The 70,927-nt window shown below is 42.8% G+C and overlaps 2 protein-coding genes across 3 annotated transcripts; both read right to left on the reverse strand.

The window, feature by feature from the left end:
• Positions 1 to 24,002: 24,002 nt before the first annotated feature.
• Positions 24,003 to 35,932, reverse strand: NUP35 (nucleoporin 35). Of its 2 annotated transcripts, XM_054044486.1 has the most exons (9): positions 35,799 to 35,932; positions 34,591 to 34,761; positions 30,309 to 30,436; positions 28,770 to 28,830; positions 27,960 to 28,101; positions 27,325 to 27,394; positions 27,102 to 27,230; positions 25,139 to 25,303; positions 24,003 to 24,673 (listed from the first exon to the last, which is right to left on the reverse strand). In XM_054044486.1, the coding sequence occupies exons 1-9, from the start codon at positions 35,830 to 35,832 to the stop codon at positions 24,596 to 24,598; spliced, it is 978 nt and encodes a 325-aa protein (XP_053900461.1). In that variant the 5' UTR covers positions 35,833 to 35,932; the 3' UTR covers positions 24,003 to 24,595. The 2 variants fall into 2 exon arrangements, with proteins under 2 accessions (XP_053900461.1, XP_053900463.1); XM_054044488.1 differs by lacking the exons at positions 30,309 to 30,436; positions 35,799 to 35,932 and having other exon boundaries at positions 34,591 to 34,680.
• Positions 35,933 to 37,785: 1,853 nt separating this feature from the next.
• DUSP19 (dual specificity phosphatase 19) lies at positions 37,786 to 46,369 on the reverse strand. The gene is made up of 4 exons (XM_054043993.1): positions 45,976 to 46,369; positions 45,464 to 45,510; positions 42,475 to 42,627; positions 37,786 to 38,536 (listed from the first exon to the last, which is right to left on the reverse strand). The coding sequence occupies exons 1-4, from the start codon at positions 46,199 to 46,201 to the stop codon at positions 38,315 to 38,317; spliced, it is 648 nt and encodes a 215-aa protein (XP_053899968.1). The 5' UTR covers positions 46,202 to 46,369; the 3' UTR covers positions 37,786 to 38,314.
• Between the last annotated feature and the right edge of the window lie 24,558 nt (positions 46,370 to 70,927).

The following is a 70,927-nucleotide window of genomic DNA, read 5'->3' on the forward strand; positions in this document are numbered from 1 at the left end:
TTATTTAACTAACAACTTTCCTCAGTTATATACATTCCCAATTCATTTTAAATTTCCTACAAAGTTTACAAACGCTAGCTATTTTGGGCCCTGATCCAAAGCCATTGAAGTCAAAGAGAGTCTTTCCCTTGACTTCTCCAATGGGATTTAGATCAGACCTATGGTGAGTGGACAAAAACAATTTAGCCTTTCAGGAGACCGGCCTTTAAAGGAAAGCCAGTCCCCTAATTAAATGCATGATAGGTGAGTGTGACGGGTTGGATCACAGAAACCCCCTTGGGAGCTGCCACCCGATGTGCAAAAACTACCCCTGCTTCTGTTTTCCCTGCCAGCTCAGGACTCCAGCACCCTGTCTTGCTGAGCCAGACACTCCTGTCTGCTCCAACTCAGACCCTGGGTCTGAATCACTTGCCCCAAAGCTGCAGGTTTACCTGAAAACAGCTCACAGAAGCGTGCTTGTCTTTAGCACTCAGATGCCCAACTTCCAATGGGGTCTAAACCCAGATAAATCCGTTTTACCCTGTATAAAGCTTATGCAGAGTAAACTCATAAATTGTTCGCCCTCTAACACTGATAGAGAGATATGCACAGTTGTTTGCTTCCCCAGGTATTAATACATACTCTGAGTAAATTACTAAATGAAAAGGGATTTTATTAAATACAGAAAATAGGATGTAAGTGGTTCCAACTAGTAACAGACAGAACAAAGTAAGTCACCAAGTAAAATAAAATAAAATGCGCAAATCTATGTCTAATCAAACTAAATACAGATAATCTCACCCTCAGAGATGCTTCAGTAAGTTTTTCTCAGACTGGACACCTTCCAGGCCTGGGCACAATTCTTTCCCCTGGTACAACTCTTGTTCCAGCTCAGGTGATACCTAGGGGATTCTTCATGATGGCTCCTCTCTCCCCTTTGTTCTCTTCCACCCCTTTATATATCTTTTGCATAAGGCGGGAACCCTTTGTCCCTCTGGGTTTCCACCCCCCTCACTGGAAAAGCGCCAGGTTAAAGATGAATTCCAGTTCAGGTGACATGATCACATGTCACTGCAAGACTTCATTACTCACTTGCCAGCACACACATATACAGGAAGACTCACAGGTAAACACAGCCATCTGCAGACAATGGGAGTCATCAAGATTCCAAACCATCATTAATGGCCCACACTTTACATAATTACAATAGGCCCTCAGAGTTATATTTTATATTTCTAGTTTTAGATACAAGAGTGGTACATTTATACAAATTGGATGATCACACTCAGTAGATTATAAGCTTTGTAATGATACCTTACAAGAGACCTTTTGCATGAAGCATATCCCAGTTACGTTATATTCACTTTTTACCATATTTTTCTAAAACTATCCCAGTTACATTATATTCACTTATTATCATGTTTTTATAAAACCATATAGCCTGCACGTCACAGTGAGTAATCAATCCATAACGATCTACATTATTAAACATCTGAAAATTATTTCATTACTTTAAAGCAGGAATTAATTTGTTTATGTATTGAAATCAAATGCTTTTTTCATCACAAAGAAATTTTCTGGTTCTTAAAAGCTTCGAAGTATAGTCACAAATATTATTAGTAGCTATAGTTTCTATTGCAATTAAAATGTAATGACTCCAATCAGGGATCAGGGCCCCATTTTATAGGCACTGCACAAACAAACGATACAAAGATATACTATATCTATAAACAAAATGGTCTGCATGCTTTGCATTTGCAAAAGTAAAGATGAGTCATCATGGTTGCCCTCTCCCAAGAGTGGAGCAGTTCCCTGGCACATGTACTAAACATCCTATCTCTGTTCCTTCAAATCCTTCCTTAAGACCCTTATCTTCAAGAACACCTTCCTCTCATCAGCAATATAACTGCCACTCCTGATGTCTTGTCCTCGGTCTTGTCTATCTTAGAGTGTAAGTTCCTCAAGACAGAAAGTATTTTTTAATCCATGTCTGTAAATTGCTGCATACACTTATGGCACTATATAAGTGTTTCCTAATAGCAATATTTTATTCAAGAAAAAATTGTGCTTCATTACATGATTATTAGTTCCTAGGAACTGAACTTCAGCAGTGGCATCTGAAGATAAGATACAGCTAGCAACAGATATTAAGCAGATATATATCCCTACCTTTGGTGGTTAAAATACTGCTCACAGGAAGCATTGCTACCAAGAGACTTTGTAGAGAAGTCTAAGGCTGTTCTCCTTGGGAAAATGTGGTGCTTCTTTCCCTAAACAACTAAAAACCCAGCGCTATCTTGTTCTTTTCAAATCCTTCCTACCATTACAAAGTGGACACAACAATGATGTGGCACTCATTGGAGCCAACCCCTTATGACTCATGGTGCTCAATTTTAGGGCATGAGACAGAGACTGAAGAGCAGTTTAACAGAGTCTACTGTACAGAATGTGAGGTCAAATCCCCGAGCATCAAACTTCTTCCAGCCAAGAAAAATGTCTGGCCACTGGTTCCCAATTCACCCAACTAAGACCTTGATGTCAATTCCTCCCGATGGTCTGGGAACAACACCCTCAAAGCCATTTCTAATAGTTTATGGGAACTCATCCAAAGTCTACAGGTGCAGTTAGTAAAAGCCTGGCACACAGAGCAACAGTCAGAAATGTGTCTCTTTGTGGTAAAGTCCTAGTGTGCTCACCTACTATGGACATGGTACCACTTGGTCTTAGACAAGGATCAAAAGACCTGTCATGGAACAGGGACAGCTTAATGGAGCCTTGAAAAAACAAAACCAATGGGGCCAAAAGATTGGCAAAAGCTTAACACTGACTTACACCAGCAATCCTAGAGCTCTGGGTAAAACTTGAAAAAATAAATGCCAATTTCTCCCACAATGGATGGATGCTGGCAATGACAGATACTGCTGAGTTCTTGCTTACTACCTATGGCAGTCAGAAGAAGCTAAGTAGTGACATGGGAACTTCACATGGGAGGCACAAGGACATAGGAAGGGATTGGCAGGTGGGTCATCCTGCAGCCTCTGAAGTAGAACTCCCATATGGTGCAGCAGCTGCTTGGCCCTGGCTCCTTTCCTCTAGGATCCTGAAGTAGTTGGTAGGGTGGAGGGCTACAGGGACTATATTGACACTTTAATAGAACATGCATAAAGGCATTCCCCATGTAGTAGCTGCCATGGAAATGGCTGGCACACCCACAGCTTGCTCAGTCCCAGTTTAAGAATGAGCCAAAAAATATAACCAGCAAGACTGGCCTTACCATTTTGGAATGGGCCTGTGAAATTACATGAGGGTTTGGGAGGTGGGGGGGTTAATTAGATGATTTGTTAAGATACACTCTTCACTTAATGAGCTCATCTTACGTGTGTGTTGTGATGGGTTAGATCACAGAAACCCCCCTGGGAGCTGCCAACTGATGTGCCAAGACTACCTCTGCTCCTGTTTTCCCTGCCAGCTCAGGACTCCAGCACCCCGTCTTGCTTAGCCAGACACTCCCATCTACTCCAACAAAGACCCAGGGTCTGAATTACCTGCCCCAAAGCTGCAGGTTTACCTGAAAACAGCTCACAGAAGTGTGCTTGTCTTTAGCACTCAGATGCCCAACTCCCAATGGGGTCTAAACCCAAATAAATCCATTTTACCCTGTATAAAGCTTATGCAGGGTAAACTCATAAATTGTTCGCCCTCTATAACACTGATAGAGAGATATGCACAGTTGTTTGCTCCCCCAGGTATTAATACATACTCTGAGTTAATTAATAAGTAAAAAGTGATTTTATTAAATACAGAAAGTAGGATTTAAGTGGTTCTAAGTAGTAACAGACAGAACAAAGTAAGTCACTAAGCAAAATAAAAGAAAATGCACAAATCTATGTCTAATCAAACTAAATACAGATAAGATCCTCACCAGTTCCAGAATGCTCCCTTTTACAGACTAATCTCCTTTTAGCCTGGGTCCAGCAATCACTCACACCCCCTTTATTCCAGTTTTCTTCAAGTACCCTGAGGGGTGGAGAGGCTCCTTCTTTAGTCAGCTGAAGACAAAATGGAGGGGTCTCCCACAGGTTTAAATAGACTTTCTCTTGTGGGTGGAGACCCCCTCCTCACCCTGTGTAGAATCCAGTCACAAAATGGAGATTCGGAATCACATGGGCAAGTCACATGCCCATGCATGACTCAGGACTTGCAGTAGCAGTCATTACCCACATGCTACCTTGAATGTCCTCAGGTAGACTTCTTATGGGGATTGGAGTCTTCCAAGCTCTTTTGTCTGTTAAGTGCTTCCTGATTGAGCACTTAATTTGCACATTCCTTTCCCAAGAAGGGACCAAATGTTCTAACTAAGGCTACTTAGAAATCAAGCAATTATACAGCCAATGTTCATAACTTTGAACACGCAAATGGTGCCTGCATACAACTAGGATGAACATAACCAGTAGATCATAACCTTTACATAGCTCTGTTACATGGCATATGTAGCAAAACCCTATTCCAGTTATATCATACATACATTTATAAGCACCCCCCCCCATAAAGCCTAATGGGGTACACTGTCACATGTGTATCATTGGATTTCCCTCCCTCAGCCTCCTGGTTCACAGGTGGAGCCCAGTGCTTGTTCTTTCAGCCTAACAGTATGTCTGCCCAGAAGCCAGGCGGTGTAATTCCCAGCATGGATAGATATACACACACTAGCTCGGCTCGAGCTAGCACCTAAAAATAGCATCATGGCCACAGCAGCTTGGGCTAGCCACCGAAGTTCAATCTCACCTGGCCACCTGAGTCTGTACTCAGGCAGCTAGCCTGAAACCCCTCCCAGGCCATCAGGGCCACACTGCTATTTTTAGGCACTAGCTTGAGCAGAGCTAGCATGTGCATGTCTACCAATGCTGGGAATTACACCTCTCACCTGCTCTGTAGCCATACCTTTAGTGTCAGTTTGCTTTGATCATCTACATCATCTTACATTTCAAGGCTATTGTGATAAATGAAGGGGAGGTAGCTCCCTTTTATGGACACCCAGCCAGCCAGTTAGCTACAAAATCCCTGTTAGTTGCTGTTCTCTACTTGCTTTACCTGTAAAGTAAGGGAGTGGGCACCTGACCAAAAGAGCCAATGGGAAGGCTAGAACTTTTTAAAATTGGGAAAAAACTTTCCCTTTGTCTGTCTGTCATTCTCTGGAGAGTGGAGACACAGAGCAGCAATTCTATAAGAAGCTTTTAACCAGGTATGAAAAATTATCAAATCATACCTTGAAACTACTTATCTGAAATCCCAGATATGTAAGTAGATCAGGGAATGTCTAGGAAGACGTGATTAGGTTTCTTTTATTTCTTTATGGCTTCTGGACTCCTCTGTGCTAACCCTAGGTGCTTTGTATTGCTTGCAACCTTTAAGCTGAACCTCAAGAGCGTTATCTAGAGTGGGGGTGAAAGGGCTTGAGGGTAACCCACAGGGCAGAATTCCCAAGTGCGCCTTCCTGGGTTCAAAGGGGTTTTTTGCATTTGGGTGGTGGCAGCATCTACCCAACCAAGGTCAGAGAGAAGCTGTAACCTTGGGAGTTTAAAACCAGCCTGGAGTGGCCAGTATTAATTTTTAGAATCTTTGCGGGCCCCCACCTTCTGCACTCAAAGCCTTGACCTCTATCTTACATAAGAACATAAGAATGGCCACACTGGGTCAAACCAAAAGTCCATCTAGTCCAGTATCCTGTCTACTGACCAGGTCCGGCTCTACTGTTTTTGCCGTCCCAAGCAGCGCAGGCACAGTCAGTGTGCCGTTAGGCCGGCAGGCGCGTTTCCGCGGCAATTCAGTGGCAGCTTCTGTCTTCAGTCGGAAGACAGAAGCTGCTGAATTGCTGCCGCAGGCAGCTGAACATAGAAATTGCCACGGAATTGCCGCCGCCGCGGAAACGTGCGTGCCGCCCTAATGGCACACGGACTGCCCCCGCCGTCCGCGGGCTGCTTGGGGCAGCAAAAACACACGGACTGCATCCCCTTGCAGATTGCTGCCCCAAGCAGCTGCTTTGAATGCTGGTGCCTGGAGCCGGCCCTGCTACCGACAGTGGCCAATGCCAGGTGCCCCAGAGGGAGTGAACCTAGCAGGTAATGATCAAGTGATCTCTCTCCGGCCATCCATCTCCACCCTCTGACAAACAGAGGCTAGGGACACCATTCCTTACCCGTCCTGGCTAATAGCCATTAATGGACTTTGTCATAACTATAAAGGGAAGGGTAACAGCCCTCCTGTGTACAATACTATAAAATCCCTCCTGGCCAGAGACTCCAAAATCCTTTACCTGTAAAGGGTTAAGAAGCTCAGGTAACCTGGCGGACACCTGACCCAAAGGACCAATAAGGGGACATGATACTTTCAAATCTTGGTGGGGGGAAGACTTTTGTTTGTGCTCTTTGTTTGGGGGAGTCACTCTTGGGACTAAGAGGGACCAGACATCAATCTATGCTCTCCAAATCTTTCTGAACAAGTCTCTCATATTTCAAACTTGTAAGTAAACAGCCAGGCAAGGAGTGTTAGTTTTTATCTTTGTTTTTTCTCAACTTGTAAATGTACCTTTTTGCTAGAGTGTTTATCTCTGTTTGCTGTAACTTTGAATCTAAGGCTAGAGGGGGGTCCTCTGGGCTCTTTAAGTTTGATTACCCTGTAAAGTTATTTTCCATCCTGATTTTACAGAGATGATTTTCCCTTTTTCTTTAATTAAAAGCCTTCTTTTTAAGAACCTGATTGATTTTCCTTATTTTTAGATCCAAGGGGGTTGGATCTTGATCCACCAGGAGTTGGTGGGAGAAAGGAGGGGGATGGTTAATTTCTCCTTGTTTTAAGATCCAAGGGGTTTGGATCTGTATTCACCAGGGAATTGGTGAAGGGTCTCTCAAGGCTACCCAGGGAAGGGAATTAGCATTTTGGGAGTGGTGGCAGCGGACCAGATCTAAGCTGGTAGTTAAGCTTAGAAGTTTTCATGCAGGCCCCCACATTTGTACCCTAAAGTTCAGAGTGGGGAAGCAGCCTTGATAGACTTAACCTACATGAATTTATCCAGTTCTCTTTTAAACGCTGTTTTAGTCCTAGCCTTCACAACCTCCTCAGGTAAGGAGTTCCACAAGTTGACTGTGCGCTGTGTGAAGAAGAACTTCCTTTTATTTGTTTTAAACCTGCTGCCCATTAATTTCATTTGGTGACCCCTAGTTCTTGTATTATGGGAATAAGTAAATAACTTTTCCTTATCTACTTTCTCCCCATCACTCATAATTCTATATACCTCTATCATATCCTCCCTCAGTCTCCTCTTTTCCAAGCTGAAAAGTCCTAGCCTCTTTAATCTCTCCTCATATGGGACCCTCTCCAAACCCGTAATCATTTTAGTTGCCCTTCTCTGAACCTTTTCTAGTGCCAGTATATCTTTTTTGAGATGAGGAGACCACATCTGTACACAGTATTCAAGATGTGGGCATTCCATCTTCAAAAGGAAAAGGACTAGATGCTATTTGTTTTTGTTATATGAAAGCTGAAACTCTCTTTTCTGGCTGCCAGAGACTGGCTGTGCTGCCATGAGTTCATCACGAGGCAGAACAGGGATTTTTCTCCTATCAGAGAGAAAATTGGGAAGGAGGAAAGCAGTGGTACCATTCCAGGCAATATAATTTGTAACACTCCGATTGCCAACAGTTCCCATTTGGCACAACACAGACAGTGCTTCAGTGATTGAATCATGTTGTGGTTCTGATTGCACATGAAGCAGAGTAATGAGGATAGAGAGAGAAAGTTGGGGGGGGGGATACAGCTATGTCATGTTTGTCCGCTTAGAACACTACTCTCTTTCAGCCGATGGCAGGTCTGAAAGCAGATAAAATGTTGTCCAGCCCCATTCATTATATGTATAATGGTAGCTGTCATTATATGTATTATGGTATAATAGTAGCTGTATCATAGTTAAAGTTTCATTACAAAGTTAAATTTTAACAGGAGCATTAAACCTTTATTTGTAAAAATCGTAGTGAAATGCCAAAAAATCAAAATGGAATATAAACTCAGAGCACTATTTGAATTTTTCATGGTGGTTTGATGATAAATGAATTGATACAGACAGAATAAGAGAGAGAACGGAACCTGTCCTTTGCCCATAGTGTTGCAGCTCGTGAGCTGATTCCTAGAATAGCACACCAATGTAGAAGGGTAGTCTTTGTCTACAGAGAATTTTATAACTTTTCATCATAATGGAAAATATGCCCACCAAGCTTACCCTGCTGAATGTTAATGCGACAACAAATCTGCTATAGTGCAAACACCCTCACTAGCTTCCAGGGGCCCAAACAAACAAGAGAGGCACTTTTGTCAAATACTCCTGTAAGTTTGGGGAAAGTTCCTTAAGCTAGAATAGAGGAAACTAAGAGCTCAAATATCACCTCTTCTTAATGGGGTTTAAATTCTCATGCAACACTCCTTCCCCCATATTATGATGATAAACCCAAGCTTATTCATTACTACACCCCCTGCCTTTCAGAACAACAGAGCAGGTTAGATTATCATATCTTTAAATCCGATGCAGCTCACTCTTCTCCCAAAGCCAGGGATAGAATCCAGATTCCTGATAACTAGTTAGCAGTAGACTATAAGTGAACAGTTGTATGATGTACAGGAAAAGCGTCTGTCAAGACTTCCTGCAGGGGCTGGTATACAGCGGGCTAGCAATTACTCCAGCAGCTTAACTAGTACAGAACTGAGCTAAAGCGGAAGAGGGTCAAACCCTGATGATGACGTTTGTGCAGGGAATGATATGGTGTATGTGAGTTGCCTAGAGAGAAGACCTCTTCAAAAGAGGTTCTGTTATTGAAAAACAATGATAATCTGTAAATTGTGATATAAATCACCAAAATGACAATATGAAAGTGGAAAGGCATGCCTAAGTCTTTTCCCTTAATTCTTATTTCATTTATGGCAAGATTTGGGGTTGTGGAGTGTATCTGCCACTAGCCCTTGCTTTTGTTTTTTAATTTTCCCTGTCTTGATGATTTTTTGGACAGGGACTGTCCTCTTCAGTGGTTGAAAAGGGTGTGGCACATTTTGGGTTCATTGCCATATGATCACATTTTGGCACATCAGTCTAAATAAATAAATTGTACTATTACTAATAATAATTGCATAGCTATTAAGACAAACTAGTTGCTTCATAGTTAAACTTCCTGCGTAATTTTACCTATACATTATCATGATAGCGTATATGGATTTAATCAACATACAAAATCTAGATTTCTAGATTTGTGCCTGCCTTTCCCTAGATTCACCTTTAGAAAGATGCTGTAGGCCTAGAGGTGTTGGGTTCTTTGTTTATTTTGTTGTTGTTTTTGTTGTTGTTGTTGTTGCACACAGTACACCTTGAGTGAGAAAATAACAATTTCAACCCTCAGGGTTTGATATTTCTCCCTAGTCTAAATGAGAATTGCACTTGCTAGAAGAAGTCATAAGGCTTGACAGAAATGGGAATTTGCTGTATATGAATAACATAAAAATGAATGTGTGGATTTGAATAAGTGTAAGAAGGTGTCTAATTTGGCATTAGTAAGCATGAAGTAATGTCCCATTCAATACGCATGGAAATTCCATTTTTAATAATGTAGTCATTTGAAAACAATAGGGCAATTAATGTTTATTTGACAGTTCTCTAGCCTGTGCATGATGAAGCTGACCCTATGTGCAATTTTCACTTCACTGTCTTCAACCTGCAAATGAACATGTTCTTATGTTCATGAGCACAATTCAATTACAAAGAAATAGAAAATGGTCCCTAAAATCAATAGCCTATTACAGTACCACTATGATGGGTAATTTCAGCTCCCTTTAATCTATTGAAATATGAGACTACGTGCTGGTATACTATGTGCTTGGAAATTCCTATGGGCTTCAGCCTGCTCCTACTGAAATATATGACAGTACTCTTGTCCACTGCAAAGGGAGCAGGATAAAACCCCAGGGGACTAATCCAGTGAGACACTGATCATCCTGAATTCTCCTTGCCCTTAAATTTAGTTTAGGCTGTTTAGTTTGGATCCTAAGTATGGAGGACATGTATTTAGCACACAGAGGCTTAGAATATAGAGGCAGATGGTTAGAATGCAGAGGATGGAGATAAAATCATTTAAAACTCAAAAAAAGTGAGAGACACAATATAAAAATAATAGAGTTAAAAATATTAAAGATATTTTTAAATATAATCGTAGGATGAGCTATAATCATAATGAAAACACTATTGGAGGAAAATGTCCAGTTAGACTTCAAACATTATTTTTATTTTATTCAAAATGACAAAGAGAAGAATATGCACATTCATGTAATCTCATTTAACTCAAAACAGATGTACATTTCCAATCATATATTTTTTCATAACTCAGTTTGCTGATCAATTTTGATGTTTTACATACCTATTTAGTAGATTTAGTGCCAAAAAGATTCTTTGAGTCTGGGTTTCTTGAAGACTTTTAGAGTTCCAGTGGGAAATGATAGGATGGTCTTATGAAAATCAGTTTTGATCAGATACAGTAAGTAATATTTAAGACGTCTGGCAAAAAGATGCCTCATTTAATATGAACATTCTTCTTTAAGTCAAGACAGGAGGCCACAGAGCATTTTTTAAAATAGGTATATCGGGCTTGGGGAAAACTGAATATCTTACTGAAACTGAAAGAGAAGTGCAACAAGGGAGCACTGAAAAGAGGAGGTTGCCTAGTGGTGAGAGCAAGCCTGCTGTCATTGAAATCAGTGGCAAAACTTCCACTGATTTCAGTAGGAGCAGGAGGAGGCTCCAGGTTTATTCTACCTAGATTCTTTGAACCCAGGATTTTCAATTCTACCAAGTTTAACTTAGCGCTTCATCTTTCTGTGGAAAATACAGCTTACGTCAGTTTGCTGTGTGGGGGTCTTCAAGATGTAACTAAAATCCAAGTTTCTTTCTTCCCTGCAATGATATTAAAGATCACATGACACTTTTCATAAAAGTAAAAAAGGAAGAAAACAGTAGGCCAACATGTTTCCTCTCCAACTAGCATATTGTGCACCAAAAAACCAAAAGACTACATTTTATTACTCATGGTTTGTCAAAAGTTTTTGAAAAATTGGAAAAAAATGAAAATATCTAATTCCTTTTGTGAAAATGAATTTTCCAAACAGGCCATTTTACAACCATAATGTCAACCAGCTGTAATCATAGTGAGGTGCCATGCATTCCACAGTAAAGTGGACCTAAACTCTACAACAGTCTTTGGAATGCATGGAGCAGACTAGAAATTTTGTGGTAGTGTTATTTAATTTTAAAAATGCAGCTTTATAATAAACTAAAAATGAAAATGAGAGGTAGGACTCTGAAGAGTAGCTGTGTTGTTTGCATATTAAATACAATTTATTTTACCTTGTCCAACATTATTGGCATTCAGTGTGCTACAGATTTTGTAGAGACGGTGCATAGTTGCACTCTAGAAGTTGTAAGGAAGAAACTGGTGACATTGGCATTTGTGCAGGGGACTGGCATATGATGAGGAAGGTTGGGTTTGTGAGAAGTGCATTAGTGGAATGTTTCTACTAAAATGATCAGCAGTGAAATAGTTAATATTGACCGATATCGTGCCATCGTTAGGTTTCAGGGTGAATACCAATTTTGATTAATGGGGTGGATCACACATCCGAGCTATTATTTTAGGCCTTCTACAGGCTCAGACAAATATCAGTGCATCAGTTTATCCTTGGTTCGTGTTTGCAAGGTTATCTTTGCAACCATATGGGCTGGAAAGCTCTTTTTTTTAATTTTTATTTTTTATTTACAAAGGAAGCTGAGATTCTGGAACACAATTCTGCAGCAAGGGATGGATTTTGACAGAATAAACGAGGCTGGGGTGGTCGCTAACAAGATGTTAATTAAATAGCAGACACATAGGAAAAAGCCAATGTCCTTGCAAAGGAGGATTTTTCCTACTAAGGATAAAATTCACCCCTACTATGAACAAAGCCTGAGTAAATGGGTTTCTGTGGAGAACTACACTGGAGCTGTTGGGAAGTGAAAACAACCCTAAGCTTGAATGTAAGAAAAGACAGCAGGATGAAACTAAAAACTGCTCAAAGTGGCAGTCCCCATGGAGTAGAGTCAAAACTATTCCTGGACTGCTGTGGAGACAGCATAATTGCAATAGGGTTTTTTTCCCCTTAAAAAAAAAGATATCTGAAGATTTAAAGAAAAAGGATCTTTCCTTGCTATAAAAGAAATATACTTCATCTACAAAAAGCCAAATTTGCAATTCAATTTACTTCATTGTCTTTGTATCATTATGCCAGGAGTGAATTTGGCCTATTTACGGTACAAGTCCATTTATATATTTATGAAACAATGACAAAACCCCTCTCTGGTGGCTCTCAAATAATATCAGGATATAGTCTGCTGAGAGCATTTTATAAGGTCGGATTCTGATGTCCTTTCTCAGGCAAAACTGACACACGCTTCAGTATGAGTTTTGCCTCTAGCATGGTGGCAGATTTAGCTTTATCTGAGGAAGCACAGTACATATGCATCAGGCGATGATATACTTTAGTTGTGTTTAGCAGGAGACTGAAAATGTTTTACAAACTGATTATGTTGATATTATTTATGCATTCATTTTTAAAGGTTACTTCACTAAACTAAAGACTTTCTATCAAACTGTTGTTGCCAGTACTTGGCTCAACATTGTAGAACTTGTAACAACTTGTTTTCCTCCTGGGAGGCAAAAACCTCATTCATAAACATTAATACATACAAGCCTGACAGGCAGTGCTGTTAGTATTTCAATGCTTATTAACAGTTATGTACTACAATCGAAGGCAGGCCTTTTTCTCTTGTCCGATCATCTAAAAATATAGCTTTACCAAAGATGCACAAATTTGCCTGAGGGCTAAAATTTCTACTTTATGGATGAAGAACGCTTACTCCATTGACTGTTCCCATTCAGTTCAAGGTTTATAACCTGGTTCATTAATCTTGTAGTAAAGTTTGTAAGTAGTTCAATTCATTTTACTTAAATCTGAGCAGCATGGTGAGGAATCCTGGGATTTTTCCCTGTTAACTATAAATATGTCTCACTGCTATATGTTATGATGGCGATAACAATTGCTTGTACACATTCAGTTTTGTCTTGAGGGAGATGTTTTTGAGTTGCTAGATGTTTCTGAGTCTTCCAAATGCAGTGTTTACCTTCCCGATACTTCTTATTATTATCTTAGCTGATGGTACTTCCAAGATACGTAAAATTGTTCACCTTCTCCAGTTTCTCTTCTTCAATTTTAATTTCTGTCCCTGTCGTCCCCATTAACATGACTTTACTTATACATGGCAACTTACTAAGAAAGATTCGCGAAAGCTGGATGCATTTCATCACAAATGTCTGAGAAGAATATTGGGAATAACATATGGAGATAGGAAGACGAATGAAAAGTCAGAAAAATTATTGGACAAGGCACCCTATAACAAACAATCTACAAAAGAATACATCAGTGGCTGAGACGTGCTGAGAATGGAAAAAGAGTGCTTACCCAATACCGCCCTTGAATGGAAGCCCGAAAACACAAGAAGAAAGAGAGGAAGACCACGAATAACATGGAAACTAACAGTTCTGAATGACATCAAGCACCTCAACATGAAATGGGAAGATTTGGAGAGAAGGGCAGTTGACAGGCAAGGATGGCAAATGTGGGTAGCCCAATGTGCAGCAAAGCATAGGCTGGACTAAGGTCTAAAGTAAAGTCTAACAGTAACTATATTTGGATGCTAAGTAACTCAGCATGTCTGCAAACTTGTCTTTCTCCTCTGGACATCTGGTATCAAATCAGACTTTTTTATGATGCAATTGGTCTGAAGTCCAATCCTTTGTGGCTACTTTACATAAATAATTATGACTTAAGTTTATAGAGCTTTATTCATCCAGAAGGATCACAACTCATTTTACAAATTGATTTACAAAGCACTGCATAGGCCAACTCTAACCTTGGTCTTTATGCTAAACTTACACTGTTATTAATGGAAGTTCTGCATGAAAAACAATGGAAGAATATGGTGACCTGTGCACGTGTGTATATATTACTTCATCTACCGCTGAAACACAGCTACCACTTGTAGGAAAGATTGCAAACTGAGAGCGCACAGAAACACTTCACGACTATTTAGGAGAGGATATGAAGAATATCTTATTTAACAGAAACGACAAGGAAAACATTTGGAAGATATGGACTAGCCACACTGGAATTTTCCAGGATACTGAGGTTAACACATCCCTAAAGCTTTGAAAAAACCGCTATGGGATGTTCAATTACCACAGGGGCTCAGGAGCTTAGTTTTAGGGCTCACCCAAAAAACAGCACCAGTGGCCCAGGGCTCCCTAGGACATTAATTTGATACTGCCTAGGAGAGAAAACTGCCACCTGCTTAATCACCAACACTACTTTTCCTGCAGAAACTAGGGGATTTTTTGGAGGTCTCCCAACCACTTATTAACCAAGTTTGGCCCTGCATAGCATATGAGATCTGGAGAGATCACATTCCAAGACAGAAGGACTGCTGCCTATTAAAAAAAAAATCAAACACAACAACAGTGGAATAGCAAGGGCATTTCATAGCACTAATCGGAGACGCCTACCTTGCCCAGCTAACGCTGTTTACTTTATCTAGACAGAGCTATCAGTCCCTTGCATCACAGGCACAGAAAATCCAAATTTTTTGGAGAGCACATAATCTATGGCCTAATGGCAGCCTGTATGGAAAAATAAACATCCTGATGGCATTTCCTGTTTCTTCTTCCGTTACTAATCTCGTAGTATAGCACAGGTGCCATCTATGCTTTAATGTAGTTTTTCTACACACAAAGTTGTACTGCTTGAACTGTTACAGGAGGTCCAACACGCCCCACAGCAAGATGCATGCAATTTTATTGGTATAAATGTGCTTATACTGGTATAGCTATTCCTATACCGGCATTTCTAGTATAACAGCATCACTGTGTCCATATTAGCGGTTGTACTGGCATAACTATATCAGTAAAAATATAAATCACACCGCTAACTGGAATAGTTACAGATTACAAAAACTGTGTAGATGAGACCTTACTTTGAAACTTGGAATATAAATTCACAGACTAGGAGTAGTAGTTTAATTTTTTTCTTCAAATAAGATTGGCCTAGTTTTACCCACTCCTAGGTAGATAGCATATAAAATCCCTCCTAGTAAAAAGTTTTACTTCATTTTAATAGTGAACATTTGCATGCTACTAATCAATAATGTGTGCACAAAGGTATACATTTGAACAGCACTTATCCACATTAGGGCAGCACTAACTGTTAATGCACAGCAGTACTTTCCAATACACTCTATATTGCGAGGCAGTCATAAAATTATAATGGATCCACAACATTCATTGAAGGTTATTATTATGTATGTTGTCAATGCTTAACAGCAGTGCAAAACTGCAAAAGTGCTACATTGAATGGGGGACAAAAGAATCACCAGAATGGGCCTACTCACTTATCAAGTCTAAAAATTCTACAGATATTTGGAAAGGTATTGGGGGGGGGGGGGGGGCGGGAGGGTTGGTTGATGTTACACTTGTTTAGTGCTGTTAACAATATTTTTAAAGATAAATTAAATGTAAGAAACATATTATTAAGATTCTATTTAAACCCCAAAAAGTCCAAACTTAAACCTTATCTTGGAATTTCCTCATTCTTCATTGTCAGTTCTTTAACAGTGGTTTTTAAATTGTATTTTTGTACGTAACAAACAAAACAGTATAGGCTAAGCTATCCAGACCTATAACCATATCAATAATGATATTCAACAGCCTCCCCATCACACAAACTAGAAATTTCTGTCATATTCAGGCAGTCCCTCTTCTTCCCACATTTCTAAGCTTTTACCTGACCTGGTCACTTCATCCTATATGTCATCTCTAAAATTTGTTCTTTACTTTCCAACTCTATCATTAAAATACATGCCCTTGCCTATGCTACCTCTAATCTACTGAAACTTTGGCCTCACATCTCATTTTGCCCTAATCCACATCATACAAAATGCTGCTGTTAAATCATCTTCCTCTCCTGCTGTTCTGACTTTGTCATTGCTGTTAAAGGGCTTTCCCTCCCACTTCCCTGGTTCTTGTCACGCAGACAGCAAGCATCAAAAGACCAGAAGTCCAAAGTGCAGACAATGCGATGTTTATTGGGGTTAATTTCCAGCAAGTATGATTCCAATTTTTTTCTACCCACTTCCCGTTTGCCCTCAATTTATATAGTGATATTCTCAGCTATACCTTATCCAACCATTTTACTGAAATTTAACTAACCAACCCTAACATATTGTAACAATTATCTAACCAATTATATACCACTACCCTAATTAACTTACACCTCACAAAATTAATTATACAGCAGACAGAAACAATTAGAGAACTAGACAGATTAACAATAGAAAAGTGGGGGCCATAAAGATAAAACAATACAAAAATGAGGGTTTCACAACCACAACCATTGATAAGTGATTTCTTGCCAGATCGGGATGTCTGGTCACCCTATTTTATTGGGACTGTCCCGATATTTCCTTGTTTGTCCCACGTCCCGACCAACGTGCGGTCGGGACACTGGACAAACAAGGAAATGCACCGGAGCCTGGAGCCCGGAAGTGCTCGCACTCCCCCACCCCCCGCCCCGACTCCACCCCCTCCACTCCCCCGATTGGCTGCCTCCCCGAATCCCCGCCTCTTCCCCAGGCTCACCATTCCTCCTCCCTCCACAAGCGCTGGAAGGAGGCCCGGGAGACGCAGGGGGAGCGCGGGGCCGGGGTGAGTAAGAGTCCGGCCTGGTCCCGAGCAGGCAGGACTCAGTTGGGTGGTAGGGAGAGGAGGGGGCGGCCCGTGGGGCCAGGCGGCGGCTGTTCTCCCCCGCGGGCAGAGGGGACTCGGGAGCAGCCACTGCTGCAGCTCCCACTGCCGCGGGGGGAGGAAGCGGCCGTGGCGCTTGGCGGCTGCGGCTCTGGCGCCCCCGAACCCCCCGAGCCGGGGCCTGCTGCGGGGACCCAGCAGCGCGCACGCTGCGCCCAGCCCCTGGCCGGTCGCGTCTGGGCTGCTGCCCAGCTGGTGCTATCCCGCGGCGGCCCCGGAGTGGGGGCAGCAGGCCCCAGCCCCCCCGTCCCGCTCGGTCCCGAAGGGGAATGAACGGGGCTGGGCTGCCGATGCCTCCGCCCCGGGGCCACCGCAGGATAGCACCAGCTGGGCAGCAGCCCAGACGCGACCGGCCAGGGGCTGGGCGCAGCGTGCGCGCTGCTGGGTCCCCGCAGCAGGCCCCGGCTCGGGGGGTTCGGGGGCGCCAGAGCCGCAGCCGCCAAGCGCCACGGCCGCTTCCTCCCCCCGCGGCAGTGGGAGCTGCAGCAGCAGCTGCTCCCGAGTCCCGCTGCCCAGGGGGGAGAACAGCCACCGCCTGGCACCGCGGGCCGCCCCCTCCTCTCCCTACCACCCAACTGAGTCCTGCCTGCTCGGGACCAGGCTGGACTCTTACTCACCCCGGCCCCGCGCTTCCCCTGAATCTCCCGGGCCTCCCTCCAGCGCTTGCAGAGGAAGGGTTTTTTGTTTTTTTGGGGGGGGGGGGTTGGCCACGCCCCCCCCCCCCCCGCCACGCCCTCCCCCTTATTATCACCTTATTTCAATGTGACTGGTTTGGAGTGTGAGGATGTGACCGTAGCCTTCCCAGCTTATGGCTTCCCCTGCTGCTTAGCCAAAGGCCTTACCCGAAGAACAAGGCCTCAGACTGTCCTAGTGAGACAAGGCCCATACACAGACGGACTGTGATTTTGATTCTTTGTTTTTATACCCCTGTAACTAGCTAAGTCAGGGGTGGGAAAACTACGGCCCACGGGCTGGATCTGGCCCATCAGAGCTTTGGATCCGGACCACGGGATTGCCACCCCCATTGCGCCGCGGGCCCTGCACCGCTCCCGGAAGCGGACGGCACCACGTCCCTGCAGCCCCTGGGGGGGGGGAGAGGCAGAGGGCTCTGCGTGCTGCCCTTGCTCGTGGGTACCTCTCCCAAACCTCCCATTGGCCAGGAATGGGGAACCGTGGCCAATGGGAGCTTCGGGGGAGGTACCCACGGGCAAGGGCAGAGCGTGAAGCCCTCTGCCTCAGTGGTGCAGGCCGCTTGCGGGAGCGGTGCAGGGCCAGGGCAGGCAGGCAGGGAGCCTGCCCTGGTCCCAGTGCACACCGCTGCCACCTTGGAGCCACCCTAGGTAAGTGGCGCTGGGCCGGAGCCTGCATCCCAACCCCCTTCCCTGAGCCTCCTGCTGCACCCCACACCCTCCTGCACCCAACCCCCTGCCCTGAGCTCCCTCCTGCCCCCCAACTCCCTGCCGCATGCACCCCAACCCCCTGCCCTGATCCCCCTGCCGTACCTCGCACCCCCCCTGCACCCAACCCCCGAGCACCCTGCACGCCTCCTGCACCCCAACCCCCTGCCCTGAGCCCCCTCATACACCCCACACCCCTCCTCTGCCCCAACCTTTCCCTGAGCCCCTTCCCACACACCGCACCCCCTCCCACACACTAAACTCCTTCCCACACCCCAAACCCCTCCCCAGTCCTACATTCATGGCCCTGCATGCAATTTCCCCACCCAGATGTGGCCCAGGCCAGAAAGTTGGCCCACCCCTGAGCTAAGTGAAGGCCTGAATATCTATGTTCTAATAATTGCCCCTCTGAATCCTTTCACTGAGGTCCACTCACTATAGGTATTTACGTTTCCCATCCTCACCTTCAAGGCTCTGCTAGATCTGCCGTGCCTATATTTCTGCTTAGGTGGAATTCCTCCTCCTCCTCTTGTTGCCTATGCTTATCTCATGCCCCCTTCTGAGTACCCTTTTGTATTCGTTCCCCACTCATTTTTGTGCCTCCTCCCATGCATCTCCCTCCCTTGTGCACTAAACAGCTTCCCTCTCATCATTCAAATCACTGCACACACACTTCTTGTGTGAGGCCATCAGTTCTAATTTGCAGGACACTGTTAGTGTCTTTCTTAATTGGTTGCAGCTACTATGAGGACAGGTAAAAGCACTCAAGGTGCATTTGTACACCCAATGAATGTTATTTCTCTCTTGGCACCTGCTGGCAAAATCTGTATTAATGGCCTTTCTAGTACTTAAAACACAATTTTATAGAACTAAACGGCTTTTTACCACGAACTGTGCTTACACTATTTTACATTATCTAAAAACTCTTCGCCCAAGGCACTTTACAAACTACACATATACACTACCCCAAAGGCAGTCTATTTTATTGAGCTAAAGAGGTACTGAGGAAGGAAAAGAATGGACTAGAAGTGTACAACCCCTTACCCTTTAAAAAAAGAATCATGGGAACACTGATGTGTTTGAACAGTGCCTAGCACAATGGGGCCCTGGTTGGTAGCTATGCAGGCACTCCTGCAATACAAATAAATAATGTTCACTAGACAAAAACAGCATCTGAGCATAAGAATCTCTCCGGAAAATGAATGAGTAAATACTGATGGAACTTAAGTAAGGTTCCAGACACAATATAGTTCAAGCCTAATATTTAGATATATAAGCCATCTCCTTTGTAATTTGTTTGCTACACTGGGTAAGAACATTTCTGCTATATATACACTAGCTCTGTACTTTCCTTCTCTTTTGCCCACACCTCTGCTGGTCTAGAGGAAAACTTATTACATTTCTTTTTTAAAAGTTGTGCTTTTTTCTTCTGGTATTGTTTACGCACATAGGTTTAATAGAGCATATGCACTGGTACATCAAGATTAACTGCTGTTGTGTGAAGTTTAACCTCCAATTCAATTATAAAGCTTGCACACCAAACAGTTCTAAAAAGCTGCCACAAGGTGGAGATAGCAGTCTACAACATGAAGTAGAACCTGTATTTTTGGTTAGAGAAATAAACACATACTACAGTTAAAATAACTTTTGATCATTCACATTTGTGTTCTATAGTTGTCCATCTGGGCAAAAAGTTACCAAATTGAAAGTTACCTAAAAGCAGGCTGTAAATTTTGGGATGAGAGGTGGTTATGTTCTCATCTATTATCCAGCAATGAACTTGCCTGCAAAAAGGACACTGCCAACTAAATTGTTCATGAAATGGATATGAAATAGCAGAGGCTACAGGAGCCTACTAATGAAGAGTTTAAAACTGTATAGAAGTAGGACATACTAGTAGATGTGACAATCAAGCCTTTGACTAAGCTCAGTTGTAGCAGCAGGAAAGATTAAACAATATGTTGAATATTTATGAAAAAAAATTGTTTAAAATTATGGCCTTGGTCCCACGTGGGTAGATCTCTCACAAAGCCCCACTGAAGTCAATTGAGCTGAATACATTTCAGTTTGCAGGACTGGGGCCTAGGGGGAACCTGACACTGAATAAGAACGGATTTAATTTTTTTTATTAAAGCTAATGTTAAAATTATATAATATGCAGGTTAAGGAGAGTGTGTCTGTACCTCTGGGTATAATGCTTAAATTATCCAAAAGTACAAAGTGTGGTTTGAAAATCATAAAATACCTATAGTACATAATCCACAATATCCAAGATTAAGGTTAATAAATTCAGTGGTTCAGTTAAAGTATTAGCATCCAAATATTCAGGTACATCACTCATAAAAGGTCATACTAAGAGTATCTTGTAGTAGTTTTACAAAATGGCCCCTTAATTCCAGGTACAATGCAAATCAGCTACCTGTAACTATACTTTTCCATTATAAAGCAGCAGTATTAAGTGCACAGGACAGGGACAACTCCTAAATTTCTAATGCCAGTTCTCCTGTAACTCACCCTCCGGCCTTGACAAAATAAGGCTGGAGATTTTCAAAAGCACCTATGAGATTTAGGAGCACAAGTCCCTGGAAGTCTCTAAATACTTGAGAGAGAAAGTGTGTGAGGTAATCTCTCTTATTGGACCAACCTTCTATTGGTGAAAGACAAGCTTTTGAGCTTACACAGAGCTCTTCTTCAGGTCATTCTTCAGAATGTCACAGCTAAATACAAGGTGGAACAGAATGTTTAGTATAAGTAGTTAACACACATACCATTCAAGGTAAAGTGGCCCATTAACATCCCTGCAGGACAAAAATAGGACTGAAAAAAGAAGAGTTAGTGGATTAAAGATTCTTGTAGTAAGCCATAAATTCTGTGTTTTATTAATTAAGACCATGATTTTTAGAATCTAGCAAAGTTACCAATTTAAGCTCCCAGGCTCATCTTTTGAAGTTGTTGTTCAGGTTTCCTTTGAGGAAGAGGACTGAGAGGTCAGGTATGGAGTGATTGTTTTGTGAAAAGTGTTCACCCACAGGTAATATGGTGGTTTTTGTTTTTCTGTGAGAGTTCATTCAAGAATGTGATGGTTGGTTTCACCCACATAATTGTTGGGGCATTTAGTGCACACATGTAGTGATAGGCATGTATAGGACCCAAAGATATCAAAAGCTTGTATTTTTCAGCAACAGGAGCTGGTCCAGAAAAAATTATCTCACCACCATCTCTTTAACATCCTGGAACCAACAAGGTTACAAAACTCTAAATGCACTAGGCATTTTTGAAAATCCTCCCCTTAGCATTCAGTTTCTTCATTTGTAAAATAGAGATGCTTTCTTTTGCCAGCAACATAGTCTAAAAATGAGCATTTCGTGCAATGTTTTGGGTGTGTAAGACATTAGATAATTATTATATTTATGGTAAGCATTCTGTTTTAAATGAGCTAGTCTACAAATAAAATGAATATAGCTACTAAGCACACTATGAGACACTATTTGGAAACACATATTGTAACAAGTGTGTGATACAACTCCAAGTCAGTCCAGGAAGAACCTAGATCAGCAACAGAACAGCAGAAGTTAGACAGTAGAAGCAAAGTGTATTGATTCTTTGATCCTGAGCATGTTTTCTCCCTGCCTACAGAGAGAAGTGAACCAATATCCAACATTCTTAGGCAGTTTTAATGTACAGACAGCATCAATGAGGAAAAAAGAAGTATGTGAAGGTGCCAGTCTGGGCAGAAAAGTCATCCTCAACTCCATGAGAAACAAGACAAAAGAATAGCAGCAGTCGAGAAACTAAAATCTGGTATTTGAAACAGTGTGAACCATCAAATTGTTCAGAAGTTTAGTTAGTGAACAAATGATGTTGAGCTTTAAGTTCAGTGAAGGGAGGGAGAGTGAGTGAGCAAGAAAGGAGATAGATCCAAGTGGAACTCGGGAGATCAAAAGTGAGCAACTAAATACAATACACTAAGAATTCTGTGGAAGTCATGAGAGTTTATAGGAGGAAAGATTGTACCTTGCCAGTTGTCAGAAAAAAGTTTCATTACCTGTTTTCTGTATGGGCTCATCCGTTTAACAGGCTGTTTGGAAGCTGGGGCCAGAGAGAAGGTATTGCATTTTGAGCAGGTGTATTGGGGACTGCAATTAAGGAGCAACTGGAACCCAACATACTGATTAATAGACATGTGATTGCTTGTCCCTGTTTAGATTCCAACAAAAGGACAGCTCTTTACTAAACACCAGCTATTATATACACAAAATATAATCGCTCTCAAAAGGAGCACAGGGCTGGTCTAGTTAAGCAGATGAAACTGCTTGTATAAAGGTTATAACCAATATAGTTAAACTAGTGCACAAAGCTATGGGGGCACTTCAATCAATAAACCTTTCATATCAAATTAGCTTGAATCAATTAAGAACAAGTTTAAGCTAAACCACCATAAGCTACTCTTAAACTAATAGTGTCTCTGCTGGGTTTTGCACTGGTTTAAGTCTGTTTAAAAGTCAATTTATCTTAAACTGGTGCAATACATATTTAGACAAGGCTTAAGACTGCATATGTTTCCCACGGTTTTATGTTCCCAACTTTGTGTAAGATCTAGGATGTACCACGTATAGTTGGTTTCTATTTGGGAGTAAAGACAATGCACCTTCTTTGATATGCTCTGGAACCAAGTACAAACTGCTGGGATAAGACTATCAGTGGTGCACTGAGCCACATGCTGCCCCAAGCTAAAGGGTTGCCATCAGCTGTAGAACTGAATTCGGAGGAATTATTACTAGAGCCCAATACTAATTGAAACATGTTAAGCTTATTGAGGTGAGAGAAGTTTCCTCTCAAGCACCTTGAGAAAGGGAAATTTACAGAGTCAGGCTGAAGTTTGTAACTGTGTGTAGGGGTAGTAGTGTACAGAGGCAAGATTTTTCCCTTTGAGTAAATATAAAAAAAAATAAGCTGTATTTAACCACATCTCAATCTATGATCATGGATCTCACATAATGTAGGGCGAAGCCTCCTCAGTCCCGGATAGGCCACCTCTCAGGAAAGTCCTGGGTACTGAAGGAAAGTATGTTGGTAATTCAAAAGACAGCATTCTACTCTTCGATTCACTATACTGCCAACATACCAGAAATAGCTTCTTCATTAGAAAGTCTTATGATGAAAAAGGCTTTGGCCCCCTGCAGTAATTAGTTTAGTCCTTGTTCTGGCCAAGTTACAGTTCAGGAATTTTTTCCACGTGCAGTTGCAGTTGGATATTTTTAACTGCTTGTTTCAAGCTGTAGTGTGCCGAACATTGTTAGAAGTGGCATGTCCTGTGCACTCAAGGGGAGGATGTATTTTAGTCCTGGTGAAACATACAAGTTTGTGTAGTGTATTTTTGATCTTTTCTAAATAATGCATAAGGTATTAATAAGTGGCACAGTACACTACTACATTAGTTTCTTAGTAGGTCCAAATTTAAATATTAATAGTGTTCCCAATTCCAATTTACGCAAATTAAATCCACCCATTTGGTTTACCTGGCTACCTCAACCCTGATACAGCGCCATGTAAGTTCAGGTAGTACATGCAATATGCCTGGCTCAAACCTGAGAGACAAATGGGAAGTTCATGAACACATGGATCACTCAAGCTTTTAAAATAACTCAACTTTGCAAACTCTTAATTAAATTTTATTAGGAAAATGTAAGTTAAAAAGGTTAAAAGGCTGTTATGAACATTTAGAATGGGACTCCAAGATGAACTTTATATAAACAGAGAAGTATTAAACAGCATCCAAATTAAAATTTAAACAGTCATTTTAAAATTGGTAGCCCAAGAAAAATCCCTTGTTTTACTAGAATACATAGTGTTCATCCTGCAGAAAACTTACTATCTTTCCAGAAAAGATTAAGAAACATTGTTACATTATTGGGAAACAGTGAACTGAGTTAACATTTATACATTATCACTTTACTGGAAAGTATAATTAACACAATTTCATAACTTACAGCAAATCAGTACTGACTTTTTTCCTGAAGTCATGCAATCACTAGAGCACAAACAGCAAGAGACCACTTGTATTTACACTGATTAGTTTAAGATTGCCATCATTTAAAGTGCAAACAACGTATGCTGAATTCTCCTCTCAGAAGGCATAACTGGTATGAAGGGAAGCTGAAATACTGCCATGAGTGGTTATACAACTAACCAGGAAGCTGGCAGTCTATTTGTAGCCCTGTGTTTTAGTGTAATATTTTCCATTGCTTACTACCAGCCAAACATATATTCCATAGCTTTAGATACAATACTTTCATCTTTCCTTGGGGTTTGTCTGTCAGAAACCACCTAGAAGAAACAAAAACACTTGGTCAGCCAGCATGCATTCATTCTATTTACACACCCCAGCTCTTAGAATTACTATGACTGTAAAAATGGGCATCTAAGGGTCTCAATACAAATTCAACTTCTTGGAATGGACTTCCTAAAAAAAGTCACTCTGAAAGCTTTTTGACAGATGAATAGGCTATGTAGGCAAGTCTGAAAAGAAAAAAAAAAAAAAAAAAAACTGCCTTGACAAGTGGGAAAGGAGCAAACTATAGGTGGAGATGAAAAATGAGTTACGTCTAGAACAATGTGCTGATGTCCCCACTACTCAGTACAGAAAGTACAAACATGCATTCAGCATGTCTTTTGGCTTCGTTGTTTCTTTTGCAGTTTACCTTGAGAAAGTCAAGAAGAATACAAATTCCTTTTTTAGAAATGTGCTTACGTATTTTGTAAACTTTGTCACTCTCTACCCTCTCAAAATACCTGATAGTCACTAGTGGAAGCTTTATATGCTGTTGCAAGAGGTCTCATTGTAGAAATCCTTGGAGTACTTGCAGGCTGCATCGGTGTGCCTAAGGTTTTTGTCGGTGGCGTGAAGACTGAAGATGTGGAGGATACAGAGCCTCTGTCAAAACTTTCCATCACACTCTTGAAAGAGAGGGGGAAATAGGCTATTTAAATGTCAATAAACTGGAAGCAAATACTAGGTACATATCAGTTTAATTCCAGTTAATGCAGTGACCGGATTTGATTTGACAAAAAGTAATATCCCAGTAGCTCAAGTTGGACCAGGACTCTAATAAAGTTGCCCTTATGTATTCAATGAAGAGTATGTAAGATATTGACAGACAGTGTACCAGACACTGAACTACCAGTACATGTTCTACAATGAACATTAATGCACAGAGCAGCAGTAAGAAAAATGCTTATTTAAAAGAACTGAATGATGCTAGTACAAGCTAGTGGGGAACTAATGATTTACTAGCCTTCAAGGTAACATCACAGCCAAATTTGAAAACAGTACAGACAACATGATTTTAGTGATTTATAAATAAACTAAAAGCAAGTCTCAACAAACTTGTAGTGGGTCCAACCTTGGGTGTTAAATACCTAAATGTTACGAATTCAAACCTGGATAGTGTCAACTCAACCCTTCATCCTTCCATGAGTCTACTGCCAAACAATCCTGGGTTATCTGTAGAGTTAGTGATCCGATGGCTTTTTCCAGAACAGAGGTTTATATTTTGTCTTTCCAAAGATTTTTTTCCCCTCCTTTTATTTTTTGATTCTGCAACACAAGACAAGCTTCTTGACAGCCAGCCCATTAAAGCTGGGGCAAGAATAGGTCTCAGTCCTGTTTAGAGGATTTTCTGAGCAGAATCGTTTGCTCACCTACTCCTATTCAGTTGTATTTCCCCAGTCCTAGATTATTCCTGCTCATCCTTCATCCCCTTTAGTCTGGTATGTAGCTTAACCTCTTCCCTTTAGATGGTTTACAGCCACACTTGAACCCCATTACATCTGACAGCATAGTCAGCTCAAGTAAGTATACAGATGAGACTGCCAAGATAGCCAGAGTGCTGCAGGAATTGGTGTTTAAAGAAACAGGTAGGCGTGCTTTCCTCTTAGTGTAGAGGAGACAATTAACAAGTGTCTCTGTACTGTTTTGGATGGGGATCTATATACTTGCTAAAGTATATATGCTAGCCAAAGACTCAAAAAGAATAGCAAAAAAAAAATTTTTAAGTACATCAGAAGCAGGAAGCCTGCTAAGCAACCACTGGGGCCACTGGATGATCGAGATGCTAAAGGAGCACTCAAGGACGATAAGGCCATTGTGAAGAAACTAAATGAATTCTTTGCATCAGTCTTCATGGCTGAAGATATGAGAGAGATTCCCAAACCTGAGCCATTCTTTTTAGGTGACAAATCAGAGGAACTGTCCCAGATTGAGGTGTCGTTAGAGGAGATTTTGGAACAAACTGATAAACTAAACAGTAATAAGTCACTAGGACCAAATGATATTCACCCAAGAGTTCTGAAGGAACTCAAATGTGAAATTGCAGAATTACTAACTGTAGTAGTTAGTAACCAGCAAAGTGTTAATCCTAGTGAATCAAATTCCAACTCAGGTAAATGCATTCTACCCAGCTACATTTCCCCTGCAGTTTTAGATGAATTAATATACTCATTTCACAGCCTTAAGTGTGGTGTAGCACTGCTGCACACCGTTCTAGTTTCCATGTTAAGTCCTCAGATAACAAAGGACTCTACTACTGCAAACTACTGATGTATGCCACCTGATTTAAACACATGAACCCTTTCCCCCGTCCCCGCACCCCACCCATCTACATGCTTCTGGAAAAGGAAAAGCAAGGAAGAGACCAAAACAAAGATGCCTTATAATTTAATTTGTTATTCCATACAGAATGGATGGCTAACTTACTTTATCTATACAAGGCTTGACTCCGATCATGATAGATTCACCAAAAATCCTTCCGTCTTTGCTTAAGGCTTTCCGGGCTTGCAGTTTGGACTGATACCGAATATGCATCCAGTTTCCTGTATTGGACATCTGTCTCGGTTTTGGTTGGAAGTAGTAAAATTTAGTATTTGAAGAAAGAACAAATTAGCATATGTTTTTAGGAGATAGTTAACATAAGACTTACCACATGCTTTAATATGTTTCCATACTGTGCAAACTGTAGTAGAATATAGGAAGCAGATGCTTGTGGAAACCTGAAAGCAACAGACAAGATACTCAAAATGCTGTTCAGTGAGAAACTATTATAGAACACACTAAATATTCTATAATGTTTTGCTGAAATATGTATTCTTGGCAGAGTTCCCAAAAGTGCAACATCAGCTGAACTGTTCATAAAGCACTGATTCTGAAACAGTATTTAAGGTAACAGAATGTTCTAGAACTTATTGGCTCATCATCATCTACACTTTTGCATGAAGAGAATGATGTGCAGATTTCCTAAGGAAGCCACTTTACTATTTAGCAGATGTATTCACTTGCTGTCTCCTGGCTTTGAGGATCGAGTCCTGTGATTGCAAGTACCCCAACACAATGTCCCATTGCTGCTTCTTTCTGGCCTTGCACTGCCCACTCTCACCCACTTCCTAAGAAGCAAGTTAAATTTCAGTGTACTGTAGTGTAGAAAATTTAAGTAATTAAAACATACATTTTTCAGTGATGTATAGATTGTACATCTACATGTACCAGTACCCAAACAGAATAGCCAAGTATAAGGACTTTGCCATTAGATGTCTTAGAAAAATGCTGCAGATCACTCACCCAAATACAGTTACCCAGGTGTCATCGAGATGATCTTCTGAGGTTAAAGAATCCCCTTGAGTGTAGAAAGGATCCAGCTGAGCAGGAGACAGTGTAGTCTTTCTGGGCTGTCCAATACTTGCAGGACTATATACCCCTGTGGCTGTTACATTGAAATAGGATTGGTTTCAATGAATTGCTACTGTAACTAAGCTAGTCAGAGTAGTGTAGAAAGCTAGGCACCTAAGAGTATAAATTTGATATCAAGATTATTTTAGCAGGAAAAATTAGGTGATTTATTTTCATAAACACAGCAGAACGACATTAACTCACACTTCAGACTAGTGAAATTTGAAAACATGTTGCTAAGCTCTGTGACTGAGCTACTTACCACACCTTCGTCAACTGCTACTAGAAATGGGGCCAAATCCTGATCCTGCATCTACTGTGGGAACAAAGAACCCAGCAGAAAGCTTTACAAGACGCCGCTGGGTTCATACAAGGAAATGAGGAGACTTTAAAATGCTGGCACCATGTGTCGTCCTCCATAATATTCCTTAAGAGCAGCCACTTCTGCCTCTGTGTTCAATACAGCAGAAGGAGTTCTACTGCAAGGAACAGATAAATAGCTGCAGTTCCTTGTTCTTGTTCTGGCTGCAGTACCCTAACAATAAACAAGGCAGTACTTTCCTGCTCACATTTATCGCCTGCAAGCAGAAAGAATGCTACTTACTTGCAAGGCAATTTACAAAAAAAGTGAAAGACTTCAGACAGAGTTGGCCCTCTACCATGCTAACAGAAGTATAGCAAGCAGTTTGACAGGATGTCTACCTGTTCCCGGGGTTGCTGGCATAGCTCCAACCAATGGACTCTGCATTACAGAATAGCTGGGCTGCATTAAAATACAGAAAAGTAACAAATCATAGTTGCAGGTACATTCTTTTCATATAGTCAGTAAAGACCAGTTTTCAGCCCAATTTTTAAAAATCAGGAGAAAAGGTTAATTTTTTGCCCCAATATCAATTTAAACCAAACATTCTTCTGCTTGCAGCTAGTGAAACAATTGTGCAAACCCAATAAGTGGATCCTAACATGCAATAATTCATATAACCTAGTAAATTCCCTGTATACCCAAATAACCCTCAATTGATAGATAATGAAGAGCTTACTTCACTGTTTATCCTTGTGGAATAAAGTGCAATTGACTATGGGTCTTCTGACAAAAAGTATCTAACTCCTATTCTTTTACACAGTGAACTCCTCTAGTAACTATTTCACCTTAGGGAAACATTGTTAACAGCACACTGCTTATACATTTGTTCATAAGGCAGTTGCCATCTAGACAGCAACCAATTATCATACATTAGGGACATCTATGCACATCACAGATTGAGGGGCCTCTGAACTACAGAAGTAAAAGTCAGCTTTCCTATAAACAGCAATGTTTTGCCAAGAATGGGTATAGATGCAAAATACTTATTCTAAGACCTTTCATTATTTTGAAGAGTTAACATAACTCACCACAACAACTTAATAAATATTCACAAAGAACATATCAAATGAGAGGCCTCACTTGTGTCTATCAATTCTTTAAGTTAGTTATGTCCCCTTCCCTTCACTCAGTTGTAAGCTTCGGCAACATCTGCGGTATGACGAGACCACTCAGTTGGATTACCTACCCTTGAACGACTTTTACCCTATGCTATCTATTCTCTTCTTTCCCCCTTCCAAACTGAATCAGAGTATTCAGAAGTTTAGGTGTCTCAAAAGGAAATGTGCTGTTACAAAAGGAAATGTCAGTGTTTTAAGTAAGGGCTTCAACAATGCCCTTTCAACATTAAAGGTAGCATGTTTTTTCTTAAAGTGCCCCATTGCTTCGACAGAATACTGCCATCTCATTTACGCTAACTTTTTGTTGCATTATTGATACCCAAAAAAACTTAAAATATTTTGTCTTCCTGTATTTTAAGTCTTAATTAAGTTGTGGCAAACATGTAAAGATATGTAACTTCTGGTCTGATGTAAGAGACTTGACTGTTTTGTTTCAAGAGAAATTCCTTGATTTCATATTTCACCCTCCAAAGTCATATGGAGGAAGAGGGAAAAAAACTAAAGGAGATACATGCTAATATTGCAGTGCTTGTTTGTCAGACTAAGCAGCTGGTAACCAGACTAAAGTGAAATTTGAGTTAAGTTAAGATTCAGGAGCTGAAGCCCTCACTAACCAGAGCATGAGAGGCATTCAACACTGAAATAAAAACTGTATGAATCAAATGCCTGCACCCAACCTGGGAAGTAAAGGCATTCACTACCTAAGTTAACTCAAGTTTCAGTTTAGCTTTGCAACTAACCTTTAAGATTACCACTTACTGGTTTTCTTGAGGTTAGAGGTGTAGATCCAAGTCCTGGACTAGATAATTCATCATATATACTTCTAACAGGGGGAGCACCACTTTTATCCTTATGTGTAGGAACTACTGGTTGTGGAGGAGATCCACCTGCAATGGAAAGGAGCAAGTAGAAAGCCTATCATTTCCATTTACTCCACCAGATTAATTTTGAAACTCTAGCCTTTTGACATTCAAACACTTAGCAATCATAAGACTGTCTAGTTAGTTTTTTTAATTGTCCCCCTCCCCATCTCCCTGGACACCTAATTTCTATAAACTAAGAACAGACTGTTCAACCACTTTGTTGGACAGTTTTCAGTACAGTTGTATCAGAATCGGATATATCAAAGGGACAGATTATAGGTACGTCTACACTTACCGGAGGGTCCGGCGGCAGGCAATCGATGTTCTGGGATCGATCCCGGAAGTGCTCGCCGTCGACGCCGGTACTCCAGCTCGGCGAGAGGAGTACGCGGCATCGACGGGGGAGCCTCCCTGCCGCGTCTGGACCCGCGGTAAGTTCGGACTAAGGTACTTCGAATTCAGCTACATTATTAACATAGCTGAATTTGCGTACCTTAGTCCGAAGTGGGGGGTTAGTGGGGACCAGGCCTTTGATACTTTCACTCACTGAGTAGCACTTTAACTCCTTCAGTTGTCCCATTGAAGTAAATGGGACATTTTACAGAGGAAGGTACTACTCAACATGAGGAAGGATATCAAAACCCAGTCCCTAATAATTACCCAATGGTCTTCCAGTGGCAATGCATTTGCTGCTTATAACATTTAAAGTTATACAGAACACAGCATGAAAAAATACTGTATGGCACAACACTACAGCAATAGGGGAATATATCCAGTAACTTCAAAGATTATATGATCTATGAGTTTTGATTACTATCCACTCACTGGAAGTGAAGTTACTTTAAATTTTGAGTTCTGTTTTGCATTTCTGTGGACACTGTCAGAGTGTGGTCTATGTACTTTGTCAGAAAATAGTATTAATGTACAAGTGTGACTGGAGCCTCTGGATGCCACCACAACACAAGGATATTTAGTAAGAGTAGCTCAAGAAATTGAACTGATTTAAAGAACCTTGATGCATCCAAGAGAACATTTACGTGGGCATGCTCAAGAGAATAGTTGTGCGTGTGGAACTCGGTAAGTCAATAATGTCTACATTAAACTTCTGTTGCTATCCAATTCAAATGTATTTCTCAATCCTGCACTACAAGACTCCCTATGAATGAATTATGTGTGAGCTGCAGAAAGCTGTGGCTATATCCACACAGCAATTGAGGGGTTTGATGCATATACACTTGATAGCTCTACTAAAGCTATTGCCTTAAAACAGGCATGTTCCCTCAACAGCTAGCCAGCCACGCACGCCCCCAGGGCATCAGGCAGGATTTTACTTGGGCAGCTAGTTCAAGACTCTGCTTGTACTGTGCAGCCACACTCCTATTTTTTTAGGTGCTTGTTCAAGCGGAGCTAGCACATGTACATCTACCTGAGCTGGAATCGCACTTCCCAGCTTCTGGTTAGACATACTCTGAAAGTCTTCCAATCGTTTAACTACTTTAATAGCTCAAAATGTCCAGAAGTTGCTATAAAGCACTAAATGGAGCATCCACAAATTAATGCCTCCAGGTTACTCATCTCTTAAATTAACCCAAATTTAAGATGACATGTTCAATCTTTGGGTCTTGTAGTTAGACTATCTGATGGCTTGCCTCCAACCATCCCTCAAGACTTAGGCGGAAGCCCTACTTTCACTGTCTTGGGGGGTGTCAAATTTGTGGCAATTTATTCTCTATTGCAGTAACTCCTAATTTTGGAGGATTAGGTTAAATCTACATTGTTATTCTAAATTTGTGTTGGTAATTTTCTGAAGAGTTTGTATTTTAAGAAAATCAGGAGCGCCAAGTCCTTAATGGACAATGCAACATAAACTGCTGAAATTTCTATTTATGAACACTTAAAAAAAGCTAATCAATTAGTTCAATAGCTGAAAGTAACAGCACATTTCAGTCCAAAGTGATATTTACACCAGTTATACTAAAATATTGACACAATAACTCAAAGGAGACAGAACACATCAGTACTGCATTCTGCACCTTTAACCCCCTCCTCCATAATGGAACCTTTACCCAGTGGCATTAGCGTGCTACTCACACTATACCCATGCAGTTAGTTGATTCAGTGAAACAAATACTTCCTACTTCATCTGGGATATTGAATACATTGATTTAGAGATGTAGAAGCTGGTAAGTGTGTCTAAGGAAAGGAGAAAAGCTGACATAGTATTGCATTCCTCTGGGTAAGAGCAGAGAGAGGGGTAAAGCCTCTTCCACCCACCCAGTTGTCAGGATGGAGAACAGATTCACACAATTTTCCCAGTAGCCAGGAGGGAAAACAGTAGATATACATTACTTACTACATGCCTATGTAATCAATAATTTTCCCATATATGCCCAATTTAACTTGACAGCCTTCACCTAATGTAGCTAGTAGGCACCTCACAAAAACAGTCAGAGAGATATTCTGAAAAGGATTTTTAGTTCTTCCCCAATGACAATTTTATCTATATACAATTTCTCAGGCAAATTTACAAGTAATGTCTTCCTTAAAAATCAAGTTCCCAAAAGCTTCATTTTATTTGTGCTAGCACAACAGATCACTGCTTTGATCGAACAACTTCCCAACTAGCAGAGCAGTTACTTTTACCAGCAATCTACCTGTGGAAAACCAAACTCCCTTTAGTATAGATTGAATATGGGATGTAAATATTGTTTAAAACATTAAACAATATAATTTTAATTGTTTAACCGGTTAACCGAGGCCGCTCCAGCTGGCCCAGCTCTGGCCAGCTGGATGTAGGCAGTAGAACTACCTTTTTGACTGCATGATGGTGCCATCTGTAAAAAGCCTGCTTAAGGTCTTGATCACTCATGCCTGGTATACAATTAAAATTTAGGTTAACATAGCTATGGTGCTTGGTGTTGTAATAAGTTCACCTCCAATGCTGACCATCATAATTACCTAACCTCTGGTGATGGAGATGCTTCCATCAACCTAGCTACTTTCACTTGGAGAGATCGCGTTCCTAAAACTACAGAAAATCCCTGTCACTGTAGGCAGGGTCTACACTACCACGGTATGCCAGCATAGCCATAGCTATACCACTCTAGTCCCCACAGTGTAGACATACTTAAAGAGTATGGGAAAAAGTGAACTAATGGACAGTTGAGCATCTTGATTTACTTCTAGAACAAACACTATATGTATATCTTTCCTTGTGTACCACACCATCAATCCACATGGCTGTTTACAATGTACATTAAACAAGATAAATACATGGTTCCTTCCCTGAAGATTTTACACGCTAAACTGACTAAACATATTTACAGGAATTAAAAAGGGAATGTGGGAGGAAGCATCCACTCATTAAACCTCCTTCCTCAGTGGAAAGATGCTCCGCCATGTAAGCCTCTTCCTTAAACAAAAGTATCATATCTATTAACACTTTCCACAACACTTCCCCCACCTTCAACAAAGCAAAAAACCCTCATTAAATACTTGTGTAAATAAACCCCCACTCTTTCCTTTTCTGAAAGTCAAGCTAATTCCATTGCTTCATCCTCTAATAAAATTTTTGCTACTCTAGCTGGCTGAGCATTGAAAACTCCTACTCCTAGAAAGTCTTCAGATGTTCAACAAATCAGTTATTGCGGTTTTTTGGATAGTGTACCCTCTGACGAGGAAAGTTAATTTGATCATACTTTGCTAGAGCTATTTATGCCAACGCTATACTATTTCAAATAGACAAAAATCCCAATGTGATATAATTTTTATTTCTCAAGTTGCTTCCACTTTACCAATTACATTAATTATTGCTTTAAAATATTTGACCATTTATGACCAGTTAACGGACCAATTATTTTTGACAAGTCAAATGTCGGACCTTAGATTGAACCTATGCCAGCAGAAACTCACATTATACTTCTTGAGGAAATTTTGTTAGACTGAAACAGTCATACTTAAATCACCATGAAACTTGTTCAAGACTTATTTGAAATAATTAGCTATTCAAACTAATTTGAGTATGTCTGGGGCCATCTTTAGCAACTACAGTTTGGAAAATGATGGAGACTCAAATTTGTAACAAAAACCACTGGATTGGTAAATCAAAGCTAGCCTTTTTTTAAATAAAAAAATACACAGCTACTTCTACAAAAGGCTTCATAGTAAAATGTATTCACCTGTAAGTAAAGGAGACCTCATTTCCATCACACCAACAGAAGGGCCACTTAAAGAGCGAGGTTGTGGAGTCATTGGAGCTGGTAAATCGCCCATTAAAAATCCAGGTAGGAACTGAGCACCAGCTCCTGGCTTTGGAGAGGTGGGGGAACCAAGAGTCATTGGTTCAGCTCCTGTATTAGTAAACCAAAATTTAAGAATCTAGAAATGTTAGTGATTCAGCATACCGCAGTTCCTACAGATAAAGAATTTGTCTGATGGAAAATTACAAGAAAGTAAAAATTAGTGCTGTGAAATTGGTATGAAAGAACTTTCCTCATTACAGATTTACTTTCATAATCAGAAACAATACCTGCTAAACCTGCATTTTCAGTGACCATAGCAGTTGTTATTTCTTATTAATTTAAAGAAATAATAACCAACTTTACATATCACTTTTCCTCCTGCTCCTTGTTTCATTTTGCAGCACAGAGCGCTCACACTGTAGGGCTGGAACCAGGAACTTCCAGGTCCTAATTCCAGCTCCATCACTGCGCCTCAGTGCGTCACCCGGCTCAGTCACGTCACTGCCCGAGTCCCCCAGCTGCACAAGTGACAGTCGCGGAGGGCCGGATGTTTCAAAGTAACGAGGCATCTAACTCCCATGGACCGTTAACGATCCTGGCCCTGCGCTGCTGTAGCTTTTGCTGCATCCGATGAAGTGGGCTGTAGCCCACAAAAGCTTATGCTCAAATAAATGTGTTAGTCTCTAAGGTGCCACAAGTGCTCCTGTTCTTTTTGTAGCTTTTGTGTGCAGCTTCAGACACGAGGTGCTGAGCGTGGTGACTGGCACCGTCGGGAAAAAAGGGAAGCGCTCCTCAGCCATGATAGGACCTGCCCCAGGCCAGCCACGCAGCAGCGCTCCCACCGGGGAGCCACAGGCGCTGCTAGGCCTGTAGGCAGCTGCACGGCTCGGATCACCGTCAATCACGGCAGCGCTAAAAGCCGGGCCATTGGAGAGCCAGCGCGGCCATGCGATACAGTCACGGGCCAGGTGGAGAGCGCGGCCGGGGCCGTGCAGCGCCGCACACGGCGGGGAGCCAGGCCGCTGACACGCCGGTCTATCCCCCCTCGCCCGGCCGGGCCTTCCTCCCCAGCCGCGACTTGCCCCGCACCACCCGCCTCGCAAACAGCCGGAGCCGCCCCCCAAGCTCCGCGAGACCCTGCTTACCGGCCGGCGGCAACTCCATGGCGAAGGCGGCCATCACACTGAGGGCCCGGAACCGCGGGAAACAACAGCAGCCGCCGCGGCGAACGCTTTCAAACAGAGCGGAAATTCAGCCCGCTGCGGGGCGCGCTGGGATGCGTCACTTCCTGCCTTGCCCAGCCGCCATCTTGGGGGAGCGTGACTTCAGGGCAGGAAGAGGCGTGGTTACGGTGACGGTAGCGCGCTCAGACGTTCACCTCGCCCCTGTCCACGCCCCTATCCCCACCTCAGCCTCCTGCCCTGCATTGACCAGGGACCCTCGGACGCGTTACACCGGCGAGATGCCCCCCTGCTCCGAGATGGTCAGATCCAGCTCGCCCCCATCACCCCGTGAGACTGTAACACACCCAGCAACCTACCCTCACCTCCTATGATACTGTAACACAATCAGCAACCCCCCAGCATCCTCGTGAGATTGTAACGCACCCAGCACCACTCCCATCATCACCCATCACTCCCATGAGACTAACACATCCAGCTTCCCCCATCACCCTCTGTGACACTGTAACAAACCCAACAACCCCCCCATCACCCCTGTGAGACTGTAACATGCCTGACTACCCCCACCCATCACCGCCGTGACTGTAATACACCCAGCAAACCCCAGTAACCTCTGTGACACTGTATCGTGGCCAGCAACTGCTGCCCCCTCCTCTGAGATGGTAACCTTCAGCAACCCCAGAAGACTAACACCCACACAGCAACCCACATAACCCCACACTCCATGAGATTGTAACACAAAAACGCACACACAGAGAGCAATCTCCTGCATCCTCTGTGAGACTGTAACAGACACACAGAAACCCACATGACCTCATACCCCTGTGAGACTAACACACACACACAACAATCCCTACCCCCTTGTGAAGCTGTAACACACACAGCAAACTCTACCCAGTGAGACTGTAACACATGTACAGCAACCTCTCTCACTTATACCCTCACTTATACTCACTTATACAGATATCGACCCAGATCTTGCAAGTGAGTCCACTCTTGAACCCATGTGAAGCATCGCTGCCTTCAGTGAAACTCCACATGGGCCCAGGGTTCCATTCACGTAGATTTGCTTGCAGGATCAGGACCATGGTCTTTTTAGCACAAAATAAATCCTACTGAGCCTTGAGAACATTGCTGACATTACTGATAATATGCTTGAGGTACACGTGCTGGTTTAGCTTTTGATAAAAGCTCCTTAGATTAGTTTGCCAAAAACATACATATATGAGACACTAATACAATGGCCACCATTTAAAAATACCAATACCTACTGCTTAATATAATTAAATTTACTGTGGCATTTCCTAAACCCATTGTAGGAAATACTGCAAGTCAAGTTACTGGTGCCCAAAGGCAGGCATGTTATATATTTATAACAAATCTCTCAGCTGTCCTTTATTTTACATACACATTTATACTTGACCCACCCAAATCCTGTTATTTCATTTCTACTGCAAATTAAGAGATCAGAAATGTTGAATCATGAAACCAACAATACTGCCTATGGTAAAGAAATTAATCTTTAAAGCTTTTCACACCTATTTATTCTTGAATTTCTCACTTTGAGTTGTTTGTCAATTATGAGAACTGTCAGGATAATGACGAGATGAAGAACTTTAAAGAAAAAATTACTAATTGTTCCACCGTCCTGCCTCTTTTAGGTATCTCAGCTTCAACCTTCTGTTTTTGGCACTGCTTCTTTATGTCATCTCCATCTTCAGTTTTAAACCAGTTTTTATTACTGGTTTGAAGGGGTGTAAATGAGGGCAGTATTTTGTCCTTGTAAGTTTTCCCCTCTTGCTTTGGAGACTAGAATCACTGAAAGCTCCAGCCGGAAGCACTTCCTTTATTCTTAAGGAGGCTTGTGGCTGACCCCTGAACAGGATGCGAGGGAAGAGAAGGCTCCTTACTGTCTGGCCAACCCACGGAATTCAATAAAAACCCGTTTGCCTTGCAAGATCAACTTAAGAACAAAACAGAGGCATTTTATTATAAGAACAGTTTATTACCTAGATTTTATAACCCGCTGGAATGGATAAAGATTGGACTTGGTATTAAAGTAGATGGGGTAACTTTATTATCTGAGCCTGCATTTTATTTTATTTTTCTATTGCTACTTCCACAGACAGTTCAATGAAAACCTACCATTCTGTTCTATCTGATATTTCAAACAAAGCAGAACTTGTTTGATCATTTTTTCACCACTCTGGGAAAAATGTGTCCTTGGACCAAACCATCTCTGAAGTCAAGGGAAGAATATCAGGGGAAATGCTGGTCTCTTAGCAACTTGATGCCTGGACCAACTAGTGTAACAGTCTATTTAGACTAAAAAGCTGAAGAATTAACTGTGGGGGAAATGAATTTACCCTCCCCTCATACATAGCTATTGAAATTCAGAAATGACAGTTTAAGGTATGCTATGCCAGCACATTGGTTACAGAATAACCACACTGATAGTTGCATGCATTTCTCTCATTTTATCATTTGTGATCATTTATGCTTCCAGTTGCCTTTTTACTGCACTCTTGGTACTTGTGAAGTTGCTCCATGAAGCCAGGATTCGGACAGATAGCAGGTCTGGCATTTTTCACCCAAGAAAATGCCCTAGCAAAATTGAGTCCTTCTGAATTAATTAAAAAACCAATGATGATTGCGGCAGCACGAGAAACTCCTGCATTACAGTGAACCAGCACCACTCCATCCTTCAAGAGAAAAATGAAACACATTAGTCATTTGAGATACTGTATTACTGTCTATTATATAGGCAGTGACATTTCATATAGCATGTCCTACTGTTTATTTAGGTTTATTAAAAGCATGTTGTCTAGCTCTAAGCAATTGTATAAATATCAATACCTACAAACAAGGATAAAATGCCCTAAACCAAAAACTTTACTGACCAAAGCTGCTTCACCATGGCCAAGTAATAACATAAGTAGCCTCTTTTGAAGTTAAGAACCTCCCATTCTATACTAAGATCCTGCAATCAATTACCCCCAAATCCCTCACGCCATTCCTCTTCACTCCCTAAAATAGATTTCTTGCAGCTTGCCCTGGAAGTTAAGAAATCCAGGCTCTGTCAGACCAATGGTGTTGGAGAGAGCAAGTCCCAGAGTCAATGATTTGTAGTGTGGAGAGGAACTTATTTGTGTTTTGTAACCAGGCTAAAATCCTGCAGGTCCAATCCCACATTCTTTGCACACTCAAGACTCATTCATCATTATTATTTATTTGTATTATTGTCGTGCCTCAGAGCCTCAGTCTTGGACCAGGACACGGTTGTGCTAAGCACTGTACAAACTGTGCGGACTCTGGGTAGGCAGGATAAGGCTCACGAATAGCTATGTCAAAACAGACCTTAGAAAAACGTGTGTAATGAACAGAAATAAATTTGCTATCTACTCTATTTTGTACTTTGATTAGACATAAATGACTAGAGATAGACCTGAGGTGCAAAATCCTGACCCTGATCCATATCTGAATTTCCCCCAAGTTCACAGGGGTTCATTCTGGGAGTTACATTCAGTCTCGTCTCTAATTAAATAATAATAACAAATAGTAATAATACTTCTTTTAAAACAGCCTGAACCTTGTCTGAACAACATTTTTGAACGTCCTGAACAACTCTTTAAAGATGTTGCTGTTCTGATAAAAATAATGGAGATTACTTAACAATTAAAAAGGAAGCCACCATCTAGAAAATCACAGGAAATGCAGCTTATCTTTGGAACTGATGGGAAATCTAAAGACTATCAAAGTTGTTGTAAAGCAAGAAAAATTAGTATTTACCTTAAACAAACTTTGTGATGCCTGCATCTTAGTCTGTGACCTGGCAAGAGGTCCAGTCAGATGAAATATCTCACTTCCATTGAGAAAAATTACTAGCACCATTGTGACAGACCTCTTAAAGTATACATATATTCTTAGTTAATCTAAATTCTAACTACCCGAAGGCCAGGTTTGACAGCCCCTAACGTGTAATAAGTCAATGGAAGTTTCACTGGGGAAATAAGACCTTTTAAATGACAAGGTTCCCGTCCAGAAACTATTATTATTATTATTATTATTATAGTATCACCTAAGGGTCCCAATCAAGATTAGGACCTTATTGTGCTAGATGCTGTACACACAGAGTAAAATCAGTCCTTGTTCCAAAGAACATACAATCTAAATAGGCAAAACAGATCAAGTGTGGGAGAAAGGAATATTATCCCCACTGTACAGGTGGTGAACTAAGACCAGAGAGATTAAGTGACTTGCCCAAGCAATCCCAGTAAATCTATGGAACAGCTCTCTGCAGACTAACAGCAAGTGTTCCATAGATCACAGTTTGTTCTAATCTAGTGGTCTCCAACCTTTTTACACCCAACATCACTTTTTGAATCTAAGGGCAATTCAGGATCTACCCCACTCCTTCCCTGGGGCCCTGCCCCTTCCCCAAAGCCCCGCCCCGCTCACTCCATCCCTCCCCCCACCCGTTGCTTGCTCTCCCCCACTCTCACTCACTTTCACTGGGCTGGAGCAGGGGGGTTGGAAGGGCGGGCTCTGGACTGGGGCCAAGGGGTTCACAGTGTGAGAGGGGGCTCTGGGCTGAGCCTGGGGCAGGGGGGCAGGGTGTGGACTCTGGGAGGGAGTTTGGGTGCAGGAGAGGGCTCCAGGCTGGGACAGAGTGTTAGGGTGTAGGAGGGGGTACAGGGTGCTGGCTCTGGGAGGGGGGTCAGGGCTGGGGCAGGGGGGTGGGGTGCAGGAGGGGGTAAGGAGTGCTAGCTCTGGGACGGGTCAGGGCTGGGGTTGGGGTGCAGGAGGGTGTTTGGGGTGCAGGCTCCAGGAGGAGGCTCAGGGATGGGGGTTACAGTACGACCTACCGCTGGGCAGCACTTATCTCCGGTGGCTCCCGGTTGGCAGTGGGCGCAGCGAGGCTAAGGCAGGCTCCATGCCTACCCTGGCCCCACACTGCTCCCGGAAGGGGCCAACGCGCCCCTATGGCCCCTGGGGTGGGGAGGGTGGGAGGCACATGGCTCCGTGCACTGCCCCTGCAGCTCTCCCGGCCAATGGGAGCTGTGGGGGCAGTGCCTGAAGGCAGGAGCAGCGAACGGCGGGAGACCCCTGCCCCCCCCTCCCCCCCACCCGCAGGGCTGCGGGACTGCAGAGGCCGCTTCCGGAAGTAGTGTGGGGCCGGGGTAGCCTTAGCGGCAGCCACACTACACTGCCACCGGAGATCGCGATCGACTGAGAGATCCTCTAGAATTGACCAGTCGATTGTGATCGACCAGTTGGTGACCACTGTTCTAATCTAATCTCCTGGCAGTCTAGCACACATAAACATCTTGCAGTATAGAAATATTAGTATTGCCATGGAAGACTTTATAAGAATACGTCTGATTATAGAGAAGTAACTGGAAAATTAACTTCTGAAGTGGAGCAGTGACACTAAGCTGGCAAGTATCATTTAGGAATGAAGTGGAAATCGTAACTGGAAACCTGCAGGAGGTCATTGAGTGACACCCTGTTTCAGGTAACTTGTAAATGATATGTTAGAAAGAAAGAACACTATGTGACACAAAAGCGGATGGGGCAATGTTACCTTCCTTTATCCTAAGCTATGTAAATAATGAACATGATAGATCTGGTGGAATAATCCAGAACCAGGTTTGACTGTCAAGGCATTTTCTCTTCTTGCACTGTTAAAGTCAATGGCCTGTATGAAATATAGTAATTCAACATATAACAATTAGAGAGGACTTTGATTATCTGTAGCGCCTGCCAAGGTTTTTAATAATTCTGGCATGAGATGTGACATCTCCCCCCCCCCCCCCCAACCTGACAGTGCCTCAATTCTTGTAGAAAAAGGAATCAACCTAAAACACAGCAAAATTCTGTTCCCAGACTTGCTTTGTAGATCTCAGTTTTGATATCCTGGTCTTACACTTCTGTAGAAATGAGATCAGTGCATGTACACAGAACAGAATATCAGAAATGAAAGCTGCCATGCTGCCATGATAGTTTTGTCCTATTTCCTACTTTTGTTCTTCTACAGGAATTTTGACATGCAGTTAGGCACTGATTCAGCAAAGCAGTTAAACACAAGCTTATGTCTATCCCGGTTCAGTAAATATTTGCTGAACGGGGATGGTTTGCTGAATCAGGACCTTTGGTTACAGTTACTAACGTGTGCTCTAACTATTTTTATGTTAATTCATAGTTTACTGTGTTTCACCTTTAAGGAAGGGTTCAAGGGACAGTAGCAGGCTGAGGTATCCCTGACAGCTGGAGGAAGCCAGCAAAACCCCACTGATTTCCAGTTGCACTGCCAAACTCCCTGCTTCTTCTCTGGTATGTCAAAACACTGCTCCCTAATAGATGAATTCTAGAAGCTTATAGGGCTTTCCATTTTCCCTGCATGTTTTACTCCTGGAAGAGAGATCTGGACCTATGTTAAGACTTGCTTATCAAAAAGTCACTCATTGCTATAGATCGAATTAAGAAATACTGCATTAAAAAAAATCTAGTAGATAATATTTGATCACTCTAAGAAAAGCATGATTGATGTGTTTTTGGTTGTTTTTTTTTAACCAAAGGAAACTGTTTTAAGTTATTGCCACATACCCAGAATAACTAATAGTATAAAATATTGATTTACCAGCATCTTGGCTTGCTCGATAAACTCAAAACATTCCGGGAAATACGATGTGATGTCAGTCTCAGGGAGATCCAGTATAGAAATATTCTTGTATATAAAGTCATTGGGGAAGGCATTTTCAACTCCATATGCCACATTTAGGACATGAGTAACCTAAGCCAAAAAAAGTAGTTTATGACGACAACAAGCAAAATGGACAAGAACAAAAATAGCATTATCCATTAAGCAGACATCAATTGGAACATCAAATAGTAGTAGTCAATTTTATTCAGACATTCTGTCTCGGTTTCTAACTTGACTATATTTTTTAATCCACTTAAGATTTTATCAAGTGTTAAAATGTATAAAGTGGCATTTCAGTTTTCTTCAGTCCATCTTAACAAAAGAAGAATTAAGCATAAGGGTAATGATGATGTTTCAAGCAGTTAACTTCTGAAAATGAATCTTTGAGAAGCTGTTGTTGCTACAGGTTAAGTCTGCATCTTAGGTTATCTAGTTCCTTTCATAAAGAAGGCACCCAAAATCCTTTGCAAACTACTTATAGGAATCCCCTCACTTATCACTGAAACATAGCCACCTCTGGGGTGGAATGAACCTACTATTTAATAGTGCACAGCCACAGTATGCAACAGATAATGAAAGAATATGAAGAATTCCATATCCAATAAACAAACTACTAAGGGAATTTTTAGGCTGGTAGAATCTGATTCATCAAATTGAATTTGGCAAGACTGACACCTTATAGAAAGGTTTCAAAGTAGCAGCCGTGTTAGTCTGTATCCGCAAAAAGAACAGGAGTACTTGTGGCACCATAGAGACTAACAAATTTATTTCAGCATAAGCTTTCGTGGGCTACAGCTATCTTCAGATGCATAGAGTGGAACACACAGACAGAAGATATTTATACATACAGAGAACATGAAAAGGTGGAAGTACGCATACCAATTGTAAGAGGCCAATCAATTGAGATGAGCTATCAGCAGCAGCGTAAGAAAAAACTTTGAAGTGATAATCGAGATGACCCATAGAAGGTGTGAGGAGAACTTAACATGGGGGGAAAAAAATTCAGTTAGTGTAATGACCCAACCATTCCCAGTCTCTGTTTAGACCTAAGTTAATTGTGTCTAATTTGCATATTAATTCAAGTTCAGCAGTCTCTCTTTGGAGTCTGTTTTTGAAGTTTTTTTGTTGCAAAACTGACACCTTCAAGTCTGTCACTGAGTGATTAGAGAGGTTGAAGTGTTCTCCCACTGGTTTTTGAATGTTTTGATTCCTGATGTGAGATTTGTGTCCATTTATTCTTTTGCGTAGAGACTGTTCTGAAGCCACCACCTTCAGCCCCCAACTGAAACCTCTTCAGCGCATCATCAAAGATCTACAACCTATCCTGAAAGATGATCCCTCACTCTCACAGATCTTGGGAGACAGACCAGTCCTCGCTTACAGACAGCCTCCCAATCTTAAGCAAATACTCACCAGCAACCACACACCATACAACAAAAACACTAACCCAGGAACCTATCCTTACAACAAAGCCCGATGCCAGCTCTGTCCACATATCTATTCAAGTGACACCATCATAGGACCTAACCACATCAGCCACACCATCAGGGGTTCGTTCACCTGCACATCTACCAACGTGATATATGCCATCATGTGCCAGCAATGCCCCTCTGCCATGTACATTGGCCAAACTGGACAGTCTCGATTATCACTTCCAAGTTTTTTCTTCTGCTGCTACTGATAGCGCATTTCAATTGATTGACCTCTTACAATTGGTATGCGTACTTCCACCTTTTCATGTTCTCTGTAGGTATAAATATCTTCTGTCTCTGTGTTTCACTCTATGCATCTGAAGAAGTGAGCTGTAGCCCACGAAAACTTATGCTGAAATAAATTTGTTAGTCTCTAAGATGCCACAAGTACTCCTTCTTGTAGAAAGGAGCCATGGGATCTTGAATGACTATGAGTAGGCGAAAACATCCCAGCTGAATGTGGAGAGGGGCCCAAATTAAATTAAGACTGTGAGGATCTTCTGCTCTCTGGGTGCACTGACTGGTGCTCTACCAGACCTTTGCCTGCTAGCTCTCTGGGGAAAGATCTGGCCAATGGGGCTTCACCCTCATGCTGAATCATATGATGGAAGAGCTACTGCTTCCCCTCACCCTAACTACACCAGCTAGCATAAGGGTTTTAAACAGAAGAGGGGGATAGCAGAGCACATGAGAAGAACAGAAGAGAAAATTAGAGAGATAAGATTATAAATGTATTGGGTGCTCCAAACATATTAGCCAGTCAATCAGCAAAATGTCCCTAACATTATGCTGGGACATTGGAGAACTGGTTAACAGTGCACTTATTGAGTCATCAGCATTGCTTACTGTAGCATGGGGCCTCATGGTGCAGCAGGTACAGACTAGGCAGGACAGGGAAAAGATGGCCTTATGCCAGTTTTGCACTGTCTGAATTCTGGCCTGGCTGGAGACTACTCTAAGTTATGTCAAGGTGGCACAAGGCTATCCACACAGTCCCTATAATGCCAGGGTATTGGCCTGCAGCAGGGGAATCCCCCTGGAGTACATTCCACTCTCATTAGATCACCAGTGATCTAGAAAGGGACCAAAGACCCAGGACCATGTCATCCCCCCTTGAATATCTCCCATACAAACAATGAGCAAGCTCATTGACCCTGCTTAGTATCTGAGGACTGATGAAAACACAGTTTGAGATGCATATAATCTGTTCTATAATAAAGCAAACTTTAAACCACAGCTAATCTTGAAATTTCATATTTCTTGTGAAACCCATGAACACCCATCACATTGTGTGCATGGATCAGATGCAAGCTTTTGAGTAGCAACTTTATTAAATTAGATATAAAATATAGCTCATTTTTAAAGGGAAAAGTCAGAAAACTAACATCCTCTAACGATTAAAAAAGCGTTCTAAATATAAGACAGTCTATAGTCTTTGTTAGGCAGTTTGTTACCCCATATTTTTTCATTGTCTCCAGATCCTGAGCAGCATCTTGTGATCCTGTAAAGAGAAGGGACTCAGTATCACATTATTTGCATAGAGCTGTCAAAATATAAATAGACAAAGCAAATACCCTACTTAATTTTAAAAGAAGTTAATTATTTGTTTTTCCTTGGGGATGATGTTATTTTAATAATGCAATCTAAATATGTTTACATTGTGAATAGTAACTTCTCATCTGAGTTTAATAAATCCAACTTTCCATCTGCTTAACTGGATAAAACGACGTGAGCAGGAATGCAAGAGGGCAAGCATGAAGAAAGTCATATTATGACTGCAAAGATAGCAATCTCTTGGAAGGAACTTGATCCTGAATGGTGCGGTGCTGAGCACTTTATGGAAGATATGTATCGGCATCACCTGCAGTTGACTTTCGTGGGAGTTAAGTGGTGCTCAGGAGGGCCTTGCAGGAGCAGACATTTAACAGGGGATGAAAATTTAAATTCAAATACTGTACGCACTCACCTAGCAGCAACCAGGGCTTAATAACGCCAACCTGCAGGTCCAAGCTAAGGTCCTGTACGTAACCACAACTGAACCCATCACTTGGCTCTGCTTCTTCCACCACCTGCATTCGGGCATCTTTCCATGTCTCTATAATTCTCTTCCCCGTTAAAGTTGTTACCCTTGTGCATTGCTTCTTAAGATTTTTCCTGGAGAAGCTTCTGATTTCCTGAGTAAGTGAGTGCATTACATGAGCAGGCAACTTCCAACTAGCAAGTAACGCAGGCAAACCTAGCAGCCTGTAATTCTTCTAAGTGAAGCCAATCTCCTTCTCTTTAGCCTATGACACAGTCTGCACCGAACAGGCAGGCTGCTTGGAGTGGGCAGGCAGCAGCAGGCAGAAGAGAAGGCTACCACCTTAAGCCACATTTTTCTAAAACGGCTGTGCAAGACAGCTTTTGATTGGCCATAGAAAAGCGTTCCCCGATTGGTTTACAATCTCTTCTTCCTGTTAGCTAGCTTTCAATCCGTAGCATTCAAGACACCAATGAAAAATAGCCCTGTGCAATCATTATGTTTTGATCTGATCACGCTTGTTATTTGTCTGTTTTCTAGTTGTGTTTGTTTAGTTGATTGTGTCGACTGCTACAGAAGTGTTATTTGTAAAATAATTGGGGAAGCTGTAAAATTGGATTGTGATTTATAATGTTTTAATTTAAAATATTTTCAGATGAAGTCAGGGCTTGTCAACATTGTAAGTCAACACGTCTGGAGACAGAACTCCTGTTACAGAAAGGTGGGCAACAGAGCTAGTTGGGAAGTGATTTCTTTCTCCGTGAAAAATGTTGACAAGCGTAGGGGAAGAAATCATTGTGTTGAAATTTTTCTACAAAATTGTTCAGGTTTTCACTGCAAAACTTTTTTTCCCCCTGGGTTTTGGGAACAGAAATCTATTTTTAACAAATCAGTTTTCAGCAACATAAAGCCAAAAACTTTGGGGCAGTCAAGCAACATTTTTTTTTATTTTAGTGGAAAATAATAATTATCTAACTGAAATGTTTCAGGTTTGGGTTGCTGGAGTTTGAGGTTCTTTGTTTTCCAAGAGAAACTCAACCAATTTCTTCAAAAATAACATTTCATGTGGAAATTTCCTTTTTGACAAAAGCCCCATTTTTTGTCCAATGAAAATTTTTGAGCAGATATGTATGTGAGCTTCCCCATACTGCCCCACCAGTCTGTAATCTGCCTGCCTTTAGAATACCATTTTGTTTAATTTGTTGTTGTTGTAAATGGTTGGCTGGAGATATATTTTTTGCTTGTATGAGAGAAGTTCTTTATGACAATGTGTGGCCAAGGATGGTGCAAAAAAAAAAAAAAAAAGCTTACAGAAACTACTAGTGTTGATTTGCAGTGTAACCTGGTGTCAACCATAATAAACAGACTCTTCACTGCAGCTCCAACTATAGTAATTGGAAAAATCCCATGCCTGCAGGAAAGAAACCCGTAAGCACCCAAATGGAATAGTTATGAAGACTGATTTTATATCTCAGTATTTCTCTCCAGAATCTTATGGAGCCAACACCAAAAACTTAAGCAGGATGAGACTCTCTTGCTTACAACACTGGTGTAATCATAGTGAGAGAGAGAAATGGGAGGGGTAAGGATGTTCTCATCTCTGATCTCCCCCCACTCACTCTCATACACACACACACACACACACTTTCAGGCATTCTGATTGGAGGGTATGTTTGTGGGGCTGTTCTCCCCCCAGACAAGGTTCCATGCCATTGTTTTACCCATTTATTTTAGTTGGGCCAGGGTAGCATTTCAAATTCCAAACTGATTAGGAAATAAGTACCTAATTTGGCAATGCATACTCAAGCAGGCCCTTTGAAATTAATGGAAATCCAGGAGTAGGGCTGGAGCTGGACATTGTCTGCCCTAGGAACCCCTATTTCCAAAAGCTCTGCTGGGGAGGTGGCTGGGCTGGAGCTGCATTGGTGTTTTGGCCCCTGGCCCCAGTTTATGATGTGGGGTGCCTTTAAAGGGGTAGAAAAAAATCTTTGGTGAAAGGGGTTGGGCCAGAAGTGCCCCTAAAAAAATCAGCCCATGTGACCTATGACATCTGCCTTGTGTGTGTCTAAGGCCTATTTATGTGAGTAAGAGTCTGCAACATTGGGCCCTAAATCTTTTAAGCCTCCATCTTTCTGACTGAACTAAACAAAAACAAAACAAAAACCCTGCAAGCATTTACCATGCAGGCTTAACATCTGATTCAGAGTCTCCATTTTCAGTAAAGGTGTTTGGGGTGGGGGTTAACATAAAAATCAGCTAAATCCCTAGCTGACTAATTGAAGGCATATCTACTGTGAGGAATGTGTATAATTGCTGCAGCTGCTTTAGCCACCAGATGTCAGCACTACACATGAAATTGTTTGCTGTTTTTAAAAAGAACAGGAGTACTTGTGACACCTTAGAGACTAACAAATTTATTAGAGCATAAGCTTTCGTGGGCTACAGCCCACTTCTTCGGTTTGCTGTTTTTAGTTTACCAAAAGGGATGAATGTGCTGCAAAGTGTGTGTATGTGAACAATATATTTGTCATGCTCTGGGATCTGCATCATGAGCACTGGAGTCATACAAGATGTGGTTGTCCCTATGGTAACTATTTCAGCATTGAATGCGTCTGCGAACAAAAGTCCATAAATAATCCAGTAATCCATACCCAGTTTTTGCAGACAGATGATCTAATCCTTTGAGGTGCAGAGCACTTTCTGCAAGCTGATAAATGCCTTCAACTGCCATTGAAGTCAGTGGGTGTTGCAAGCATCTTGCAAGATTAGTCAGTTACTGTGGCAGAGAGAAAAATAGATTTCAAAAAAGCCATCTTGATGTCTTGGCTGATCCACAAAATTGATAATGGACCTGTGTGAACCTGCAAAGAGAAAAACATATCAACAATGAGTACTGTTAGCAATTGTGTAATTCATATTTGTTTCATTTTCACCTGGGTGGTTCAGTTTCATTGTTACATTTTCTAATGGTGGATTTTCTCTCTGTGTGTTTACAATGACATTAACTTGATTCTATCTACCTGGTTCAGTAGATCAGTGAAGCAGAAAATACAGTTTACAGCATTATATAGAGTAATTGCACATCTAATGCTAGGGCAATATTGAGGGCAATTCAGAGCATAAAGAATTAGAAGGAATTCATTCCCTTCTAATTTTTTGAACTGTGGCTTGCCGAATGTGCTGTTTGACCCAAGACAAATTATTAAAACAGAAATGTTAAAACACAGATTAAAAACAATCAAAAATATATTAAAACATCTTATTTTGCCTCAAATCAATATATATTTTTGCAATATTAGATGGCCTTGTACTTTGTCTAAAAATAAACGAATCATGTAACTATTCCTTTCACTGCAGAAATATTATTTGAGTTTTCAACTCCATGAATGTTTCTTACTCATGCAGGCTAAAGATTAATGACTGTGTTTGAATATTTTCACCTAATGGTAGGTTTTTATGTTCATAGATACAAGCTCTATTTCCCTTTGCATGATGGGACAGTATTTTATAGAGCTGATGAATATGTAAGATTTTGTAACAGCTGAAAAGTTTGTGAAGTTTTATAAATTGTACTAAATTTATATAATAAAACCCTTAACATTGTCATCATCTGCTATTTAAATGGCAGTGTTTCTAGCCCATCATTACTGGCGAGAGTATGAAGGGTATTGGAGCAGGTTGTTTTTTAAAGCCCATGGTGGTCCAAAACTTTCAAGGAAAGTGTCTGCTTCAAGAGATCTCTCTCTGGAAGGAAAACAATCTACAATTTTTAAGGCCCAGTAGCCAGTCCCTGCTTCTAGTGGCAGATTAAGGTATACACTGTAGAAAACACAGTTTCAGAGGTCAAATTTAAAAGGAGTACTCAAATTTAGTAAAATGGAGCACTGAAATCCAAGGGTCTACCCTCTGGTGAGCCATCATGGGTCTGCCTGTCTCAGTCCTGAATGCACCAGTTGGCATTCAGCTCTCTTTTCCTGAGAGCAGAAACAGTTCATTAACATCAGTAATGTGGATTTTTGGAATATTTAGGACCTGCTATCTAAGTGGAAAATCACAAGGACAGAACAGTCTCCTTCATTGTTAGTAAGTTCACAGAGTGAAAAAGGACCTGTACAAACCGAGGGGCATATGTTAGATATTAGCAGAGGTGAAAGTAAGCCAGTAGGGTCTGGTACGGCGTACCGGCAAGAGCCAATACACCGTGCCGGACCGCACCAGCTTCTGCGGGCGGGATTTAAAGGGCTCTGGGCTCCCCGCAGCAGCAGCGGAGAGCCCAGAGCCCTTTAAATCCCGCCCGCAGCCGGGCTGGGGCCAGGATTTAAAGAGCTCAGAGCTCCCGCCACTGCGGGGAGCCCAGAGCCTTTTAAATCCCGCCCGCGGCTCAGCGGCCGGGCTGGGGCCGGGATTTAAAGAGCTCAGAGCTCCCCGCCGCTGTGGGGAGCCCAGAGCCCTTTAAATCCCACCGGCAGCTCTGCAGCCAGGCTTTGGCCAGGATTTAAAGGGCTCAGAACTCCACGGCGGCCGAGCCCGGGCCCTTTAATTTGCCCCTGAACCCCAGGGGCTCCCAGCCACCTCCGCAGCTGGGAGCCCCCGGTTGATTTAAAGGCCCTGGGGCTCCAAGCCACAGCTGGTGCCCCAAGGCCTTTAAATCTTGAGAGGCCCCGCCTCTTCCGGATGAGGCTCCGCCCCCCTCAGGACTCCGGCAGTACCAGTAAGTCCTGAAAGTTACTTTCACCCCTGGATATTAGTCTCCATTAAAAAAAAGTTAAGAAACAAATAAAACTTCTCTAAATGACCACATGATCTTATTGTTATCATGCTGATATTTCCCTCCCTCAGCTCTTCCCTGTGGTTTTCATCTCCTCCTGTGATCCATGTCTTCATTTAGGGCCAGATTCTCCTGCCTTTACTCATTATGAATAGTCTCCCATCAGTGTGAATAAAGGGGGCAGAATCTGAGCCTTCGATTGTAAATTCTTCTAGGCAGAGACTCTGCACATGATTCCTGTCTCACACTGGTGTAAATCAGAAGTAACTCCCCTGAAGTTAATAGAGTTATACTGATGTAAAACTAGAATAAGGGAGATCATCATGAGACTTTCCAAGTAGCTGACTTGGAAAAAACAGCTATGCAGTCTGAAGAATCAATATGGTAGATGATTAACGTTTTCTGTACACACAGAATTAAAGAGCTGATTCTCCTCTCACTTATGACAGTGTAACTCCATTGAAGACAAGAGGAGAATCAAAGCCTAACTGATGGTTTATCTATTTGAAATCTTAGCTCTTATGATAGGATGATTTAAACTACATTCCCTGAGGATGGACCATTCCCCATGGAAAATCCTTTTATGTGTTTTTATGGAAGTGGAAGGAGTGGATTAAGACTAAATAGGTCCTATAACCACAAGTATGGTATGGTATGTTTAGTCTTGAGAAAAGAAGACTCTGATGGGGGACCTGATAATCATCTTCAAATACATTAAGTGCTGTTATAAGGGAGGGTGATCAGGTGTTCTCTATGTCCACAGAAGGTAGGACAAGAAGTAATCCGCTTACTCTGCAGCAAGGGAGATTTAGGTTAGATATTGGAAACTTGCTAACTATAAAGATAGATAAGCACCAGAATACACTTCAAAAGAAGCTTATTGAATCCCGGTTGTTGGAGGTTTTGCAGAACAAGTTACACCAACACCTTTCAGGTGATCTAGGGTTACTTGATCCTGCCTCAGCACAAAGGGCTGGACTTGATGACTTTTTGAGGTCCCCTCCAGCCCTCCATTTCGCCCATCAAAGTCAATGAAAAGGCTCCCATCAACTTCAATGTGCTTTGGATCAGGCCCTTACTGAGTGCTGACAACATGTTCAGTGTTGTACAGGGCACCCATTAGACAGAGCCCTTCCCAGAAAAAATTACAATCTAATTATTTTGGTCTTCTTTCACCACTTCCCACAGTACACTAGTTTACTTCTAAACACTCCAATGACACTGACTCTGTGTTGTGCTAGATACTTTCATCTCACCACAGGTAAGTGAGCACCAGTACATCCTCTTGGGACTAGGGAGCAGTTCCTGTATCTGTCTCTCCCTGATTCAATGCCTCTTACAAAAGTTCAGATGAAACCAGCTTCATGCTATCTTCAGCATAATTTTTTGCTTCATACATTTGGTTGTTGTTGGACTAGATAGTCCTTGCATTAAGTCACTGCTGGAAACTCCTTCATCTGTATCTCCTCATGAAAGGTCTCAGTCTGTTCACCTGTCCTTCATATCAGTGTGATGGCTTGAAAGGTGATATCTCTAGTTTGTGAACGAAGGCTTTCTTCCCTGATCTTCTGGAAGTGGAAAGACTTATTGAAGTCAATGGAAGTTATGTGCCTAACTCACTTAAGCACCTTTAAAAACCCTACTAGGTTCCTATCTTCATCCTTAGATACCTAAAATACCTTTGGAAATATGGCCCTAAATTCCTCTGCCTTTTTCCAATTATATGTTTGCAACAATATTTATGGAGTATTTATGTTCTAGCATGTAATAAAGCTATGATGCACAGCAGCAAAACCTGATAGTAGTATATGGAAACCATTTATATATAAGACCTATAACCATAATAAGTCATTCTCAATCCTTATTATGGCATTACAGCATTTCTCCATTTTCCAATCAAGTGAATAATACAGATGGAAGAGCCCAGCATTCTAAAAGCTAAAATTTCCATAGGATCACTTTCCATTTTAATTACAGAAATATTTATTTTCTCTACAGCTCTGCCTGTGTGCTCCAACAGAATACATTCTGCAAAAGACCAGAGTAAACCCACAACTAGTCAATAGTATTTATGGGGCAAAAACCACCACTATAAGTTAGCCTTTAACTATGATGATAATGTATCAGCAAAGGCAGTGCCACAGTTGGATTTTTTGTTTTAAGTCTTTGGGAATTGCTGGGGGGGGAGTGAGAAAAAAGGTATGCAGACAGGGCACCCCCCAGAAATTTTTCACTTGGTAGGCACAACTGAACCACTGTCACTTTAACTTAGCATGATGTCATTTAGGTTTAGCCCAGCCTCTCCTTTGGTGTGATGGAGGGGCCGCTGGGTCAAATTTCAGTGAGTGGCATTGCCACCTAGAGCACAGGGTCGCAGAACCACTTGGTTTGAAGGGCCCGGGGCAAACTGTTTCCCACTCCTCCCCCTGCCCCACTCTGAGCGACTCTCCCCCCTGCCAATGTGCATACATTAGACATGCACCATGTGTAATATGTGCATGGTTGCGGGCACCATTGTATGCAGAAACATTTCAAGTGCAGTTGAAAGTGTTTGGAAAGCAAGATTTCCATAAAGTTAATAAAGTTGTCAAAGCACATGGGACATTTCAAGAAAATCAGGTGATGTGGCAGATGGTGATCAGAACACCTACATCCACCAGAAGAACAAGGATCTGTGTACAATGACATATTTGGTGAGTCATATGTGAAGTCCTGGCTCTCACAAAAGTCACAGTGATTTCAATGAGAGTTTTGCCTAGGGCCTGAGAAAGGATTTTAGAATTTGGTCTTTTATATTTGCTAATACTGTAAAAGTTTATGCATCATAATAAATACTTATAAAGTTCTGTGAAGTGAGAAGGCACTGCCTTTCAACAGCTACAGTCCTGGGTTCAGTTCATGACATGGGTCAAAGATGAAGTAAAATATTTTAGCCTTACACTAGTATTTTTGTGAACACTATACACAGAACCATCTGATGACTTGGTACTAGACTTCTATATCAGACGATGTATATCTAATGAATGGAAAAGCTAAGATCTTGCAGATTGGGTCTGTTCGGTCACATATGATCCCATCCTCCCTATACAGGAATGACCCATATCAGAGAGTGGAGACACCCTGTGACTCAACTAACAGAATTTCTTTACCATGTTTCCATAGGGGCAAGGAGCAGGTGTACAGATGCTGATCCTGAGGTCTCAGGTTCCATTAGTCTAACGGGATAGAACCCCAGCAACTCCTTCACAGACAGTATTCTCGCTCATTAGAAGGTAGCTCTGCAAGAAGAAGCTCAAGAAGAATCCATTCCCTATATAAAAATAATCTACATAAAGGAGGAATCTTTGCCCTAAATTAGGAATTTGTTCACGTGAGTGATATATGCCATGAGATCCAGGGTTCCATCATTTAACCCCCAATATCTTATAAATAACACACACTGTTTTTCACAGTGTTACACCTGCAGGTCATCAGTTTTGTAAAATATACAAGACTATTCAATTGTCTTTCCAAATAAAAAGTGAACATTACAAATTGTAAGGCCAAAGATGAAAGGTTTCTGAAAACTCTAGATCTTGCAGAAAGAATCAGTTTCAGAAGATCATCCACTGGTAACAGTTAAAAACAAAACTGGTATAAATCTCATAATCAATTATTTTAGTTTCTTTAAAAAAACATAATAAAATATGTATTACCATTTCACATGTTGCTTTTTATCCAACTGTGAATTTTGTTTAAATTGAAAAAAAAACTTAAGATGCACAAAAATCAGCCGTTCAATTACATTTATGAAAGCAGTATTAAATTTAGTTCTTCAGTATCTAGAGCTCTACTTAATATACCGGTGTATGCAATCATATAATATTCCTCCAGGGAATAAACCACTAGAATATCAGCACTTTTTAAAATTAGAAACTCAGTCTCTCTGCAGTATAATTACAGTAGTTAGATTACCAATAGCAATAGTTTCTGCAGCTTATTGGAGAGAAAGGTTAGCTAAGATGCTTGACTAACATAGATGATGTATCAGAAAAAAAAACAAAAACTGTGCATGGTGAACTAGCTTTTTTCTTTTTATACAAAATATTGTGTTTATAAGTAAATAATAAAGCATGTAAAGTAAGTAAAAATTATGTTAGAATGATTAAGAAGTAAATCTTAGTAAAATAGAAACTTAGAGTAGGATATAATTGTTTAAAGTTTCTTCATAATCAAGTTCATGTTTGTCTTCATTCACAGTCCTGATCAGCTCTAGGTTGAGTAGTAGAGGATGAGCTAGTAATAGAGCTGTACATATTAAGGATGCGAGCCTGTGATCAGCTCTACTACCACAGCCCTCTGTGCTGTGTGGAGCACATCAACTTCAATGACGCTGTAGTAGGGTTAAATCTGGCAACACGTGAATGGGAGGCTGCAGGAAGCAGCGTTGGAGACTTAGTAGATTTCCTCTCCAACACGTTGCTGAGGTAGAAGGTGGGAAACTGTGCTGCTCTAGGTGCTATCTTACCAATGAAATTTAAAGTGACCTAAACCAGAGATCCTGAACACTTATGGTCATTACTTGTGGGCAGTGATGAGCTGCCAAAATCTTAACAACTGGTTCCCTACCAGGTCTTTGGCAGCCCTTCGTCGGCAGGTCCTTCACTCGCTCCGGGTCTTCGGCGGCACTTCCGCGGTGGGTCCTTCAGTGCCGCCAAAGACCCAGAGTGAGTGAAGGACCCACCGCCAAAGACTCGGAATGCCGTCCGGTGAGTAGAAGCCCCACATGTTTTTTAACATTTTTTTTTTTTTTTTTGTCATCCCTGCCGGGGCCCCGTCAAAACTGTTCGAATCGGGCCCCGCACTTCCTAAAGCCAGCCCTGCACATCGGGGTTGCAAAACTGTATCGGGGCCGGGTAGGGAAGGCTGTACCTCCCAAAACAGCCTGTCCCCCCCCATTCGACCCCCACCCACGTCCTGCCCCCGACTGCCCCTCTCAGAACCCACAACCCATCAACCCTCGCGCTCCTTGTTCCCTGACCACCCCCTCCCGAGACCCCCAACCCTAACTGCGGCGCGCCCCAGGACCCCACTCCCTACCCAATGCGCCCTGCTCCCTGTCCCCTGACTTCCCCGACCCCATCCACCACCACCCTGACAGACTCCCGGAACTCCCACGCCTACCCAACCGCCCCCCCCCCGTTCCCCATCCCCTGACCGCCCCCCCAGAACTTCTGCCCCCTCCAACCGCTCCCTGCCCCTTATTCAACCCCTCTTCCCAGCTCTGGCCCGCCCCCCTTACCATGCTGCTCAGGGCAGCAGGTATGGATGCTGCGCAGCCTACTGGAGCTGCAGAGCTGCCCAGGAGCGGTCCAGAGCGCTGGCATGCTGAGGCTCTGCGAGAGGGAGGAAGGCGGGGGAGCTTCCCCAGCTGGGAGCTCAGGTGGGCCGGATGGGATGGTCCCATAGGCCGGAGTTTGCCCACCCCTTTAACAACCAGTTCCAAACCGGCTTCTAAATTTAATAACCGGTTCGCATGAACCTGGGCGAACTGGCTCCAGCTCACCACTGCTTGTGGGTAGGGTTGCCAACCCTCCTGGTTTTGCCAGGAGTCTCCTGGAATTAGGCTGTATCTCACGGAGACTACTGAACCAATCTGGGAGATTTCAGGCTGCTAAAAATCCAGTGGTGCAGCGGGGCTAAGGCAGGCTGCCTGCCTGCTCTGGTCCTGTGCCACTACCAGAAGCGGCCAACACATTCCTGTGGCCCTGAGGGGGGGGTGTCTCCACACGCTGTCCGCACCCCGAGTGCTGACTCTGCAGATCTCATTGGCCGGGAAATACAGCCAATGGGAGCTGTGGGGACAGTGCCTGCAGGCAGGGGCAGAGCACGGAGCCCCCTAACCCCCCCACCCACTCCCAGGGGCTGCAAGGATATGCTGGCCGCTTCCAGGAGTGGCGCACGGAGGGGGCAGCGCACATAGCGCCCTAGCCCCACTTACCTTGGGCGGCTCCCAGTCGGCGGGGCTAAGGCAGGCTCCACCCCGGCAGCTCCCATTGGCCTCAGTTCCTTTTAAATTTGGGGTAAGTTGGACAATAGGGGCCTGTTCACTGGCTTTGGCTAATACTCTTTTGGACCATTCCAGTGGTGGAATGTGACTTAAAGCTACCTTAGAGAAAAAGCTAGGGATTCCCCAGAAGTAGGGGAATTCCTTAGTTGTCCACAGCATGTGTAGTTAGTTCTATGTGACTCATTTCTCCCCACTCTCACCACATCCATGTACGAGACATTCCGACATGGGAAGAGGGCTATTACAGAGGTTGAAGGGATTGAGCTGGAGTATACTGTTCTCTGGTGATCCTGTGCTATCAGAATCGTCTCTAGGAAGTTCGAACCAGCTACTGTAGGTTAGAATGGTTCTGTGGTATCTCTAGCTAGTGCCAGCCAACCGTGAGACTAGGAGAGGTGGAAAGGTGACTTCAAATCACCTGTTTCCTCCACCCAGGCTTTGCCAAGCGTTGGCTTGGTGCAGCTGAGGATACAGCCCTGGATGTCTAAGAATAAATGGACAGTAATTTTGTACATGCAGGTCCCAATTTGAAAAAACAAGCAAACAAATACACAGCCACAACAGTGTGGATTTTGTGGTTGTGAAAGGTGCTAGCTTGATCGTTATGAAACTTGAAATCCTCCATAGAATCACAAGCATGGTTAGCTGCAGTTAGATTGTAAGCTCTTCAAGGCAAGGATCCTGTCTTTGTACACATATCTACATTTATGGAGCTATGTTAATAATAATATAATAGTAAATGCTTGCCTATGCTGACTTGCCCTGACAAAATTCCCACTTCGTCACAGTCTACAAATGTGTTACATCAATTATACGGTTCAGCTAAAAGTTCTTTTCAAAACTAAATGTCTGTTACAAATACTGTGAAGGGGATACTCACCTGCTGAGTGCCTCCTTGCAGCTGGGTTGCTGCTGCAGTCCTGCCATTTTGGGGGTGTTTCTTTATGCTTGCAATTTTGTATTTGTGACTGCATGTACCTGGCCTCTGCCATTCCCTAGAGGAAGCCGAATGATCCTACTACATCTGACCCTAGGAATCGGCAATGTGGGACAAAACAAACAGCAAAAGTGAGTCCTCCAAGCCTGCCTAGAAAGGCCTTTCTGGAATAGCCATCTTGGAAACTAAACAGACCCGGTACTCCAAGGGCCAGAAGGGCTAGCAACACCCAATCAGAGCCCAGAAGGCCCAGATAAAGGGAGTTGCAGGGCCTTAGCAGGGCAGTCCCTGTCTGGGACCAGAAGAATCTGGACGGGTGCTCCCTCTTTGGCCAAAGGAGTGTGAGGCTTAGCCATAGTTTATCTCTAACCACACTTGCATAGCTAAATTAGCAGGAAGAGAGGTACCTGAGACTGTTGGCCCGGGAATAAGGATGAAGATAAAGGAGCCCAGGAAAGTAGCAGCAAGAAACTGAATTGAGCAGTACATGGCTGCTCTTTATAGGGCCCCTGGGCTGGACCCCGGAGTAAGAGGCGGGCTCGGGCTCTTCTCAGGCCACAGGTAAAGTGATGTAAACCCAAAGAAGGACAGAGGGCTTTTCTGGAAGTCCAAGTGAAGGACTGAATTTAAAGAACACAGAGCCAGGGATGTAGATCTTAGTGAGGGCAGGTAGACTATTCATTTGTTAAACTCTTTGCTACTCTGGAAGGGGTTGATTTTGACCATGTGATAGCTGAGCCACTGAAGAGGAATGAAGTAAGACCAACAACTTACAGAAGTTCCAAGAGCAGGAAAGGACTGCAGCAGCAGACCCAGCTGCAAGGAGGCACTCAGCAGGTGAGCATCCCCTTCACAGTATTTGTAACAGACATTTAGTTTTGAAAAGTACTTTTAGCTGAACCATATCATTGATGTAACACATTTGTAGACTGTGACGAAGTGGGAATTTTCTTAATGCTTTGCATGAATACTGTGTGTGCCTCAGTTTCCCCAGTGTATCGCACAAGTATCTAGGTGGTGGGTGTGACAGGTTCCCCCCAGGGTGTCACCTGGAACTGGGGTACCACTGAGCCCCCTGACTCACCAGCCTGGGCTCCCTCTCACACTCTACTGTTGTGACAAGCTGCAAAGCCCTCCAGCCTGTACTTTCACCAGCATACATACAGATAGGGACACAGCCAGCTGCAGTTACATGCAGGCTCTCTGACCAGCCCCTGCATACGAAGGCTACAGCTAAGGCAACTCCCAGCTCCTCAGGCATGCACCCCTCTGGAGTGTAAACCCCAAATTATACCATCTTCCAGTGCACGGGGAACTGTACAGCGTAAGCTCATAAAATTCGCCCCTCCCTCCATGTGGAGAGGCATATGCAACGGTCTTTGCTCCTGAGTTATGATTCCCACACAGTTCACTCCAACTCACTGGTTAAGATAAAGCAAAAACAAGTTTATTATCTACAAAAGATAGATTTTAAGTGATTATAAGTGACAGCAAACAGATCAAAGCAGATTATCTAGCAAATAAACAAAAAAATGCAAACTAAGCTTAATATACTAAATAGATTGGATATGAATAGCAGATTCTCACCCTAAGAGATACAAGCAGGCTGCAGATTCTTAAGGGGCAAGCTGCACTTGCTTTACAACTTGGAATCCCCAAGTATTTCATTCACAGGCTAAAAATCTCTTTAGTCTGGGTCCAGCACTTCCCCCAGTTCAGTCTTTGTTCCTCGGGTATTTCCAGGAATCTCCCTGTGTGGATAGTGAAGAACCCCAGATGATGTCACTTCTTGCCTTATATAGCTTTTGCATATGGTGGGGACCCTTTGTTCCCAAAGCTTGGTTCCCAGACCAGTCTGTGGAAAAATACTGACATCCCAAGATGGAGTCTAGAGACATGCGGTCTCATCACATTAGCAGCCATTACTTGGGTTCTCAGGAAGGCTCACCAGGTGGGAGATAAGCTCCTCCTAAGGCCTATTGTTTTTTCCTAATGACCCATTGCCCTGCATAGGCCCTTCCCCATCCACTATCTAGAATGAAAGCATCTTGTCTAGTGGGCGTTACCCAGGTGTAACTACATTTGAGTTACATAGTCAACATTCATAACTTCAGACACAAAAATTATACATGCATACAAATAGGATAATCATATTCAGCAAATCATAACTTTTTCAATGACACTTCACATGACTCATCTTGCATAAAATGCATCATAATTGTGCCATACTCATATCATATCATAATAATATCACTGTGAAGAATATGGGGTACAGTGTCACAGTGGGACAAGGGTGTGTGATCATTGCAGAGACCCTAGAGGGCAGATCTGACTGCCTCTAGCTGCCTGCGCACAGACAATAACTGGACACTCTGTATCCTGGCAACTGATGTCCAGGACTCCTCTGCAAAAGCCAGCCAGCTGAGAGTTGGAGAAAAGAAAAAGGTGGAGACCAGGTGACCTGTTGGTCTGGGAAAGAGACAAAGGATGGAGGAAGGGCAACAGCGCATGACTGAGGGTGGGCTGCTGAAGGCTACTCAGTCTTTTGGTTTGGGACTCAAAGGAGAGAGCCTAGGGCTCTGGGCTCTGGATCCCCCTTCAGGATGGACTTTGCTACTTTCCTACTTTCTGTGCTAACAAGAACTGGTCTAGCTATGTTCCAGATAACTAATATATCCTTCTGTTTTACAACGCTGGCTCACTGCTGACTGTGAAATTGGGGGTTTATGGTCCCTATTGGGGGCATGTAAGTCTTCTCCAGGTGTCCTATTCAGATAGACTCACTGTGAGAGCTCATGACATGAAAAAAGGGTGCTGACTGCTCTGAGGTCAGACCCTCGAGGTACTAAAGTCAAGGAGGCTTGCTGTAATGAGAGTGTGCCCTGATGGGAGACACACTACAAAAGGGTCCTGTCTAAACTTCATTCAGACTGGTTCCAGAGTACCGAGCCTGTGTACCTGTGACATAGACACACATTGGTAACTGACCACCCAGCTATAACAAGGACAGCAGTCTAAATGCCAGGAAGTTTCTGTTATTATATTTCAAATCAGTTCTTGGCTACATAATACAATTAGATCATAATTACCATTTCCTATATGGAAGAGTGAAACTGGTGTTTTTCCTCTTGCTACATTAAAATGTCATTATATTCTGTGAAAGTGCTCTGTCAAAACACCAGGAGAATCGGTTTGGAAACCTGTTATTTCTGCAAAACTGATTAAGATACAATGGTTTTTGTTCTTGCTGCTGATATCCTGCCTCTCCCCTGATGTTATGACTTTCCTACAAACAGGAAAACAGATAAAATGATAAAGCATATGTCTTATATGCTTTATTTATATATATTTAAAAGGAAGCTTAACCTTACCATTGATCATGCACAGCTTCTGTAGCATTAAAGATTTTAAGGTTTAGCCATTGTTAGCATTTTAAAAATGTTTATTAAGAAAACATGGGAAGCAGCCAATGCTCCTTTCCAAGATTCCTGAAAATAAAAAGTTATCTAACATTTAAATTAGGTCTTTAGTTACAAGCAGAATTGAATCTATTGGCAGAAAAAATATCTTGATGGTAAGAAGGAACTTTCCAAAGACTTGATATAATTATTAATATACACAAAACACTGACTTGCAGTTTATCATTGATATAACTGTGACTGTAAGCAACTGGTACTGACTGAAGAATTACTTTATGAAGGTGCCTAGACAAAGTGGGAAACTGGAGAGAATGTAGAGGAGACTGGAGACTCAAATAAAAGTCAATGAAGAGAGGCCCAGATTAGCTGATGAGAAGAGTAAACGAGAAGAGTGGAGGTGGGCAGCCAGATAACTCCCACAATATCATTGCAGGAAAAAACAGGAGATGACCACAGCATCTAAGGACTTATCTATACTGGAATGTTACATTGAATTAACTTTAGTTTCTTCACATTAAAGTTCCTTGCATGCACACACAATTTTTAAAAAATAGAATTATTTGGCATTGCGTCACGGTAATTAATCCTCTTTGGAAGAGAAGTAATTCTACTTTGGAGTGAGTTTGTATGGATGCATTCCTAACTATTCTGATTCTAGTAGTCCTCCCACTGCTATTCCATACTGCATTGCTTCACACCTGAATTGTCTCCAGCTGAAGTACCTGAAGGCAAGGAACAAGAACCGGACATCCAGTAATGCTCTCACTACCTGTCCATACTATGAGCATCTGGAGTGCATTTTTGCATCTGATGAAGTGGGTTTTAGCCCACGAAAACTTAGTCTCTAAGGTGCCACAAGGACTCCTCGTAGTTTTCTACAAAGCATCCCAGACACCATGACAAGTACATTAGAATCCATGTATTGGATCTGACCAGGAGGAGATTTTTCTGGGCAGCCATGAACTGTAGATTTGAGATTACCCGAAAGCCCCCTACATACAGCCATATTGAAAATGATGTGAAGGATAGGTCTACCAATAGCCAGCCTGAAAATGCCACAGAAGGGAACTCTACCATTAAGTCTTATGCACTATGTTATAATACAGCTGTAAATCTCCCTATTTAAACAACCTTTTTCTGGGGGCCAGCTCTCTTCTGACACCTGCTCAGTTTTTAACACTCCCCATCCAGTGTACTAAAAATGGTGTCTATGCTGGAGCCTTAGCATGGTTTTATTTTTCTAAAGTATCAAATCCCACAACCATCAGCCAGCCACATGTGCAGCCCAAGTCCACTGTGGCTCCCCCTCACCCACTTCCCACTCAACATGTTGGCACCATGTGGGTTAAAAATCAGTCACATTCTATAGCAGGCATGTTTATTGTAGCAGCGGTGACAGAAACAGAAAAAGCAGTAGAAAAATGTACTTTAGGTTATAGCTGTAGCAATGCACTAAGATTTTAGGTACAATTAAATGTTGTGGTAAATTGCCAAAATCAGGAGACAGAGGCATTCCAAAATTCATAGAGATTGCAAATCATTTTTAGTTATCTCCTCAGCATTGTTAATTCTTTTTCTTCAAACCAATTACTGCAAATTTGTTTATTTTTCGTGCACTTTGTGCTAATCTAGAGGTGTTATAAAAGAGAATTGAAGGCAAAGACAGTGCTCTATTTTGGCAGACACATTGCCTGGCAATGCAGCTTTCTTGGGGCCACTCATATAACTAGTGATTCCTTTCCACTCCTGCAAAACTGCAAGGGGATACCATCCTGGTAAATAGCAATATTGTATATCTTCAGGGTTTGCTCATTAACTTTGGTCTCCCTGGAGATGGAGGAGAACAGACTAGAAGGACTTCCAGTGCACCATGTACTGAAAAGTCTTTGCAAGCAGTCCTGTGTGGCACTGTCATCACTACTGGAATTGGAGCCTCCTAAATGCAAGGACTCCCCAAAGAGCAAGGACTCCTCAAAGAAGTCATCTTTGGTACCATTTTATTTAGGGTCCCAGAAAAGAACCGATCGCTCATCAGTACCATCCCTAGTACCACTAGACATACTTACCCCTAAGGAACAGTACCCACATTCATCAATTCTGACCAGGTTCTTCTCCTATTAGAATCTTCATATCATGGAAGAGCCCAAATTCCCTCTGCTAAGGGGTACCAAGAGGGATTTTTTGCTGGTACCAATATACCCTCCAGAACCAGCTTACCCTCAAATCAAGACTCAGATGCTGGTCCTGACATGGTTGCCAGCCCCTCCTTGGTCTCTGGTACTGATGATCCCTGGTACCGACACCTGTAGCTCCATTGTGAGACACAAGAAGAGCACTTCCTCAGAGTCCAAAGCTGCTATCCAGGATGCCACCAGCTTTCTGACTTCCTCCCTCAACATATTTCCAGGGGACAAGTAGACAACGTATTTCCCCCCAGTAGACAACTGACCATCAGTCTTGGAAGGAGCACTCCTGGATTCTTGCCCCTTTCCCTTATGTACCACCACAATGGGCTTTTGGGAAACATTGGGCCCCTTATGGTGACCCATTCTATAGGTTGCCCTCGCATAAGACGACCCATCAAGACCAGCAGCCACTGACACCTAGAGACCCTCTTCCTCAAGAACAGCTTCCAGAAAAACAGGAGCTTGGAATCAAGGAGATACCACAGAATCTTCTTTTTACCAGACGAGCGTGATGTAGCAGTTAGATGGCTGAACAATCTAGGTATTGATATGTGACGCATACGAAAGCTGAAGACCGATGAGGCAGTTATGTCCTATAGTGAGGAAGTGTGGCCTCCCTCTGAGCCAGAACCACACTCTATGCCCGGGGAGGAACTACACTCTATGCCCGGATGGGCAGAGTCAGGCCAGCTTACCCCTCCCACTGGAAGTTGAGAGGCTGGACAGGAAGTATAAAAGGTGGAGCCTTCAGCTCAGTGGAGCCCAGCAAGGGAAGGAGGCAGACGTACCTTGCTTGCTGCAGGCCTCTGACTCTGCTGCCAAGTCAAGACTGCAGAAGAGCTGTTGGGACTGCTGCTGGCAGTCTACTTCAGTGAGCCAGCGGACACCCACGGAGCCGAGGTACCAAACAGTGAGTGGTTGCGTTGTTGCCTGAGGTTGGGTCAGCGTGTTTCGGGCGAATCCCTGCTGACCCAGTGGTGGAACACTCCACCACTGTTAGAACCCTAGGCTGGGACCTGGTGGAGTAGGTGGGCCCAGGTCTCCCTACCCTATGCTGTCAACCCCACCCCTAGGGTGGCAGTCTCCCCACCATGGGCCCAAAGGTCTGCATTGTCTGCCATCTGCCAACACGAAGATGACAGTCTACTTGCTTGCTTTGCCCCTGCCTGAGGGCCAGAGCCCATAGGCTGTTTGCTTGTTCTGCCCCCACCTGAGGGCCAGAGCCCTAGACTGTTTGGTGCTCCACCCCATACAGGGGACAGGCCACGAGCATCTGACTTGCTAATTGCCCCTGACATTAGGCAGTGACCCCGGTGACATAGTGAGGTGGTATGGCCTCCTTCTGACCCAGAGGGAAAGGAGGACTGCTACCGTACTACATGTCTCCTCTGCCATCCTTCAGCTCAAGGCCTTTCAAGACCTCATGAAAAGGATAGCAGAGGCCTTGCAGATTCCATCAGAGGAAATACAAGATCCTCAGCACTCCCTGCTGGATATCTTACATATCTCCCCTCAGGACAAGACTGTCTTGCACATTAATGCTGTTTTATTGTCACCAGCCTGTATTGTATGGCAAGTGCTAGTAACCATACCACCCACATGTAAATGGGCTGATAAGAAGTACTGTGTACTGGCCAAGGGTTCAGGGTAACTTTTTTCCTATTCTATCCCTAACTCCTTGGTTGCGGATGCTGTCAACAAGAGAAATAGACAATATCATTCTAGATCAACCCTCTCCAACAAAGACCTTAAGTTTCTGGACTTGGTTGGTCACAAAAGCTATTCTTCAGCTGTTCTACCATTCAGAGTAGCTAACTGTCAGCCTTTATGGCAAAATATGACTTTACAAATTACACAAAATTTTCTCATTTTATTGAACATTTGCTTCAGGTCCAGAGGAAGCAGATTCAAGCTCTCATTGCAGAAGGCCAGGTGATTGCAAAGGATTCTCTTCAGGCTTCTCCTGATGAGGTGAACACAGCTTTGCACTCTCTAGTAACTGCTATAGTCATGCATCGAGCATCATGTCTGCAATCCTCTGGCCTTTCCAGTGAAGTACAAAACTCCATGGAGGACCGGGGTGGGGACATGGGCTGGGGGCTGCTCTCAGGCACCCCAATCAGGACAAGTGGAGGGTCTGAGGCCTGGGCTCCTTGGGCAACTCTTACCACGTCCCAGCTCCAGCTTCCAACCTGGCCAGGGAGCAGAGCCTCGGGCAGAAGAGGAGAAGTGGGGGGCGGGGCCACAATTCTGGCACAAGTGGGCCCCCCACTTCTACACAGGTTCTTGCGCTTCTGTGGGGGCCCCCCATGGGCCCAGGCATTAATCCATGACTGGCTCTCGCCCTTTTCACTGCCAAATCTCCCAGAAACTGACCGAAACACCGAGCAAGAAATCCACATTTCCTAAGAAGGGGTCATAATCTACAGTGATCTCTCAGTTGTCCACTTCTTTTAAGCAACCATTTTGACCCTTTGGTTGATGGTCACAAATGGCTCCCTGGTCTGGATCATTTGCTGCATCTTTCATCCACCCTAGTGAGACTATCTCTCCAATTTCCTGCGTTCCTGGGAGCTCATCACCTTGGACAGATGAATCCTAGAAGTGGTTTTGACAGGCTATTCAATCCAGTTCACCTCCATTCTTCCCTCTCATCACACCACACCATTCTTTTTCGGGGACCCTTCTCACAGGGGTCTCTTAAATCAGGAGATACAATCTCTCCTGCTTCTGGGGGCCATCAAACTTGTCCCATTTGACTTCATTGGGAAAGCGTTCTATTCCAAATACTTCCTGGTTCCCAAGAAAAGAAGAGGGTGGAGACCAATTCTGGATCTCAGGACTTGGAACACCTTTGTCCTCTCACAGTGATTCAGGATGGTAACTCTGGCAACAATAATTCCATTAATAGTTTCTGGAAACTGGTTCATCTCCCTCAATCTCCAGGATGCATACTTTCATGTAACTATGCACCCTTCCCACAGTCGTTTCCTGTGATTCTTCATTGGCAAGAACCACTATCAGTACCGTGGAAATTAACAGGAAGAGGTAAACAGCGGTGGGGGGGACCCCTAATTTGAGGTGAATGTCAAAGTTCTGTACTGGTGTACTTGGGAGTGCAGAGGCACCCTGGCATCCTTCAGCCTTTCAGCCATCCTGAGCATCTTTACAAAGGTCCTCTGAGCCATCACAGCCCATCTTCATCAGATGGGAATAATTGTCTCCCTCTGGCTCCTCGAGGGTTGCTCATTTGTTGAGATTCAATGTGACCCAAGCATGTCTTGATGACATCTAGCAGAAGGCACAGAGGTATATAGAAGTACAGGGATCCCATAGGTTCGCCAAAAGAGGTCATATAAGATTCCTACTGAAAGCCTATGTTACATTGGTCATCATAATTGTTGCAATAGATTAGATTAGACAGCTATCTGTCTTGATGACCAATGTAAAATATAAGAAAAAGAAGGCAAAAATCAAACAACACTGACAGCATTTGTTTTTGGCAATGCAAGAAAATTCAACACACAACGTGATGAAAAACCAATGGAGTTGTTGTGCACCTTAATCACTACAGATATGCTGCCTGTAAGTATCGTTGAGGGTACAGGTTTTTGTGCATTGATGAGTTTTGTAGAACCTGGATACCACGTGCCTGTGAGACAGACTATAACCTCGTGACTAGAGCTGTGTGAAGTCTGTCTGGGAAAAATTGGAAAATGCATTAAAGTAGCTTTCACCACTAACTGCTGGACAGCATTAACTACAGAATGCTACGTGACTGTCACTTGCCACTATATTGAAAATTGGGAGCTTCGATCTGCAGTTCTACAAACCGAGAGTATGGTAGAACGACATACAGTGGAAAACCTTACTGAAAAATTAAACGCTACAGTGGAAAGATGGGGTCTGGGAGGCCATGTCTTGGTGTGTGTACACAATAATGCAAACAATATTGTGCTCACCAACACATCAAGGTACGTTACATGGGAATCTGTCAATTGTTTTGCCCATACTTTTCAGCTAGCCATAAATGATGCGTTTTCTTCAAGTCATGTAGATCGTGCTGTTGCAGCTGCAAGTAGACTAGTTGCACACTTTCATCACAGCACTGTGGCTGCAAAAGCACTCGAAAGAAAACAAACACAGCTTCAGGTTAAGAGACACCGTCTGATCCAGTCATGTCTGCTGAACAGTCAGTGTTAATTTCAAATATTTATGCAATTTGCAACAGTCTTCTCCAAACTCACCTCAGAAGCGAAGCTCCTGTCGAAAATGGAAAAGTTACTGATTTCAAGGCTGCTGTTCATCGCTCTTTGGAGTATCGCATGAAACCCAACGATCCTGCCATAACTGCCAAACCTGCACTTGTTGCCTCCTTGTTAGATCCACGCCATAAACACATGCGGTTTCTTTCACTTGTCCAGATAGCTGCTAAATCAAAGCTTCTGCAACTTGCACCGATGTTAGAAATAGAAGAACCTCTGCATGCTAGGGCTAAACTGATAAGTGCTGAACCGGATGAGCCGATAGAGCCGAAATAAATGCGTGAAAATGAGATGAGTGCTTTTAGATGAAGATTATACCAAATAGGAGAATGCAGTAAAAAATGAACTGGAAAATTACTTTATGGAGCCTTGTCCTTCATTGGAAAGCAGTCCATTGGAAAGGTGGAAGGCATTTTCCAAGGCTTGGAAAACTGGTAAAGAGTTACCTGTGCATTCCAGGAATGTCTGTGCCTGCAGAATATGTGTTTTTCAACGCTGGCCTTACTGTTAATCGGCTGCGCATAAGACTGACACCAGAGCATGTAAACATGTTAATTTTTCTTAACAAAAATCAGCAGTAGAATTGAAATTCTAATCGGACCTTTTGTGTTTTTGGACTGCTCAGGGATATTATGTAAAAAGTTAAACAAAAAAGTGGGTTTTACACATAAGTCTGGCTGTTTTTGTTGTTAATAAGGGCACTTGACAAAGAAAATATATATGTGCCGTAGATTCATTGTGAACTTGTTAACAGTTAAACATTTAACCAATACAATTTTAATAGGGCTGTCAAGCAATTAAAAAATTAATTGTGATTAATCGCGTGATTAAAAAAATGAATTGCAATTAATTGCACTGTTAAATAATAATAGAATACCATTTATTTAAATATTTTGGCTGTTTTTCTACATTTTCAAATATATTGATTTCAATTACAACACAGAATACAAAGTGTACAGTGCTCACTTTATATTTATTTTTGATTACAAATATTTGCACTGTAAAAATGATAAACAAAAGAAAATAGTATTTTTCAATTCACCTCATACAAGTACTGTAGTGCAATCTCTTTATCATGAAAGTTGAACTTACAAATGTTGAATTATGTACAAAAAAACTGCATTCAAAAATAAAACAATGTAAAACTTTAGAGCCTACAAGTCCACTCAGTCCTATTTCAGCCAATCGCTCAGACAAACAAGTTTGATTACATTTGCAGGAGATAATAGTGCCCGCTTCTTGTTTACAGTGTCACCTGAAAGTGAGAAAAGGCGTTGGCAAGGGCCCCTCTCTCAGTACTGCCAACTATCATGATTTGGTCATGAGTCCCATTGTATTTGATGTTTTTCTTAAAGCCCAGGCTCTTGGGTTCATGTGATTAGGTGAGAATCTCAGCTTTCATTTTCAAAAAAAGATTCTAACCCTCCTGTTGGTAGAATAAAGCATAAAACTGGAACCCAAGTGCACCCTACAGGCTCAGAAACCAGAAGGCAAATAAAATGAACTCCAAATTTATTATTTTTAAGTCAATCTCATGATTTTTGAACACTTAGAGTTGACAATACTGCAGCATCCTCTGTTCAAGTGGACAGAGGCTGAGTCCTTCCCCTGCCCGGATAGACCTTAGTCCACCTGAAGACAGGAAGTGGAGATCCAAGGAGAACAGGAGTTGTGTACCAAGGAAGAGCAGTGGTGGACATTCCGGCACCAGCCCAGCAGCTGGCTGTCGGGTGGGACCTTTATGACCATCATGCCAAGACCCACATTCCTGTACCCATCTGGAAGGCAGCTTGTAGCAGACTGTACCATCAGTGACAGCTGTTGTCCATCCTCTGCTTGCCTCTGCCATCAGGATCTGCAAGCACAAAAGGATTTAGAAAACCCATAGTGTTGCCAAGGGTATCTGGGAGCCAGGCTTCATGCCTGCATGGTTGAACCACTGAGGTGTTTGTTATTTGTTTATCTTTTCCCCTGGGTTTTCCCCACTTTCTATATACTTCCCTCAATAAATTGTGGTTTGTTTTGCACTTTATCCTGGGTTAAGTTTTTACTTACCTGAGGGAGTGGGGTGAGGGTCTAACTTATCAGGTGATTAGATACTGGAAGCTGGAGCCGAACCAACAGTCTCCTAGGTACCTATTGCCATACCATTCTCAGTGCAACTGCTACCCTGCCCCCCAAGAATTGGGTTTGGGGACTCTTCAAGTGGGGAATTCATGATTGTGGGCCTCATTGACCCCAAGAGGCCAGCACCATGGGGCTGGACTAGGAAAGAGAAAGACTGCAGTGTGGCTAATTCTCATAGCTGTTTAGTGAGGCTTGCAGTGGTTGGTGTGTTGGCTCTAGGCCCCAGCTCCTGGAGTCCTGGGATTATGTAAAAATCTCAGTTTTTGTTCTTAAAAAAAGAGTCAGTTGCTAGCCTGGGGGAACATGTAGCCCAACAGCCCCAACCTTCCCCGCCAAACTCATGATTTTTACCCAGTCTCATACTATGGGGGGGAAGAGGGATGATTTATAGTTTGTGGCTATTGGGGATTGGGCTGCTGCTGCAAGAGGAGATGAGGTGATCAGTAGTGGGTTTATAATGGCGCCAGTGGCTCCATGGCGCCAGGCTCACATTTGGGAAGAGGTCCATAATCTAGGGTTGCCAGGCATCCTGGTGGCTCCAGTCAGCAACCCCCTGCCCTAGCCTGGAACCCTTTCCTGCACTCCAAACCCCTCATCTTGCTACCCCCTGAGCCCTCACCCCCACCCCCTCTCACACCCCAACCGCCAGTCCCAGCCTACTGAAAATGAGCAAGTGAGCAAGGGTGGGGGAGAGCGAGCAACTCAGGGAGGGAGGATGGAGTGAGTGGGGGCGGGGCCTCGGAGAAGGGTCAGGGCACGGGCAGGGCAAGAGTGTTTGGTCTTCTGCAAATAGAAAGTTGGCAACGCTACCATAATCCCAGGTCAGGTGTGTGGGGTGAGGGCAGCAGCTATCTGCACTGAGCAGAGCAGGCAGAGGCAGCCAGCAGCAGGCAGCATGGAGTGTCTGGCCCCGCCAACCCCAGCAGCTCATACCACTTGGGGTAGCTGCGTGTGGAGGGGGAGGCTTGGCTGGCCTGGGTCAGGGTTTCTGGCTGCCGCGCAGACAGCTGGGCTCCCCTGTGGCACCTGTGCACAGATCGCGTGGCCCCTACCTCCTCCCTGTGCTCTTGGGCCCCTGCCAGCCCCTGGGCAGCACTGGTGAGAGGGGTCCCCCACTCGGTGCACCCACCCTGGGCCCACTATTATT

This window comes from Malaclemys terrapin, chromosome 11 (genome assembly GCF_027887155.1).
Source record: "Malaclemys terrapin pileata isolate rMalTer1 chromosome 11, rMalTer1.hap1, whole genome shotgun sequence".
Lineage (NCBI taxonomy): Eukaryota > Metazoa > Chordata > Testudines > Emydidae > Malaclemys > Malaclemys terrapin.

Bases quoted from the DNA above. Each gene is read 5' to 3' on its own strand.
- DUSP19 (XM_054043993.1), bottom strand. From the start codon at position 46,201: ATGCACTCACTTACTCAGGAAATCAGAAGCTTCTCCAGGAAAAATCTT. The intron at 45,511-45,975 runs GTGAGTGCGTAC...TTCTCTTTACAG, and splicing joins TAAGCCCTGGTTGCTGCTAG to GATCACAAGATGCTGCTCAG. The intron at 42,628-45,463 runs GTAACAAACTGC...TTTTTGGCTTAG, and splicing joins AGACAATGAAAAAATATGGG to GTTACTCATGTCCTAAATGT.
- NUP35 (XM_054044486.1), bottom strand. From the start codon at position 35,832: ATGGCCGCCTTCGCCATGGAGTTGCCGCCGGCCG. The intron at 27,231-27,324 runs GTAAGTCTTATG...AAACCGAGACAG, and splicing joins GAAACATATTAAAGCATGTG to ATGTCCAATACAGGAAACTG. The intron at 24,674-25,138 runs GTATTTTGAGAG...TGTTTCTTCTAG, and splicing joins CTTCCACTAGTGACTATCAG to GTGGTTTCTGACAGACAAAC.